General features: G+C 43.8%; 1 protein-coding gene and 1 long non-coding RNA gene across 2 annotated transcripts in view; one reads left to right on the top strand and one right to left on the bottom strand.

Annotated features, from left to right (window-relative positions):
• Positions 1 to 2,528: 2,528 nt before the first annotated feature.
• Positions 2,529 to 37,572, bottom strand: GYPC (glycophorin C (Gerbich blood group)). The gene is made up of 4 exons (XM_044302655.1): positions 37,424 to 37,572; positions 34,929 to 35,055; positions 5,445 to 5,489; positions 2,529 to 3,422 (listed from the first exon to the last, which is right to left on the bottom strand). Exons 2-4 carry the CDS (start codon positions 34,963 to 34,965, stop codon positions 3,226 to 3,228), a joined length of 279 nt encoding a protein of 92 aa, XP_044158590.1. The 5' UTR covers positions 34,966 to 35,055; positions 37,424 to 37,572; the 3' UTR covers positions 2,529 to 3,225.
• Positions 37,573 to 58,295: 20,723 nt separating this feature from the next.
• LOC122944420 overlaps positions 58,296 to 63,196 on the top strand; it is a 4,963-nt gene continuing 62 nt past the window's right edge. The window contains exons 1-3 of the long non-coding RNA XR_006391014.1: positions 58,296 to 58,378; positions 61,668 to 61,734; positions 62,881 to 63,196. The exon at positions 62,881 to 63,196 is cut by the window's right edge and continues 62 nt beyond it. This is a non-coding gene — a long non-coding RNA (uncharacterized LOC122944420). The remainder of the gene's footprint in view (positions 58,379 to 61,667; positions 61,735 to 62,880) is intronic.

Below are 63,196 nucleotides of genomic sequence, written 5' to 3'. Positions count from 1 at the left end.
GCAGTATTATAGTAGTTATATTCTTGTACATAGGAGCAGTATTATATTCTTGTACATAGGAGCAGTATTATAGTAGTTATATTCTTGTACATAGGAGCAGTATTATAGTAGTTAGTCTAGTAGATTGTTTTCTGGTACACAGGCTAAATAGTAGTTATATTTTTGTAGATACTGTAGGGGGCACTTCTACATCAGATATATAATTATACATACAGGAATGTATTACAGTAATTACACTTCTGTACTGTAGTTTATAATCATTTGTCCTTGCTGTGATGTCCGGCCTCCCCACATGGCCCTGACTTCTAGGGTCTTCTTTACACATATCAGCCATTTCGAGGAAGCTAAAGGTGGAGAGCATAGCTTCGGCCTGAACCTTGATGAGGTAGGTTGTACATATGTTTCCGACTATGACCGACTGCCTGTAGGTCCTGTAGTTAAACAGTAGTCACAGGTCACAGCTCTGCGCTAATGGAGCTGAGCTAAAATGCTCTCAAAGAGGAAGAACTGAGGGAAATAAATAGAGGCCAGGAATCTCCTGTAGGAACTGACTTACATATAGATTTGGAGCTCCTGACTGGACAATCACTTTACGTTGCTTTGTCACATTACAATGCAAGATTTAGGTTATTGATGTGCATATAGTTTCACCTACCTATGATTTGTATAAGTGTCCTCCTGGCCGAGTGCATTACATAAGCAGAGGTGACGTGCATGTGGCATTATGTATATATAATACAGAAGACCATTTAAAATACATTTTATTTTACTCTATGTGAAAAACAAGGCACTTCCTGAAAACATCTTATATCTGCGTCTGCCAATGTAAGGAGAACAGACTAAAACATAAGAGGGTGAGGGTGAAGCTCCGATTTACATAAAACATTAGGCAAATGCATGAAAGGCAATTCCTTAATATATTAGAGTTAGAGGAATTACTTACATTAGATAATCTGAAAAAATTTTACTTTCTGAAACAAGGAATCTGATTGTCCTGTTGTCCTCCCGTCGGCCGCTTACCCAATGAGGCGAATGTCTGCATTTCTCCCAACCTCACTGCATCCTCAGGGATTCTTGGCTCCCTGCAGACGCTCCGTTAGGACGACACTGTCTGCTTTAAGATCGGGCTTTCATTTGCATTCCTTTGAAATGGTTATAAGATTTGCTAAACTAACAATTACTAAATGTCAATTTCCTCAATAAAACCATTAGCCATCTTAATCTCAGAACAGTTATTTCAGGAATCTCTTGTTTCACTACAATACAATGAACATGGCACCTGACAATTCCACCTGCAGCCTTGATAATAATATATTGGGAAACTGCTCTTATTGCACTTCCCTAACATAGCAAGTTTGCTAGTGATTTCCAATGTAATACGTAAAGTACTGTAAATTCAGAGCTATGCCATAACATAAAAAGTGTAAAATGTAAAATTTGCATTAACCCATATAGAGTTAATCCTATCTTTTAAAACAAACCAACATCTGGAATGGATTATACGTAGACCAGACTTATATATTTGTGTCTGCCCTGTAATGTCAGTAGTTGTATAGCGTGTTAAAAGGCATCCTGAGTTACATCCTGTATTATACTCCAGAGCTGCACTCACTATTCTGCTGGTGCAGTCACTGTGTACATACATTACTTATCCTGTACTGATCCTGAGTTACATCCTGTATTATACTCCAGAGCTGCACTCACTATTCTGCTGGTGCAGTCACTGTGTACATACATTACTTATTCTGTACTGATCCTGAGTTACATCCTGGATTATACTCCAGAGCTGTACTCACTATTCTGCTGGTGCAGTCACTGTGTACATACATTACATTACTTATCCTGTACTGATCCTGAGTTACATCCTGTATTATACCCCAGAGCTGCACTCACTATTCTGCTGGTGCAGTCACTGTGTACATACATTACTTATCCTGTACTGATCCTGAGTTACATCCTGTATTATACTCCAGAGCTGCACTCACTATTCTGCTGGTGCAGTCACTGTGTACATACATTACTTATTCTGCACCAGCAGAATGGTGAGTGCAGCTCTGGAGTTTAAAACAGGATGTAACTCAGGATCAGTACAGGATAAGTAATGTAATGTATTTACACAGTGATTCCTCCAGCAGAATAGTGAGTGCAGCTCTGGAGTATAATACAGGATGTAACTCAGGATCAGTACAGGATAAGTAATGTAATGTATGTACACAGTGACTGCACCAGCAGAATAGTGAGTGCAGCTCTGGAGTATAATACAGGATGTAACTCAGGATCAGTACAGGATAAGTAATGTAATGTATGTACACAGTGACTGCACCAGCAGAATAGTGAGTGCAGCTCTGGAGTATAATACAGGATGTAACTCAGGATCAGTACAGGATAAGTAATGTAATGTATTTACACAGTGACTGCACCAGCAGAATAGTGAGTACAGCTCTGGAGTATAATACTGGATGTAACTCAGGATCAGTACAGGATAAGTAATGTATGTACACAGTGACTGCACCAGCAGAATTGTGAGTGCAGCTCTGGAGTATAATACAGGATGTAACTCTGGATCAGTACAGGATAAGTAATGTAATGTATGTACACAGTGACTCCATTAGCAGAATTGTGAGTGCAGCTCTGGAGTATAATACAGGATGTTTAGAAAGTGGCTGAACTGATTATGTAGATGAATTCTATATCTATAAACAAATTAAAAGGTTAGCAGACACATTAGTGATATTTGTTAAAAAACACAACAAAAGCAGCTATTCCCTATGGTGTCCCCATGTTTCTGTCTTCTGTTCTGCACCATCATAGACGTATCTGTGACAACATGCAGCAGGAGATCTCATGAAGACGTGTCAGTGCAGGTTCCAGGTGTAATGATGATGTTTCTATATTTTTCTCTATTAACAAGTGGAATTGATGCAGCTTTGAATGTGGCCATTAAGAGCAGGTCCTGAGTGGTAACGCTTCATTAATTTCCTGGACCTTGTACCCAAAATCTCCATGGTGAACACCTCCATGGCCACTGAGCCTTGTAGATGGATGATCCAAGTGTCGAGAACAGATTTTCCAGTACATAATCCATAGCATCAGTAATGATCCCCCTGAGACATAAAGTATCAGTTTGTACATATATCTCAAGAATGGCGCCCTCGTTACACAGCGCCGCAGTGTAAACACCCTTTAAAGGCCGTTGTTAGTGAAGCGGCACAATGACCCTGGCGGTCAGATAAAATATTCCTTTTTTGACTCCTCTACTGCCTCCTGCAAGGATGGGTCACTTTTCAGAGCAACTTCAGAGTGTTCTGCAAATTCCGAGCCTTTGTCCTCGTTGGTGTGGTACGTGCCCTTGTGTCGGTACAGGTACTGGAGAAAGATTATGAATAGAATAATAACCACCACGACCACAGCAGCCACAGTCCCTAGAAAGACAATATCCAAGTTGACAAAAGTATAAAATACAAGACAAACATTAAAAATACTAAATAACGTAATATACTATATCAAAATGTAACAATTATATAAGGTAAAAAATACAATGTGGCAGATATGTTAAGACAGGTTTATTCTACAGCAGGGTATTGTGCCTGCGCCATTTTTGTGGTGCCTGAACTTCATATCTGTGGAACAGCAAGTGTGCACCATAAATTCTGGTGCAAATCAATTTCCAGGTGCAGTGATGCTGATATAATATACTGTAACAATGTATCATAATCTAATGTAATATCTAAAATAGCAAAATGAGATATCTTAATATACAATATAAGGACTTTATAATTTAATATAATGTAACATCAGCAATGTAATATTATATAATGTGAGGTGATAATATATAACATGACATCATATACGGTAAATTACTTTAATGTAACACACTGTAGTCTTAATACACAAAATGTAATAAGCTGCAGTATAATTTAATGTTTACAACTACAATGCAATATCATTTGACCTAATAGAATCCCATAACAATATACAATATACTGTAATATAGAATACTATGTCATTTTAATGCACTGTAATAGAAAATAATATAAACTATAGTAACAATGTAACAGAATAATTTAAAGTATTATAATAGAATCTATATTTTACTTTAAATGAAATGTAACATAATATAGAATGATGTAAGATTTAAAAATACTACTTAAGATGCAAAGTAATGTTTTTTAATTTAATAAATAATAAATGTAACGTTAGACTGTAATAAAATAGAATGTAATGTGATATAGTGTTACATTACGTATAGTACAATAGAATTAGAATAGATTGTAGAATCTAATGTATTACATAGCCTGTAGTAGGGCACAAATTGACCTCATAATGTAATGCAGTGTAATATAAAATCCTGGACGAGGATGAATATTTTGTATCCCATTACGTATATATAATATAACGCATGATACATTTTTGGGATACAATGTGACACTGGTTCAAAACATAATAAACCCAGCAGCACCAGGGTGAGGGGTGATGGACTTCCACTAAGCTTGTCACCCGCATATTAAACCACTGTCCTAGGCTACTGGACCAGACTGGCAGGAGCAGGAGGCCAGTAACTACCAGCGTCTTGACACTGTGCCCAGCATTCAATCTGTCAGCCTCTTCAGGTGAAGGACCCTGGTTACTGGCAGCACAAGAATGGCAGTATAATAAAAAAATATATAACATTTTTTAGATTTCTACTTATTTGATTTCAAGAGGTTGTAATGTTGTAATTTTTTGAGCTGTGTCCCTATGACACTGTCTGACCTGTTACATGTGCACTTGGCCCCTGAAGGCATCTGTGTTGGTCCCATGTTCATATGTGCCGGCATTGCTGAGAAATATGATGTTTTATTATATGCAAATGAGCCTCTAGGAGCAACAAGGGCGTTACCATTACACCGAGATGCTCAGCTCTCTCTGCAACCTGCTGCGCCCTCTCTAGTTTGATTCACAGGGATGGGCATTATGTTGTTCCTGTTCCTGCCTGGTCATGTCAATCACAGTACAGAGGGCGCAGCAGTTGCAGAGAGAGCTGAGCCTCTCGATGTAATGGTTGCTCCTTGAAGCTCATTTGCATATATTTAAACTTCATTTTTCTCAGCCATGCGGGCACATCCGATGACGGGATCAACACAGATGCCTTCAGCTGCCAAATTCACATGGAACAGGTTAGCCGGTGTCATAGGGACAAAACTGCTGACAGATGCCCTTTAATAGTAAAAAGTATCAGCAAGTTGGTGAGACCGGGATGAAATGTCCCATATATCGCCAGCTGTACATTTAGCAAGAGTTCATCTTATGCAATTTCTGAAAAATCAGAAAACTTTTTTTTTCCTCATACGTTCCTGGAATATATGACCTCTGATCTGTGTAATTGGACTCCTGCATCGGGTGGTGGTTACACCCGGGTTACACCCGCCATGCTGCAGCTATTAGATGAGTGGCGTCTGTCTTACCCCCAATGATGGCGGCATCTGTTCCGCTGATGGTGGTTCCTGGAGCTGTGAACACATTAGAATGGAGAAGAAGGTTATTTACTGTGCCGTCTTCCTGGTAGATATCAGTGCTCGTGGGGTGGAGGGGGGGGGGGGTAGTTATATATATATATATATATATATATACACACACACATACATTTTTCATCTACAAAGAAATAACAAATACCTAAAAGACAAATACAAATGACTAATAAGCTGCTGCACAGTCATTCCCAGGAGCAGAGACAGTTCTCATCTAGGATGACTTGTGCAGTGCATTGTGGGTGATCCATTTCCAGGACTTCCAGCTGTTGTACATTATATAATGTGAACCCTCCCATAATGCACCAACATACAGAGATGATGCTCCAGAAGATGAAAAGGCATGCAGACTACCTACTCCAGGAAATGTCAGAATTATGAATGCTGCTCTGGCTGCGACAATAAGTATAAAATATGATCAGTAAAAGAGAAGTACCGTATTTTTCGCCGTATAAGACGCACCGGCCTATAAGACGCACCTAGGTTTTTGAGGAGGAAAATAAGAAAAAAAAATGTTTGAACCAAAAGGTGTGCTTTTGGTGGGTTTTGAACTAATTGTGTTCTGTGGATGGCACTGTTATGGGGAATCTGTGGGTGATGCACTGTTATGGGGGATCTGTGGGTGATGCACTGTTATGGGGGATCTGTGGGTGATGCACTGTTATGGGGGATCTGTGGGTGACACTTATGGGGGATCTGTGGGTGACACTTATGGGGGATCTGTGGGTGACGCACTGTTATGGGGGATCTGTGGGTGACGCACTGTTATGGGGGATCTGTGGGTGACGCACTGTTATGGGGGATCTGTGGGTGACACTTATGGGGGATCTGTGGGTGATGCACTGTTATTGGGGGATCTGTGGGTGACACTTATGGGGGACCTGTGGGTGACACTTATGGGGGATCTGTGGTGACACTTATTGGGCTCTCTGGATGGCACTGTTATGAGGATCTGTGTATGACAGTTATGGGGGGGATCTGTGGATGACACATATATAGCATCTTATGCTATGTGTCATCCACAGATCCCCTCCATAAGTGTCCCTGTAGTGAATGACCCTCAATACAGGGCTGGGGGCCGGCATCTGGTTTTATAATGACAGCAGGGCCCGTGCAGTGACTGTATTCTACTACACGGGCCCCACTCACTGTATAATCGTATCTCTAATAGTAAATTGTCATGTTCATAATCGCATAATGAGCGCTGTATATTACCGGTACTTACAACTACAAGCGCTCGCCGAGAGGAGGGAGGAAGGAGAAGGCAGGCCGGGAGGACAGGCGCTGGCAGTGTGAGTCATACGTCATGCGCCCACGCCGCCTGCTTCATTCATAAAGTGGGCGGCGCAGGCGCGTGACGTATGACTCACACTGCCAGCGCCTGTCCTCCCGGCCTGCCTTTTGCCTCCTCCCTCCTCTCGGCGAGCGCTTGTAGTTGTAAGTAATACACTGCGCTCATTATGTGATTATGAACATAAGAATTTACTATTAGAGATACGATTATATAGTGAGCGGGGCCCGTGTAGTAGAATACAGTCACTGCACAGGCCCCGCTGTCATTATAAAACCAGATGCCGGCCCCCAGCCCCTCCTCCCTCACAGCTGATACACCCGCCGCGCGGCATCGCGGTGGGTGTATCATTGAAAATACAGCAAAATTGGCAGCATTCGCCGTATAAGACGCACTGCTATTTTCCCCCCACTTTTGGGGGGGGGAAAGTGCGTCTTATACGGCGAAAAATACGGTAGCTGTTTTATGGCCATTGTTCTGATTTTCTACCTCCTGGATTCTGCATACCTATAAGGTTATCGGGATATTCCATTTCTCTTGCAAATGGGAATCTGCATGAAATCTGGAGAAATCACAGTCGCAGTAACTGCCATGTTACCTTGCACAGATATCACATGGAGAGGTGTTACTCGTTCCTATGCATCAGAAGAGTAAGATATGTATTGTAGATCATTCCAAATTGTAAGTTGAAAGCAAAGTAGTGTTGATCGAGCACCAAAGTGCTTGTGTGCTCAAGTAGAACACTTCATGATGCTCAGGTGCTCTACAGAGCACAATGGAAGTCAATGGGAGAACTCGAGCAATAAACCAGGCACCCCCCGCTCTGAAGAGGGGAGGGTGTCGGTACTCTAGTTCTGCTTAGGAGTCCCTGTTCTTACTCCATATATAGCTATGTCCATATATGGAGTCAGTGCTTTGGGAAACCCCGTGTATTTAAATCTAATTTAGCCTCAATTTCTGAAAAGTGTCTGGTGGGATTCGAACTCACAACCTGTAGAAGGTTGTGAGTTCGAATCCCACCAGAAAATTTTCAGAAATTGAGGCTAAATTAGATTTAAATACACTGGGTTACAGCCAAGAATGTTAACCACTACACTATAGAGCTGGACGGCCAGTTATTTAAAAAAAATATATATGAGACTTCTGCTGTATAGGAATATTTACTACTAGTCAGTATTCCTATACAACAGAAGTCTCTCATATTTTTTTTTAAGCAACTGGCCATGCAGCTCTATAGTGTAGTGGTTAACATTCTTGGCTGTAATGTAGAAGGTTGTGAGTACGAATCCCACCAGAAACTTTTCAGAAATAGAGGCTAAATTAGATTTAAATACACTGACTCGAGCATCGCTCTCGAGCACACGCAATATTCGGCCATGCAGCATGTCGCAGGCAATGTGCAAACTACGGTCCACTGCAAGAAGCAGAAAATATATCCTTTATACCTTACAGAAAGCGGCCTAGAGGAGATTCAGGGGCAACAGCAGAATACGCTGCACTAACATTTAGTTGTCACCCAGTGCATTTCTGAAATTTGGTTTTGCAGCAACGTATTATCAGGGAAGATTTATCAAAAGATATATGGCAAATTTATGACAAAAAAAGTTGCAACAAATTGTGGTGCATGTCAAAATAGCATTTTATTTTTGTGACTTTTTACACTTTTGAAAATTTTTAAAATAAAAGTAGGTAGGGCTTAGAGGTAGAGCCAGGGTCCATTATGGTAGATTTCCTATCATTTACACAAGTAACTGGTGTATATTATAGCTGAAATCTATACCACCTCAAATCCAAATTTAGTTTTCTAGTACATGAACTAACAGAAGATGCACCAATTTTATGAAAAGGCCTCTTATCAAATTTGGCGCATTTTACTCCTGCAAAGCTTAATGTCCATCTTAGTAAATCTGCCCCAGCGTGCCTGATATTATATTACGCAGAAAAGTAAAACACAGCAGAAGCATCAGCTATGGTTATAGGAGGCGCTCCGCCTCAGGCCAGCAATTACTATAAGATCTCCAGAATAAGCAAGAGAGATAAGTGAATCTTCTCTCAAATGTGAATTCTTCCGATTCACTGGGAACCACGAATAAGTTTAAATAAATCTATCTTCTCGTCTTAGAAATTGCTAGTAAAGCATTAATTCCATGTAATGTAAAGTATTGATGGCGGTTGTGGAATGTATTAAAAAAAATAAAAAGATATAATTTTAATGGTTTAATTTTATGAGTATCTGAGGGTCTCAATGATTAATAAGAAGAATCTGCTCTCAGTGTCACAAGAAGCTGGAAGACAGAAGCGAGTCGGGGACTGCCAAAAAAAGCCTCATGCCAAAAACATGACAAAATGGTATTTTTCAAGGTGCCAAAAATAGCTGCGAGATAAATAACTCGTCTCTTGGCTCTGACTGCGCCGTGGGTGACAAGTGATTGGCAGCAGGTGGTGGCGCGGGCAGCGTGAACCTTCGTGCTACAGATGGTTTTAGCAAAATACTGTCACTCTGGAGGAAAGTGATCATCTACTTCCAATAATACATTTTCATTGTGATTACACTTTATTAGTTTCCTTGTTTAAAGCTTTATTTACATAAAAGGAATCAAATTCTGTCCCAAATGTAAAATATTGAACATTCAAATCATAACATTATATTTATAGTCAAGTCTCTACAAGTCATTAATGTAAAATCCTCATCCTCCAAAAGTAATTGCAATGTACAGATATAAGAATATCCAAGTGTATCCACATAACCTGATGTGAAAGAATCCTCACCCAATGTAATTGTCCTTCAAGTAAATTCTTAAAGTTTTTTTTTTTGAGATTTACCTGCTATCCTTTGGGTAAGTCATCAGTATCTGATCGGTGGGGGTCTGACACCTGAGATCCCCACGATCAGCTTTTTGAGAAGGCACTGACATTGCTGTGAGCGCCACAGCGTTCTCACAGCCTTCCCTAGGCCAGTGACGACACGTGCACATCAGCCCCATAGAAGTGAATAAGGCTGAGCACAATACCAAGCTTAACCACTATGAAATGTACGGCGCTGTGCTTGGTAAGCCGGAAAAAGGCAGCGGTGCTCACAGGAGCGCAGTGTCTTCTCAAACTGTTGATCAGTGGAGGTCTCGGGTGTTGGACCCCCACTGATCAAATACTGATGGCCTATCCTTAGGATAGGTCATCAGTTGTAAAATGTTGGAAAACCCTTTTAACTAACATAATATTCTTGTATATAGGAGCAGTATTATAGTAGTTATATTCTTGTATATAGTACCAGTATTATAGTAGTTATATTCTTGTACATAGAAGCAGTATTATAGTAGTTATATTCTTGTACATAGGAACAGTATTATAGTAGTTATATTCTTGTACATAGGAGCAGTATTATAGTAGTTATATTCTTGTACATAGGAGGCAGTATTATAGTAGTTATATTCTTGTACATAGGAGCAGTATTATAGTAGTTATATTCTTGTACATAGGAGCAGTATTATAGTAGTTATATTCTTGTACATAGGCATCAATGGGAGAACCCTAGCATTAAACCAGGCCCCCCCTGCACTGAATTACACGGAAGAGGCACCCCGATACAACCTGTATATCCCATAAAGGAGGGCCTCATTCACATTGTGGTACAATAGTTCAGGTAGTGGGACTTCTACACTCATAAAGCCTATGCACTAAGTGAAAGGGCTGCCAAAAATTACAAGGAACCGGCACTCCAATACACCCTTTATTACACATAAAGGAGGGCATCATACACACCCTTGAAAAATTTTGATTGGTGTCCTGCTGGTGACCCTCAAAAACATTAAGAGCAAGGGCAGCCTAATAAGCATGTTGATATGATGGAGGAGGAAGATGAGAAAAGGGAGATTGAACCATATACCCTTGTTTGTGGTGGAAGGGGTGCATGGGAATACAGTGTATTCAATTCACCATAAAAGCCACATTTAGAGTGACTTTATGTTCAGCTGCTTCCTCTGGTGGTGTAGAGAAGTCAGGGGCGATCCAGGCCTTGTTCATTTTGATAAGAGTCAACCGGTCAGCATTTTCAGTTGACAGGTGGATGCGCTTATCAGTTATTATGCCCCCAGCAGCACTAAATACCCGCTCTGACAAAACACTGGCGGCAGGGGAGGCCAGCACCTCCAAGGCGTAAAGCGCCAGTTTGTGCCACTTGTCCAGCTTGGACACCCAGTAGTTGTAAGGCACAGAGGGATCATTGAGGACGCTGACACGGTCTGCTACGTACTCCTTCACCATCTTCCAAAACTTTTCCGTCCTTGTGACACTAGACCGCACATTAGTGTGAGGGTGCTGGCGGGTGTCATGGAACTGTCCCAGGCTTTGGAGAGTGTTGCCCTGCCTCTGTTGGAACTGCTGTGTGTTCCCCTTGTCTCTCCTCCTCAGTTGCCCAAGGAACTACATACTCTGCCGCCAGCGTTGTCAGCTGGAAATTTTTGGAGCAATTTTTCCACAAGGATCTTCTGGCACCATTTTGCTCGTCCTCTCCACCACAGGAATGAGAGATGAGACGTTCTCTTTGTAGCAGGGGTCGAGAAGGGTGAACAACTAATAATCTGTGTTGGCCAAAATTCATATAACACGAGGGTCACGGGAAAGGCAGCCTAATATGAAGTCACCCATGTGTGCTACAGTCTCAACAGACAAGACTTCACTGTTCTCATCAGGAGGATGACTCTCAATCTCCTCATACTCTTCCTCCTCTTCGGCCCATCCACGCTGAACAGATGGAACTTCCATGGGTACTACCCTCTGTAGCGGTGTCAACTGTCTCCTGCTCCTTATCATCATCATCATCCAATTCACGCTGCGAAGACGAACTGAGGGTGGACTGGCTATCACCCTGTGCACTGTCTTCCCCCATTTCCACCTCTTCCACATGCAAAGCGTCCTCCTTCATTGTGAGCAGCGAGCGTTTGAGTAGACACAGAAGTGGGATGGTTACACTGATAATAGCGTTATCGCGGCTGACCATCTGTTAATTCCTCAAAGTTGCGTAAAACCTCACAGAGGTCAGACATCCATGCCCACTCCTCGCTTGTGAAGAGCGGAAGCTGACTGGAAAGGCGACGACCATGTTGCAGCTGGTATTCCACTACTGCCCTCTGCTGCTCACAAAGCCTGGCCAACATGTGGAACGTCGAGTTCCAGATCGCGCTCATGTCGCACAACAGTCTGTGAGCTGGCAATTGTAAGCGCTGCTGCAGCGTTGCCAGACCGGCTGAAGCTGTTGATGACTTGTGGAAATGGGCACACATGCGGCACACCTTCACTAGCAGCTCAGGCAAATTAGGGTAGGTTTTGAGAATCCGCTGAACCACTAAGTTTAAGACGTGGGCTAGGCATGGGATGTCTGTGAGCTTGCCGAGCTCCAAAGCCGCCACCAAGTCACGGCCATTATCCCACGCCTGGTTGTAGGTTGAGTGGCGAGAGCCACAACTCAGTCTGATCCCTTATCACCTGTCACAGCTCTGCAGCGGTGTGCTGTTTGTCACCTAAGCAGATCAGTTTCAGCTCGGCCTGTTGCCGCTTCCCCACTGCAGTGCTACACTGCTTCCAGCTGCCGACTGATGGCTGACTGGTGCTGCAAGATAAGAATTTCGAGGTGGAAGTGGAGGAGGAGAAGGGGGGTTGGAGCCACTAACGTAGGTGGTGGCGGAAATCCTGTTGGAAGTAGGGCCCACAATCCTTGGCGTCGGTAGCACCTGTGCCATCCCAGGGTACGACTCGTTCCCGGCCTTCACAACGTTCACCCAGTGTGCCGTCAGGGAAATGTAGCGTCCCTGGCCAAAAGCACTTGTCCATGTGTCCGTGGTTAAGTAGACCTTCCTAATAACTGCGTTGGACAGGGCACGGTGATGTTACGGGACACATGCTGGTGTAAGGCAGGGAAGGCACACCATGAAAAATAACGGTGGCTGGGGACTGAGTAACAAGGGACGGCCGCCACCATCAGGCTGCAGAAAGCCTCAGTGTCCACAAGCCTTAATGGCAACATTTCCAGGGCCAGCAATTTGGAAAGGTGCGCATTTAGTGCTATGGCCTGTGGGTGGGTGGTTGGGTATTTGCGCTTTCGTTCAAAAGTCTGGGGTATGGACATCTGTACACTGCGCTGGGACACAGAAGTGGATGTGGTCGCTGATGGTGCTTGCGAATGTCCAGGTACAGGGCGGGAGGCATCCGGGCCTGCATCTTGGACAGGGGATTGGCCAGCACGTAACACAGGGGAAAAGGAGGCAGTGGTGTGACCCGCAGACACTGATTGTGGACCCAGGTGTTCGGCCGACCTATTTGGGCGCTTTGATGCCATCTGGCGGATCATGCTGGTGGTGGTGAGGTTGCTAATGTTCACGCCCCTGCTCATTTTGGTATGGCACAGGTTGCAAATGACAATTCTTTTATCGTCCGCACTTTCCTCAAAAAAGCGCCAGACTACGGAACACCTAACCCTTGGCAAAAGAGATTGCTGCAAGGGGGTTCTCCATGGAAGAGTTGCGGACATGTTTGGTGTGGCCCGCCTTCTCCCTTTTGCCACCCCACTGCCTCTTCCAGCCTGTTGCGGTGCTGCGGATCCCTCCCCCTCTGTACTGCTGTCCTCGTTCGGCTTGCCACTTTTCCAGGTTGGGTCAGTGACTTCATCGTCCACCACCTCCTCTTCCACTCTGGTCATCCTCCTGACTTGTTGACCTAACAAGAACCTCACTTATTGACAACTGTGTCCCATTCTCATCATCAACCTCTTGAGACACTAATTGCTGTTCCCCACCGTCATCTTCTTCTGACTGTGGATGCTCAAGAGTTTGGGAATCAGTGCACAATATCTCCTCGTGTCCCTCTTCAAGCGGGCTTGACGAGAGGCCCAAATTAAGGAATGACGATGAAAAGAGCTCCTCGGAATATCCGAGTGTGGGATCACTTGTTTGCCAAAACTCTCCATGGTGGGTGGAAGGAGGATCAGGGTGAGGATTCTGTTGACCAGACTCTTGGCTACTGAGACTGGACTTTGTGGAAGACAGGGTGGTGCTTAACCGACTAGAAGCATTATCTGCTGCAATCCAACCGACCACCTGGTCGCACTGGTCTGACTTCGAAAGTGGTGTCCTGCGCCGCCCTGCAAACTGGGACATGAAGCTAGGTATCGTGTATGAGTGTGTTTCTTGTGCTCTGGCAGCAGGCACAGTTTCACCGCACCCAGGGCCACGGCCTCTGCGTGCACCATCAGCAGCACGGCCACTTCCCCGTCCATTACTGTTCGCCTTCTGCATATTAAATGTCACACGTACAGTAGTGCAGGTTTTGTAAGTGTATGCGCAAATAAATTACACTGAATGTCACATATATTTAGGATATGCACACGTTATACAGGAGATGTAGCGCAGGTAATGTCGCTGGCATCAGCAGCCAAACAATTGTGCTGAATGTCGCAGATATTTAGGATGCGCTAATGTAACACAACAGATGTAGCAGAGGTTGTGTCACTGTCAGCAGCGGCCAAACAATTGCACGCAATATTGCAGCCAGACAAAACAATAGTCCTTGAAACAGGACTTTTGGGTCTCTAACGACTTTCAACACAAAACAATTCCTGTCCCTACACTATGTCCCTTCTTCAGCACAGCTCTCCCCTGAGAGCCAAACCACGTGTCATCTGGTGCTATATAGCACCCGATGACGCGTTTCAGCCAGCCAATCACCGTAATGCCAGTGACCAACATGGCTACGGCATTACAGTGAGGGACGAAAAATGGTGTTCGGCCAAGCATGCTCGCTCAACACTATTGGGCACAAATAAATTTTATTAAAATGTATTTGCTGAGTACGTCATTCATTTTATATGGTGAATATAGCATTAGTTTATATATTGCATGTTTGCTGGGTGATGTTGCATTGTGTTTTTCAGTAGTCGGACTCCCACCAATCAGATATTGATGACATATTCTGAGGATAGGCCATAAATATTGGACATCCAGAAAATCCCTTTAGCATTTCAATTACTGACAGCAAGCAATAATTTTGAAATGGTGAAACATTGAATCAACTTTATAGAAATGTTTCAGAACTTTTCATGTTATTTACTGATGTCTAGATGAGCCTTTTAATTTCTTTTCTGGGTGTCAGGCAGGATATTACGGTAATATAGACTAGATTTCTGGTTCACACAATGCAGCAAAAAATCGAGAGAGATGTTAGAACAAATCATCAGTGTTCCCATGAGAAGGAAGAAGACGTCATATGAACCCCGGTCATGCGCTGGTCACGTCTCTATCATTTCTATGCTACAATACACAGAATATTATATAGTTATAATGCACCCCGAATTCTATTGTACCCTGCACAGCCCGTACCATACAGTCATTTCAAGCAGAGTGAATCAGCTGCAAGGCAAATAAACTCCCAGCAGCTTTCATCTCAGTCCATTAGCAATAAGAGGAATGTCCACATCAGCCGGAGTCTGCTCGCTGTACGCAGGAAATAGGACGGGATTCTGCTCACTGAGAGGATTCCTTGGGGTCACCTTGATTGCTCCCAATTATAGAGGTATGGCCTGTATAAGAGCTCTTCACACAGATCCCCATGTCTAAAAATTCCTCATCTATCTCTCAACTGTAGTCTATAAAACACTACAATAAATATCACTGTGGCCCCCAAGATCAGGACAACAGTGAAAGAACATACTCTTAGAGGATACCTTTACCCCTAGCGTCAACTGTAACAGCGCCTCTAGAGGCCAAAGGGGAGATTATAGTATCCAATGTAACAGTGTCCTTAGTGATCAGCAGAGAATCTGTATAATGCAAGTTATCCTATGAATCAAATTAATTTTAAAAAAATCTCAAAAGGCTTTTGACCACTATCTGAAACCGAATTCCAATTTTTACACCTAATTATACTTATCTCCATCTTTCTGTTTTCTTGATGTCCACCCAGCACCACTGCTAATCTGTGCTATTGTGGGATGGCCCTTGGGCAGTGTCAGATGGCGTATTTCTCTTTTTTCTGCCAAAAGCTCCCAAAATGCATACGATTTATATGTCTTTCACTCCCCCTGCAACACATAACACCAATCAGTCTCCTTCCCTCTATGGTAGCTGTAAACATAGTCCTCAGTAAGTCTCCTTCCCTCTTTGGTAGCTGTAAATATAGTGACCAGTAAGTCAGTCTCCTTCCCTCTTTGGTAGCTGTAAATATATATATATTTTTTTTTAAGTAACTGGCTATGCAGCAATTATAGCTGAGTGGTTAAGTGCCTTGCCTCTAATGCAAAAGGTCATGAGTTCGAATCCTGGCAGAAACTTTTATGAAATAGAGGCTAAATTAGATTTAAATACACTGGGGTGTCCCCAAGCACTGACTCCATATATGGACTCTATTTCTATATATGAATAGAAATAGAGGCTAAGTTAGATTTAAATACACTGACTCGAGCATGCTCGCTCAACACTAGTAATTTGGGGTATTTTTTTTCAGTCTGAGATGTCATATGGCCTAGGAAGAGACTGTTGCACTCACGAAGCACTGCAGCCTCTTGATACAAAAAGAAACTAAACTAAAATGCAGGGGCCCGAATTGGGTAGACAGCCCCGGGCCTATCATGCACTTTATCCACCCCTACTGGCAGCCATAAATACATGTATAGTGCCCAATAACTTCCCCTGTGTATGGGTAGCTAATATGTACCATGGATTATGGAGCACATGCGCAGCGAAGTTTGGTGTACTGTCTTGAGCTTTATATGTGCAAAGCGCATGCACCCTTAGTCACAAACACTTTTTGTTGTATGGAGAGCAATGACGTGGAACAGCGATTGCGGTGCCCCCATCATTTAACTCAGATGCCACGTTCAGTGCTGGTTTCGGCATCTGAGACTCACATTTGTGTGCTTAGGGGCTTAATCTGGGGTTAAAAATAAAAGATTCTTCATCCACTTGATGTCGGAGAGGCCGTCCGCTCCCTGACTATGTCAGCGCGCGGGGCCAGTGTGGTTACGTGGTGATGTCTTAACTCTTGCCGCAGGTCCTTTAGCAGGTTTTCTTCAATCAAGACGCAGCAGACGGCCTCTCCGCGAAGTGGATAAGACAAGTATAATTTTTTTTCTTTTTAGACACCATTTAATTCTCTCAACACTAACCATCATCCTGTCCTGCATCTGCTCTTACCTTCTCTCTAACCCTGTCCTCCCTCCTTTCCTTATTCCTCTTACTCCTGTCCCCTCTCCTCACCTGAACATTTCCGCCTCGGCTTCTCCTACTACTCAACCCTCTCCAGTCTCCCCTCCACTCTGGCTTGTTATAGGGCCTCTCAAATAAGGAAACATTGGATACACAGCGCTGAGTGAGTGTCCGAGTCAGTGTCAGGCTCTGCCTGAACCAAACACGGATTCTGGACTTCTGACTGAAAGCACAAACTGTAATGCTGTAGATCTTCGGCCGCCCCCCAGTACAAGAAAAAGGGAACAGTCAAACAAAAGTAACTCACAGTAAGAGAGATAAAGCTTCCTCTCCACTCCTAACTCTGATCCATCCCTATCTGCTTCTGAATCCCCCCCACTTCTGCTTTCTCTCCACCTCTGCATCCCTGCTCCTTTATATTTCTCCACTACTGTTTCCCTTCTGGTTTCCTCTGCTCCTTCCTTTCCTCCATTCTGCCTCTCCTCTTTTCCTGGTCTGCCTTCCCTTTGCTCCTACCTCTTCTACACTCCTGCCCTATTTCTAGTCAGGCTTCCTCTCTGCTTCTTCATACCCCTCAGACTTGCTTCCCATCTCTTCTGTTCCCTCCTCACTATTCATGCTTCCTCTATGCTTCATCCTCTGCTCTACGTTTGTTTTCCCGGGTCACCTACCTCCCTTCCTCTTCTGCTTTCCCATCTCTCCCACCTCTTCTCTGCTACTACCTCATGCTTTCTGTATGCTTCCTCCACCCCTACAGACTTGTTTCCCTATCTATACTACCTCCTGTATTTCTTCCCTTCAAGGCCCGATTCACATATCTCAAGCCTTCAATCCTGCCTTCTCTCTACACATGCTTCCTCTTTGCTTCCTTCTCTATTGTTTCCTTATTTCTGCTGCCTCCCATTACATTGAGCCTTCCCTATCCACTTTCCTTATATCTTCTCATGCTTCTCCTCTACTTCTTCTTCCCCTCTTCTGCTTTTGCTTTCTTATTGCATTGTCCTTCACTGTCTTCTTGCTTCCTCTCTACTCATGATTCTTCTCTGCCGCTTCCAACCCTTATCTCTTTCCTCCCCTATACTCATGCTTCCAGTCTGCTTCTTCATCCCTTTGCCTATATTTTCATGCTTTCTCTTGTCTTCTTCTGCCTCTCTTCTGCTCTTTCATCCTCACGTCTTGTGCCTCCCTCTCCCCTGTCTATTCAGGTTTCCTCTTTGCTTCTTCATCTTTCTGCTTCCCCTGCATGCTCCCTCTATGCCTCTTCTTCTTCCTCCTCCCTTCCACCCTTGCTTCCCCATCTCTTCTGCCTCTATTCTTCTGCTACCTCCTGTCTACTCGTGTTTCCTCTCTGCTTCTTCACCCTTTTGCTCCCATTCCTCCGTCCTAATCTCTTCTCTAGCTCCCTCTTTGCTTCTTCTTCTTCTTCCTCTCTTCTGCTCCTTCATCCTCACATCTTGTGCCCCCCTCCTGTCTATTCAGGGGTTTCCTCTTTGCTTCTTCATCTTTCTGCTTCCCCTGCATGCTTCCTCTATGCCCCGTCTTCTTCCTCCTCCCTTCCACCCTCGCTTCCCCATCTCCTGCCAAAAAATCGAGAGAGATGTTAGAACAAATCATCAGTGTTCCCATGAGAAGGAAGAAGACGTCATATGAACCCCGGTCATGCGCTGGTCACGTCTCTATCATTTCTATGCTACAATACACAGAATATTATATAGTTATAATGCACCCCGAATTCTATTGTACCCTGCACAGCCCGTACCATACAGTCATTTCAAGCAGAGTGAATCAGCTGCAAGGCAAATAAACTCCCAGCAGCTTTCATCTCAGTCCATTAGCAATAAGAGGAATGTCCACATCAGCCGGAGTCTGCTCGCTGTACGCAGGAAATAGGACGGGATTCTGCTCACTGAGAGGATTCCTTGGGGTCACCTTGATTGCTCCCAATTATAGAGGTATGGCCTGTATAAGAGCTCTTCACACAGATCCCCATGTCTAAAAATTCCTCATCTATCTCTCAACTGTAGTCTATAAAACACTACAATAAATATCACTGTGGCCCCAAGATCAGGACAACAGTGAAAGAACATACTCTTAGAGGATACCTTTACCCCTAGCGTCAACTGTAACAGCGCCTCTAGAGGCCAAAGGGGAGATTATAGTATCCAATGTAACAGTGTCCTTAGTGATCAGCAGAGAATCTGTATAATGCAAGTTATCCTATGAATCAAATTAATTTTAAAAAAATCTCAAAAGGCTTTTGACCACTATCTGAAACCGAATTCCAATTTTTACACCTAATTATACTTATCTCCATCTTTCTGTTTTCTTGATGTCCACCCAGCACCACTGCTAATCTGTGCTATTGTGGGATGGCCCTTGGGCAGTGTCAGATGGCGTATTTCTCTTTTTTCTGCCAAAAGCTCCCAAAATGCATACGATTTATATGTCTTTCACTCCCCCTGCAACACATAACACCAATCAGTCTCCTTCCCTCTATGGTAGCTGTAAACATAGTCCTCAGTAAGTCTCCTTCCCTCTTTGGTAGCTGTAAATATAGTGACCAGTAAGTCAGTCTCCTTCCCTCTTTGGTAGCTGTAAATATATATATTTTTTTTTTTAAGTAACTGGCTATGCAGCAATTATAGCTGAGTGGTTAAGTGCCTTGCCTCTAATGCAAAAGGTCATGAGTTCGAATCCTGGCAGAAACATTTATGAAATAGAGGCTAAATTAGATTTAAATACACTGGGGTGTCCCCAAGCACTGACTCCATATATGGACTCTATTTCTATATATGAATAGAAATAGAGGCTAAGTTAGATTTAAATACACTGACTCGAGCATGCTCGCTCAACACTAGTAATTTTTTTTCAGTCTGAGATGTCATATGGCCTAGGAAGAGACTGTTGCACTCACGAAGCACTGCAGCCTCTTGATACAAAAAGAAACTAAACTAAAATGCAGGGGCCCGAATTGGGTAGACAGCCCCGGGCCTATCATGCACTTTATCCACCCCTACTGGCAGCCATAAATACATGTATAGTGCCCAATAACTTCCCCTGTGTATGGGTAGCTAATATGTACCATGGATTATGGAGCACATGCGCAGCGAAGTTTGGTGTACTGTCTTGAGCTTTATATGTGCAAAGCGCATGCACCCTTAGTCACAAACACTTTTTGTTGTATGGAGAGCAATGACGTGGAACAGCGATTGCGGTGCCCCCATCATTTAACTCAGATGCCACGTTCAGTGCTGGTTTCGGCATCTGAGACTCACATTTGTGTGCTTAGGGGCTTAATCTGGGGTTAAAAATAAAAGATTCTTCATCCACTTGATGTCGGAGAGGCCGTCCGCTCCCTGACTATGTCAGCGCGCGGGGCCAGTGTGGTTACGTGGTGATGTCTTAACTCTTGCCGCAGGTCCTTTAGCAGGTTTTCTTCAATCAAGACGCAGCAGACGGCCTCTCCGCGAAGTGGATAAGACAAGTATAATTTTTTTTCTTTTTAGACACCATTTAATTCTCTCAACACTAACCATCATCCTGTCCTGCATCTGCTCTTACCTTCTCTCTAACCCTGTCCTCCCTCCTTTCCTTATTCCTCTTACTCCTGTCCCCTCTCCTCACCTGAACATTTCCGCCTCGGCTTCTCCTACTACTCAACCCTCTCCAGTCTCCCCTCCACTCTGGCTTGTTATAGGGCCTCTCAAATAAGGAAACATTGGATACACAGCGCTGAGTGAGTGTCCGAGTCAGTGTCAGGCTCTGCCTGAACCAAACACGGATTCTGGACTTCTGACTGAAAGCACAAACTGTAATGCTGTAGATCTTCGGCCGCCCCCCAGTACAAGAAAAAGGGAACAGTCAAACAAAAGTAACTCACAGTAAGAGAGATAAAGCTTCCTCTCCACTCCTAACTCTGATCCATCCCTATCTGCTTCTGAATCCCCCCCACTTCTGCTTTCTCTCCACCTCTGCATCCCTGCTCCTTTATATTTCTCCACTACTGTTTCCCTTCTGGTTTCCTCTGCTCCTTCCTTTCCTCCATTCTGCCTCTCCTCTTTTCCTGGTCTGCCTTCCCTTTGCTCCTACCTCTTCTACACTCCTGCCCTATTTCTAGTCAGGCTTCCTCTCTGCTTCTTCATACCCCTCAGACTTGCTTCCCATCTCTTCTGTTCCCTCCTCACTATTCATGCTTCCTCTATGCTTCATCCTCTGCTCTACGTTTGTTTTCCCGGGTCACCTACCTCCCTTCCTCTTCTGCTTTCCCATCTCTCCCACCTCTTCTCTGCTACTACCTCATGCTTTCTGTATGCTTCCTCCACCCCTACAGACTTGTTTCCCTATCTATACTACCTCCTGTATTTCTTCCCTTCAAGGCCCGATTCACATATCTCAAGCCTTCAATCCTGCCTTCTCTCTACACATGCTTCCTCTTTGCTTCCTTCTCTATTGTTTCCTTATTTCTGCTGCCTCCCATTACATTGAGCCTTCCCTATCCACTTTCCTTATATCTTCTCATGCTTCTCCTCTACTTCTTCTTCCCCTCTTCTGCTTTTGCTTTCTTATTGCATTGTCCTTCACTGTCTTCTTGCTTCCTCTCTACTCATGATTCTTCTCTGCCGCTTCCAACCCTTATCTCTTTCCTCCCCTATACTCATGCTTCCAGTCTGCTTCTTCATCCCTTTGCCTATATTTTCATGCTTTCTCTTGTCTTCTTCTGCCTCTCTTCTGCTCTTTCATCCTCACGTCTTGTGCCTCCCTCTCCCCTGTCTATTCAGGTTTCCTCTTTGCTTCTTCATCTTTCTGCTTCCCCTGCATGCTCCCTCTATGCCTCTTCTTCTTCCTCCTCCCTTCCACCCTTGCTTCCCCATCTCTTCTGCCTCTATTCTTCTGCTACCTCCTGTCTACTCGTGTTTCCTCTCTGCTTCTTCACCCTTTTGCTCCCATTCCTCCGTCCTAATCTCTTCTCTAGCTCCCTCTTTGCTTCTTCTTCTTCTTCCTCTCTTCTGCTCCTTCATCCTCACATCTTGTGCCCCCCTCCTGTCTATTCAGGGGTTTCCTCTTTGCTTCTTCATCTTTCTGCTTCCCCTGCATGCTTCCTCTATGCCCCGTCTTCTTCCTCCTCCCTTCCACCCTCGCTTCCCCATCTCCTGCCTCCCCTCGGCTCCTGCACAGGGCTGATAAACAGCTCAGCTACTCCTCAGGAGTTATCAGAAGCTGCTAGAAGTAAAGTCAAGCAAGAAAGATAAGAGATGTGCCTGAGTCCTTAATACCTCTGCTGCACTGTACACCCATGGCAGGGAGCCATGTCATTAGGAAAGAAAGCTCATTACGTGAGGAAGGAAGCTAAAACTTTAAACTTAACCCCGTCAGTGATAGAACAGATGTCAGTTTCAGGATGCAGCAGGGGACAGAGGCTGAGAACGAGAAATCCTCGAAAGACAGTGACATTATAACAGGCCTGTAAAATGGACCATAAACCACTTGGTTTAGAACCGGCCATATTAGCGGATCGGGGACAGTATTATGTTTTTTGGGATCAAACCAACATCTGAGATTTCGGTCTCTGACCTCCACTAAAGAGACCCTAGTCATAAAATAACTGGTGATTTAACTGCTAAGCGATGAACGTAGTATAATCCTACATGTACATCTCCATAATCCATACATATCGGTGTACGTGCATAAGAAGAAAACATTTCCAAAGGGAAGGGGTTCGCATTTATCGCTTCCATAGTGGCTCTGGGCTCTTCTGAACATTTCTATCACAAAAGTGCAAAAATGATTTCTCCCCATGTATAATGGAAGCAAGGTAGACCCAAAAAGCTTTGGGCATGGGAGAAGGTTGCTGGCAGACATTCCAGGTGGCTAAGTGACTAAAGATAGCTTTCAATGGCACTGAGTGGTGTACAGAATGCAGCTCTGGAGCACAAACTTCTGCCCCAACAATTAGAATATCATGCAGTGTATGAGAAAAGGAAGATGTGAGCTCAGGGCAGCTATAATATAGAGCAGGCATCCTCAAACTGTGGCCCTCCAGCTGTTGTAAAACTACAACTCCCACAATGCCCTGCTGTAGGGTGATAGCTGTAAGCTGTTCGGGCATGCTGGGAGTTGTAGTTTTGCAACAGCTGGAGGGCTGCAGTTTGAGGATGCCTGGTATAGAGGTGGAGAGGCTGCTTCTTATTGCGGTTCTAGGCTCCTCATATCTTCTATCTTCTCTCCTGATGTCTTCTTCACAGACTCACTCTTTCTTTTCATTATAATCTCAGTTAATAAGCAGAAGGTTAGAAAGAAAGGGCTGGAAAATCAGTGGGGAAAACGTCTTGTAAGGAGGCCGGGGGTGAGATATAATATTGTCTTGTCTGTTCCTTGCCCTCCTCCTCTGGGCACAGTGCCCTCCAGGTCTCAGCCAGCTTTAATTGAATTTAGACTATTAATTTTATGAACTAATGGAAAAAAAGACCCCTGGGATGTTTTATGCATTTAGCACAAAGCGTTCAAAAGAATGGAAAATGAATCCTTTCCAAGTCGGCCGCGGTTATCAGGAACGCGTGACGGCATCCAACAAATGACCAGATAACACCAAGAGATTTGATATCGCCATCTGCATCCCAGTAATCTGAACCTTTCAGGTAGATTTTAAAACAATAAGACACAAAATACAAATTAAACGTTACATTGATATAAAACCAGGTGGTGAAGCTTTACCAGGTCGGAGGAGCCCCAGGATTCTAATGAGAATTGTCCCAGTGCTGAAACTGACGAATAAAACTGCTTGATTGTGCGCCCTGTGCAAATAGTAGTCCGCAATGCACGGACATCGTGTGCCCGCTATTTGAGGATGCTGACTCATTCACTTGAGCCGCAAGACTCAGTATGCATCGCAAAAATATAAAACACTGCTCCGTATCTTGAGGATTCCTGACCCATTCTAGTGAAGCTGTTTGTGGGCTCCAATACAGACCCAGGGCACACACGTTCCTGGGAATGAGCCCTAACTATGAGGTAATGAGGTATTATTATATAACTCATTAAATAGCTCATTACAATAAGCTGAATATACTACTTCTGTGTCCCTATAATGACACCAAAAATGCCAGACTTTCTCATAATACTGCACAAGAATATAACTGCTATAATACTGCTCCTATGTACAAGAATATAACTGCTATAATACTGCTCTTATGTACAAAAATATAACTACTATAATAGTGCCTCCTATGTACAAGAATATAAATACTATAGTACTGCCTCCTATGTACAAGAATATAACTACTATAATACTGCTCCTATGTAAAAGAATATAACTACTATAACACTGCCTCCTATGCACAAGAATATAACTACTATAATACTGCCTCCTATGTACAAGAATATAACTACCATAATACTGCCTCCTATGTACAAGAATATAACTACCATAATACTGCCTCCTATGTACAAGAATATAACTACTATAATATTGCTCCTATGTACAAGAATATAACTACTATAATACTGCCTCCTATGTACAAGAACATATCCACTATAATATATAGAAAAGTGTAGGAAGACTGAGCACTCACCAGCTAGACCAATTGGTCTAGCTGGTGAGTGCTCAGTCTTCCTACACTTTTCTATATATTATTCTACCTATGACTGGGTGAGTCATAAATAGACTTAGTAGCACCCATTTCCACAACTGTATGCGGAGTGAGCCACCATACCATAAATATATTCCTTTTTTATATCCACTATAATATTGCTCCTATGTACAAGAATATAACTACTATAATACTGCCTCCTATGTACAAGAATATAACTACTATAATACTGCCTCCTATGTACAAGAATATATCCACTACAATACTGCCTCCTATGTACAAGAATATAACTACCATAATACTGCCTCCTATGTACAAGAATATAACTACTATAATACTGCCTCCTATGTACAAGAATATAACTACTATAATACTGCTCCTATGTACAAGAATATAACTACTATAATACTGCCTCCTATGTACAAGAATATAACTACTATAATACTGCTTCTATGTACAATAATATAACTACTATAATACTGCTCCTATGTGCAAGAATATAACTACTATAATACTGCTCCTATGTACAAGAATATAACTACTATAATAGTGCTCCTATGTACAAGAATATAACTACTATAATACTGCTCCTATGTACAAGAATATAACTACTATAATACTGCACCTATGTACAAGAATATAACTACTATAATACTGCTCCTATGAACAAGAATATAACTACTATAATACTGCCTCCTATGTACAAGAATATAACTACTATAATACTGCTCCTATGTACAAGAATATAACTACTATAATACTGCCTCCTATGTACAAGAATATAACTACTATAATACTGCTCCTATGTACAAGAATATAACTACTATAATACTGCTCCTATGTACAAGAATATAACTACTATAATACTGCTCCTATGAACAAGAATATAACTACTATAATACTGCCTCCTATGTACAAGAATATAACTACTATAATACTGCACCTATGTACAAGAATATAACTACTATAATACTGCTCCTATGTACAAGAATATAACTACTATAATACTGCACCTATGTACAAGAATATAACTACTATAATACTGCTCCTATGAACAAGAATATAACTACTATAATACTGCCTCCTATGTACAAGAATATAACTACTATATTACTGCTCCTATGTACAAGAATATAACTACTATAATACTAGCTCCTATGTACAAGAATATAACTACTATAATACTGCTCCTATGTACAAGAATATAACTACTATAATACTGCACCTATGTACAAGAATATAACTACTATAATACTGCACCTATGTACAAGAATATAACTACTATAATACTAGCTCCTATGTACAAAAATATAACTACTATAATACTGCCTCCTATGTACAAGAATATAACTACTATAATACTGCCTCCTATGTACAAGAATATAGCTACTATAATACTGCTCCTATGTACAAGAATATAACTACTATAATACTGCCTCCTATGTACAAGAATATAACTATTATAATACTGCTCCTATGTACAAGAATATAACTACTATAATACTGCTCCTATGTCCAAGAATATAACTACTATAATACTACTCCTATGTACAAAAATATAACTACTATAATACTGCTCCTATGTACAAGAATATAACTACTATAATACTGTTTCCTATGTACAAGAATATAACTATTATAATACTGCTCCTATGTACAAGTTTTATGAGTTAAATGGGGTATTCTGGTAGCTAAAAGTTAGGATAGGGGATAACTTTCAGGTTGGGGTCCTATCTCTGGAACCCCCCTCCGATCACGAGAATGGGGGTCCTGTACCCCCTGCAGACCCCCTACTGCTCCCCTGAAATTACCGGAGCAGCTGGTCGCTACATTCATTCCTATGGGAGTTCCGGTGGTAGCCGAGCGCTGTACTCCAGAGGAGCTGCAGGGGTTACGTGGCCCCATTCTCATAATCTGTGGTGGTCCCAGCTGGAGGACTCCCACCAATCTAATAGTTATCCCTGTGGATAGGGGATAACTTTCACCTACCGGAATACCCCTTTAATGACAATTTTCCTCTTTGTCCAGAACGTTCTGTACTCTTGGTCCATGAAATTGGTGACTGTTTTTCAGTGAAAGCCGCGTCCGCTCGGTATTTGTTCTGCGCTGCGCTCGTTACGGCCGCGGGCGTCTCCAGGAATACAGCGTATCGTAAACAGCGTTAATTATGAATGATTTAACCAGTCAGGACTCGGCAGCAGCTGCTGGAACGTCCCGTGCGAGCAGGCGGCCTCCGCCAGTAACTCAGGGCCGGATAGTCTTGGGACTGAACAGAAATGATCACCTTATTTCCTGTTATGATCATTAAATGTTACAGGATAAAATACGTCCTGACGTCCGGTACCTGGAGACAATCAGTACGTAGCGGCACACCTGCTCTGCACGCCATGGAGGATGCCAGGCATCGAGGCTGAATTTGTTAAATGATTTTAAAACAGCTTTAACACGGTGTAATTAACCGTGAAGAGCAGATGAGTGGTGCTGCTGTACGGCACATACGCTATGTAGCAGAGCTGAATCTGTCATTCCAAGCCTGAAATGTTTTTCACGTAAATCATGAATCCTTCTTTAAGTCGATCTAAAAGTTGGTTTATATTGCTGACTCAAGAAACAACCAAATCGGTTTACCTGCAGTCCTATGTAAAACTACAGATCAGCTATACGCTGTGCCAAATGACAAACTTAGCACTGCTACATCCTACTGATAGAGGTCCAAATCACTATTACCTTCCCCCCAGTTTATGTCAAACTGAGCTCTGCTACAACTGACATACCCCTACCTGCAGCCCCTGACACACTGCTTTTCTATATACTTTAAGCACCTATTTCTTTAGCTTCTTGAGTTGGACGCTCAGCTCTGCCGCATGTGGCACGCTCAGCTCTGCTGTATCTGAAAAATTCTGCTCCTCTGAATCTGACAAACTCAGCTCTGCAGAATCTGATGAATATCACCTGTTGCTTTTTCCATGCGAAGTTCAACAGACGGCCGTCAACACCCGTTCCGCAATTTTGCGAAACAAGCGCGGATCCAGGCTCTCTCTCGTAGGGCTCGTTCACATGAACGTATTTTGTGTTCCGTATACGGGCCGTTTTCTGCGTTCTGCATACAGTCCGTATATGGAACCATTCATTTCAATGGGGCCACAAAAGATGCGGACAGCACACGTTCCGTCCGCGGCTCCGCAGGAAAGATAGGGCATGTCCTACTGTAGGCATTTTCTATTATGGTTGTGGCCATGTGCGGTCTGCAAATCGAGGAACGCCCGCGGCCGGTACCCGTGTTTTGCGCATCTGCAATTTGCGGATCAGCAAAACCACTACAGCCGTCTGAATGATGCCTAAGGACAATGTGTCAATGATTGCTCTGTTTTTATATTTGCCCCTTGACCCAAGAGCTTGCACCTCCTGAGGCTCGACCTGTGATTCCTCAGAGGGGCTTTGTCTTCTCTACATAGTTTCATGAACCAACACCCAAACCGGCCAGTAACTATAATGGCTACTTCATCTCCAAAGGCGTGATCACTCAGCTTTCCCGGGCTCCTGAAGGGCATATCTACCTGGTTACACATAGATACCCCCCCCCCCCCCATGCCCTGCCCCACTCTCAGTTGAGGGCTCATTAGTCGGGTTCTAGGAAAGCTGGGTGACATTCAGTACGGCCCCACTACACCTCCTGCATGTATCGCCGTCCGGCTTTCTTAGGTTCCTGGAAGTGAAATCTACCTGATTTTGCAGAGATCAACACAAGAACCATTCAGGGCTCCAGGAAAGCTGGGTGTTATTTAATACGGGACCACTACCACCATCATCCAGCTTTCTTAGGTTCCTGAAAGGCAAATCTACCTGGTAATGCAGACTTCGGCCTCTTCCACACGAACATGCGCGCTCCGTGGCCGTATTGCGGACCGCATTTGCGGATCCGCAATAAACGGGCACCGTTCCATGTGCATTCCGCATCACGGATGCGGACCCATTCACTTCAATTGGTCCGCAACATCCATAGATGCGGAATGGTGCGGAACGGAAGCACGGAACGGAACCCTACCGAAGCACTACGGAGCGCTTCCGTGGGGTTTCGTCCCGTATTTCCGTTCCACAAAAAGATAGGACATGTTCTATGTTTTTGTGGAACGTCCAGATCGCGGACCCATTAAAGTGAATGCGTCCGCGATCCGCTGCGGCTGCCCCACGGACGTTGTTCATGCATTGCAGCCCGCAATTTGCGGGCCGCAGCACGACCACGGGGCGCACACTTTCATGTTCAAGAGGCCTTACTATTCAGCACTGTAGGAGAGAGTGACAACCCCTGTGTGAGCAGCAGCAGTGACTATATTGGTTGTCACCCAGCTTTCCCAGAAACAGATGAAGACAACTTTTACCAACTTGTCAGAAGCAGACGACCCGAGCTCTCAGGATTTTAGGGGAAATGCTTTTTGAGCCTCTGATCCGCGGAGGGGGCTGAGGCAGGATGCAGGAATATCCTGTTTGCATTAGTGGGAAGATTGACGGTGCGGTCCTTGCAGGACAGATGGGGAGCTAATTGAGTGTGATGGTACAATGTGCGGATCCGTGTACCCCGAGCCCCAGGACTGTGTACATGGGAGGACGGCGAAACCAAACATACGGTGACAAGGGGAGCGCAGCATCAATCACCGCTCGTGGCGGCGCCCGGCGCATTTCTCTCCTGCTGACTTAAAGGATCAATAACCCAAACGCAGCAGCTGCTCTGAACATAGCGGGACTATGGCGGCAGCAAATGTCCTACACAGAACGGCTGCACGACTGTATGGAGGACTCACACCAGTGTTTTTTGCATAAAGCAGTTGTTGAGGTGGGGCCAAAGCGTGACCACCAATGAGCTGGTGGTCTCCTAAAATCGTCAACTACAGAAAGCGCTTTGCAGTTATCTACGGTATTTTCAAGCTCTACGATTGATACAATGTATCAGTGCAGGTACAATGTATCAGCCCGCTTCACTCAGAGGGGGCTGTCTAGCATGGATGGAATTGTAACAAACTCTCAGAAGTGATCAGCAATAGGTGAGGATGCTCCAGTTGGGGTATCCTTCGGTGACCATAAAGCGTGAACAGAACACCTTATAGAACGATCCGAACATCGCTACTGGATCCTGATCCTTTATGTCGGGGATGACCAAACTGCGGCTGTCAGGGCATGCTGGGAGTTGTAGTTTTGCAACAGCTGGAGGGCCGCAAGTTAGGCATTCCTGCCGGGTTCACATCAGGACATCTTGTTTGTTGCCTTTTGGTGTTTTTGCTGAATTTTCCATCACTGACTTTAACCCTGCATATGGAAGGGGTTCTATGTACTTAAAGGGGTATTCCAGTAGAAAGTTATCCCTTTTCCAATGGATAGAAAATAGGTGTTGGATCAGGTGGATCCCCACCCCTCACGAGAGCTGGGTCATGGGTCCCCTCTTTGAATGGATCTGCGCTCAATCAAGCATGCTGATGCTCCATTTATCTCTATGGGACCGCTAGAAATTACCGAGTACAGACCCCAGTTATCCCATAGAGATGTATGGAGCAGCCGGGCGCATGCTCAATAGCAGATCAACTCATACAAGGACAACTAACCTCTGTTCTCATGATCAGAAGGGAGACCCATTGGTCAGACCCCCGCTGATCGAACAGTTATCCTCTATCCAGTGCATAGGGGAATATCCCTTTAACATCTATTAGATTCAGGTGGGGATCCTATACTGTTAGCTATTCTGACTGTTTCTATCTCTGGTTGTCTGTATCAGCAGTCACAGAAGCAGCATTGTCTTATCTTAGACTCTCAGGCTCACAGATAGATGCCAGAAGTGTACCGCGCCCGCCCCAGGACCCAGGAGCCGACCTGCAGAGTTTAGACACAGAAATATCATCCAACAAGTCCTTGGGAATAGTCCCTTTAAATGGATCCACTTGGAACCTGGATTTAATGAATTAAACCTGTAATATTGCAGAGGCTCGAGGCTCTCAGTACCTCACACCTCAGAAGATATATTACAGGAATTAAACCAATCTAGGAATATATTTGCTGGGTAATAAGTACAATGGTTATAGTTTGATCTCTCACAGGAGTTGTCGCTCTGCTTTCCTTATTGTCACTCTACTTTCCCAGTTGTCTCTTTGCTTTCCCCATTGTCACTCTGCTTTCCCCACTGTCTCTCTGCTTTCCCAGTTGTCACTATGCTTTCCCAGTTGTCACTATGCTTTCCCCATTGTCACTATGCTTTCCCCATTGTCACTCTGCTTTCCCCACTGTCTCTCTGCTTTCCCAGTTGTCACTATGCTTTCCCAGTTGTCACTATGCTTTCCCCATTGTCGCTCTGCTTTCCCAGTTATCACTCTGCTTTCCCCACTGTCTCTCTGCTTTCCCAGTTGTCACTATGCTTTCCCCATTGTCTCTCTACTTTCCCAGTTGTCTCTCTGCTTTCCCACTTGTCACTCTGCTTTCCCACTTGTCGCTCTGCTTTCCCACTTGTCGCTCTGCTTTCCCACTTGTCGCTCTGCTTTCCCACTTGTCGCTCTGCTTTCCCACTTGTCGCTCTGCTTTCCCACTTGTCGCTCTGCTTTCCCACTTGTCTCTCTGCTTTCCCACTTGTCTCTCTGCTTTCCCACGTTGTCTCTCTGCTTTCCCAGTTGTCTCTCTGCTTTCCCAGTTGTCTCTCTGCTTTCCCAGTTGTCTCTCTGCTTTCCCAGTTGTCTCTCTGCTTTCCCAGTTGTCGCTCTGCTTTCCCAGTTGTCTCTCTGCTTTCCCAGTTGTCTCTCTGCTTTCCCAGTTGTCTCTCTGCTTTCCCAGTTGTCACTCTGCTTTCCCAGAGTTACGTAATGATAGGTCACCTGTATGTTTGCACATCTAGATAGATTTATCCTACAGTATTATGAGAAGGACAGGGGACCATGAGATGAACTGTAACATGGGTAAAGGCTCATTCACACGGCCGTAGGTGGGTCGTTCCGTGCATTGGGGACTGCAATTTGCGGTCCCCAATGCACGGGCAACCTCTGTACGGCCGCCAGGATGAATCCATTTGTCCGTTCCGCAAAAAGATAGAGCAAGTTCTATCTTTTTGTGTAACGGAAGCACGGAACAGAACCCCACGGAAGCCCTCTGTAGTGCTTCCGTAGTGTTCCGTTCCATGATTCAGGGTCCATTCAGACATCCGTAGAATGGGTGCTCCTCCGTTCAGCAATTATCCGGAATGGGTACGGACCCATTCATTCTCTATGGGGCCAGAAGAGATGCGGAGAGCACATTATGTGCTCTCCGCATCCGCATTTCCGGAGCACGCCCATGATCTTCCGGTCCGTAGCTCCGCAAGAAAATAGAGCATGTCCTATTCTTGTCCACAATTGCGGACAAGAATAGGCAGTTCTATGGGGGTGCCGGCCAGGTGTATTGCGGATCAATGCAATGCGGATGTCTGAATGGAGCCTAATGGGTCCGCATCCGTGATGCGGAATGCACACGGAGCGGTGCCCGTGCACTGCGGATCTGCAAATGCGGGCCTCAATACGGCAACGGTCGTGTGAACGAGCCCTATTACTGGTGATCACCCAGCTTTCCCAGGAACAGACACCACATATTTTCTACATATACCCTCCAATAATCCAGATATTTCCAGCTTGGTGACTGACAGTCTCGTTGGGATTTTAACCTGGAGATCTCTAGATGCAGCCTCCCTCGGCGCATGTTACCCGGGGTCAACTCTGAGAAATCAACTGGAGTGTGAACGCGCTGGCATGTGTCTAGAGTTTCGCACACGGCCTGGTAATTCTACACACAGATAAAGCCCTCTGCACTAAGACCCAGCAGCCCCCTCCTCCTCCTTCTCCCTGTATCTTGTGCTTTCAATCCTCTGTGAAATTTTGGAATATTTTTAGGACTGAAGAAAAAAAAAAAAAAAAAGAACAACACTTCCTGCGCTCTCCCTGCTTTATGTGTATTTACTGCCAGCTGGTACAATAAAGTCCACTCTACATGCGCAGAGCGATCCGAACATCGCTACTGGATCTGGATCATGATCCTTCATGTGATTTAGGCTGGGTTCACGTCATCTTGTTTGTTACTTTTTGGTGTTTTTGAAGAATTTTCCTGCCCCGGAAATACAAGAAGAGCACGGGCGTGGATTACATGTGGGACATTTTTAATTGTCTGTTGCTGTAACAGAATTGCAACTTTGTAAAAAATAACTGAGATCAATAAAAAATATACTTGATTTAAAAACAAGAACGGCAACATTGTTGCACCATGAAAAACCCACGTACACAGTGTATAATTCTCAGCTATAGATTGCGAGCTTCATGGCTGACAAGGTCCTAGGTGCAGAATGCACACATGCACATTACAGATGAAGGTAGTGGGGGCCACATGCACATTACAGATGAAGGTAGTGGGGGCCCCATGCACATTACAGATGAAGGTAGTGGGGGCCCCATGCACATTACAGATGAAGGTAGTGGGGGCCATATGCACATTACAGATGAAGGTAGTGGGGGCCCCATGCACATTACAGATGAAGGTAGTGGGGGCCCCATGCACATTACAGATGAAGGTAGTGGGGGCCATATGCACATTACAGATGAAGGTAGTGGGGGCCCCATGCACATTACAGATGAAGGTAGTGGGGGCCCCATGCACATTACAGATGAAGGTAGTGGGGGCCCCATGCACATTACAGATGAAGGTAGGGGGGCCACATGCACATTACAGATGAAGGTAGTGGGGGCCCCATGCACATTACAGATGAAGGTAGTGGGGGCCATATGCACATTACAGATGAAGGTAGTGGGGGCCATATGCACATTACAGATGAAGGTAGTGGGGGCCATATGCACATTACAGATGAAGGTAGTGGGGGCCTCATGCACATTACAGATGAAGGTAGTGGGGGCCATATGCACATTACAGATGAAGGTAGTGGGGGCCATATGCACATTACAGATGAAGGTAGTGGGGGCCATATGCACATTACAGATGAAGGTAGTGGGGGCCCCATGCACATTACAGATGAAGGTAGTGGGGGCCATATGCACATTACAGATGAAGGTAGTGGGGGCCATATGCACAATACAGATGAAGGTAGTGGGGGCCTCATGCACATTACAGATGAAGGTAGTGGGGGCCATATGCACATTACAGATGAAGGTAGTGGGGGCCATATGCACATTACAGATGAAGGTAGTGGGGGCCATATGCACATTACAGATGAAGGTAGTGGGGGCCCCATGCACATTACACATGAAGGTAGCGGGGGCCATATGCACATTACAGATGAAGGTAGTGGGGGCCCCATGCACATTACAGATGAAGGTAGTGGGGGCCATATGCACATTACAGATGAAGGTAGTGGGGGCCATATGCACATTACAGATGAAGGTAGTGGGGGCCATATGCACATTACAGATGAAGGTAGTGGGGGCCCCATGCACATTACAGATGAAGGTAGTGGGGGCCATATGCACATTACAGATGAAGGTAGTGGGGGCCCCATGCACATTACAGATGAAGGTAGTGGGGGCCCCATGCACATTACAGCTGCCTGTGCAGATACCAGGCCCCCAATGACATGTATCCAGTGTGCAGGTTATGTCTATTGAAGGAGCGAAACCTTTCTACACCAATTCTCCTGATTTCCCTCAGATCTGACGGCGCCAATGCACATTGCACAGTAAATGCCGATACTGCTCTTGTCACGTGCATTTCTGTCACTGTATCTAGGGTCAATACAAGGACTAGGCAGAGTGGGCAGTCGCCTAGGACTCATTACAGTTGGGGTACACAATTCATGGATTTACAGGGATGCTAAACCTGCGCCCCACTGGCACAGGTTGTTGCAAAAATACAACTCCCAGCATGCCCTGATAGCTGTAGGTGGTCCAGGCATGATGGGATTCGTAGTTTTGCAACAGCTGGAGGGCCGCAGGTTGGGCATTTGTGGAATAATAGAATACACACATGGACCCCCATTGTATAAGAATGCATGAAAAATGACATGTACACGCAAAACATGTGTGTTTTACAGAATCAAAGTCACACAGGGGCTGTGGGGACTCCTAAACTTCTGCCTTGGCCACCAAGCGAATTTGTCACATCCCTGGCAATGAAATATGAGGGTCTGTGGTATTTTGTACATTATGATACATTGATTGGGGTCCTGTAGCTGGTGACATGTCACTCCACTTCCTGAGTTACTAAGTCCTTCATTGCAAGTATCATGTCTCCATTGAAATGCATGCAGCCTGTGTGGACTTGCAGGCTATACTGATACTGAATGGTAACTTTATACCTGGCAGTGAAGAGGTTAACACGTGCTAGTGAGGTCATGTGCGCAGCACATACTTACAGCTGGGAGCAGGAATACTCTCATCAGGTGTAGACATGGTCACAGGTCCCTCCTGGCTGCTGCTAGTGGTGGTGGCTGCAGAGGCTCCAGGCACCGGACTCCTGCTGCACAGTCAGTTTCCTGACCTCTGCAAAGGAAAAACATGTGTCAGAGGGTTGTGGATCATACAGGAGGGAGGGGCGCAAGTTTACAGATAACAGGAACTGCTTTTAGGCAGAGGCTGCTGCTATCAGGGCTGCACTTCTGCTGAATGTGATGGACAAAAAGGAAAAAACAAAGGCAAGAAAAGAAATGTAAAGTATGAAAAAGTAAGATACAAAAATGTAACATCAAAAGAAGCTTGAAATAAATGTAAAATATGAAAAGATGAGATGCAAAAATGTAGCCTCAAAATATTATAAAAAATGAGTATAAAATAAACAAAAATGAATGTAAATGCAATGTAATATCAAAACAGAAGTGGCAGCTGCAAATACAGTGAAGGAGTTTAAGCATGCATGGGATAGGCATAAGGCTATCCTTCATATAAGATAGGGACAGGGGCTATCCATAGTACTTAGTATATTGGGCAGACTAGATGGGCCACATGGTTCCTATCTGCCGACACATTCTAGGTTTCTATATATAAACTAAAGAAAATGTGAAATAAGAAAAAAACAAGATGCAAAACTACACTGGATTCTGGAAATCTTCAGACTATCACATTTTCCGCATTCTGTTATGTTGCGACCTTGTGCTGAAATAAAAAGTAATTTTTACTCATTATTCTGTCCCCAAACTAAAATCTTGCATTTACAGTATCTCACAAAAGTCAGTGCACCCCTCACATTTTTGTAAATATTTTATTCTGACTTTTCATGGAGCAAGACTGAGGATCTGACACTGATACAATGTAACGTAGTCAGCGCACGGCTTGTAAAACGGTGTAAATTTGGTGAGCCCTCAAAATAACTCAACACACCGCCATTAAAGGGTTTCTTTCTGTCACCAGAATTAACCCTAAACTGGCTGACATTAGCGATGTGCTATTGTCAGCAGACCCTAACTCTCCTAATCTCATGCTTATGGATGCCCTCGTTACTGCACAATTATAAGTTTTATGATATGCTAATTAGCCTCTAGGAGCGAGGGGGGGGGGGGGGGGCTGTTGCTCCTGTTCCTAGATTCTCCGTTCACCCACCTCAAGTCACGCCCTTCCATCTTTGATTGACAGGGTCAGCGTTCGTCTTCTCCTGCCAGCCCAATGTGCTGGATAAATCTCGCGCCTGCGCAGTCCCAGCACATAGGGCCGGAAAGCAATCCGTTCAGTATGCATCAGGATGTCTACCGTACACTACCGCACTTGCCGGATCCGGCATTAATTTCCATTGAAATGTATTAATGCCGGATCGGGTACCAAGTGTTTTATAAATTGCCGCATCCAGTCTTCGCATGCACAGTTCCTTCTAGCGTTAAAAAAAATTAAATACCGGATCCGTTATTCCAGATGATAGAGGCAAGACGGATGCGGTAATTCAATGCATACGTCCAATGGATCCGGATCCAGAAAAAAAAAAAGATATCTATTTGCACACGGATTTCCGAATCCGGAAAAGAATAGGCATCTCTATAATGGGCCTCCTTTTCCGTTCCGCAAATCGCGGAAGGCACACGGGTGGCATCCATGTTTTGCGGATCCGCAATTTGCGGACCGCAAAACATGGCACGGTTGGGTGAAAGAGCCCTTTTACTGAGGAGAGGCTTCAGATTGGTGGGGGCTGCAGCGATGGTCGACCTTCTGGAAGTTTCTCCCATCTGCAAACAGGATCTCTGGAGCTCAGCCAGGGTGACCATTGGGCTCTTGGTCACCTCTCTTTCCAAGGCCCCACCCCCTGATTACTTAGTGTGGAGTGGCAGCAGCTCTAGGAAGAATCCTGGGTGTTCCAAACTTCTTCCATATAAGAATTATGGAGACCACTGTGGTCTTGGGAACTTTCAGTGCAGCTGAAGAAATGTTCTTGTCCTCTTCTCCAGATCCATTCTTCACACAATCCTGTCCCTGAGCTCTACAGGCAGTTGTTTCCTCCTCATGGCTTGGTTTTGGCTCTGATGCATCGTCAGCTGTGAGATCCTATATAGACAGGGCTGTGTCTTTCCACATCATGTCCAATCAGCTGAATTTATCACAGTTGACTCCAAACATCTCAGAGATGATTCAAATAAGGGTCCATTCACACGTCCGCAATTTCATTCCGCATTTTGCGGAACGGAATTGCGGACCCATTCATTTCTATGGGTCCGCAATTCCGATCCTGAAAAAAATAGAGCATGTCCTATTCTTGTCCGCAATTGCGGGACACACTACTGACCCAGCTCCGAGGCCTTTGCATTCTCAGGACTGGTAGTGGTCCCAGAGTTCGGACGCCTACTGATCATGACCCTGATGGAATAGTCCCAGGGGTTTTCATCCAGCTTTCCCAGGCTCCTGCTCTTCATCTGCCTCATGCAATACTTGCCATTCAGGATGCTGGGAAAGCCCTGCCGTCAGTCGTCGGTATGTCGATATGCCTGATCCTCGGCCGCTCATATTGCGTCGTCCACGCAGCTCATACCCACAATGTCAAAGAAGACAAAATGTTCACATTTTATTCTGTGTTCTGTGCCCTTTAAACCCACAGGCGGTGAAATCTCGGGGAGTTTCCTGAGTGACTCTGTGCACACACAGCTGAACAGCTGCTCTATTTACTGCCCGGGAAGATTCCGGCGGGCGCGATAAGGCGCAGGAAGGCTGCGCAGAGCCCTGTGGTCGGGGAGGGGGCAGGGCAGCTGCGGCCTTGTCGTGCAGTGGGCGAGCCCCACATATTTGGAGAGTCTTGGGCTGGTCACAGTTGCTCTTAAAATTTCTCAACCCTCTCCTGCTCCTAATAATATTACAGAGAGCCCGTCAACAGCTGCTGAGAGGATTAACCCCTTCGCTGCCTGCGGCGGCCCTCACCCAGCCTGACCTGCACATGAAACACTCTCATCCAGACTAAGTGGCCAATGTTCTAGAAGGATCAACTCATATATAAAAATAAAATCCAAAAAGAAGAAAAAACATGCCGGGCGCCGATCTCCTGCTTCTCCGCATCATTTACGTTTTGATCAGAATGCATAAGACCACTCTGTCCGGGCGCCTCTCTGAAGGGGGTCCTCAGTCTAATCGGTGTTCATAGTGAAGATTATGAGATCTGCACACTGTGTGTGTCACTTTTGGGTGCTATCTATCTATCTATCTATCTATCTAAAACAGCAAAAAGGCAACACTCCAAAATCAGTAAAAATAAAGAAAATACTTTATTTACCCATGTGGATATGCGACGTTTGGCTCAACCCTAGAGCCTATCTATCTATCTATCTATCTATCTATCTATCTATCTATCTATCTATCATCTATCTATCTATTATCTATCTATCTATTATCTATCTATCTATCTATCTATTATCTATCTATCATCTATCTATTATCTATCTATTATCTATCTATCATCTATCTATCTATCATCTATCTATCTATCTATCTATCTATCTATCTATCTATCTATTATCTATCTATCTATCTATCTATCTATCATCTATCTATCTATCTATCTATCATCTATCTATCATCTATCTATTATCTATCTATCATCTATCTATCTATCTATCTATCTATCTATCTATCTATCTTTCTATCATCTATCTATCTATCTATCTATCTATCTATCTATCATCTATCTATCTATCTATTATCTATCTATCTATCATCTATCTATCCTCTATCTATCTATCTATCTATCTATCTTATCTATCTATCTATCTATTATCTATCTATTATCTATCTATCTATTATCTATCATCTATCTATCTATCTATCTATCTATCTATCTATCATCTATCTATCTTCTATCATCTATCTATCTATCTATCTTATCTATCTATCTATTCTATCTATCATCTATCTATTATCTATCTATCTATCTATATCTACTATCTATCTATCGATCTATTATCTATCTATCATCTATCTCTCTCTCTTATAGTTATCTATCCCAAATCTGTCTATTAGAGATAAGTGAATATCTTGAAATACATTTTGGGGCAGATTTAATAAGACCGTCCTTGTAGACACCGGTCTTAATAAGCCCCTGCTCTGGCGGTGGATCAGCTGGAGTTATGAAGAGGCGCCGGCCTCTACATAACTTTGGCGCACCCACCATCGGCCTAAATATAAGAGCTTTCTTGCTGTTTTACATTTAGACCTTTTTCTACACCTAAAACAGGCGTAAAGAATGGTAAATGAGACGGGCCTCCGTCCGATCCCTTCCCCGCCCGCACCACGCATTATTTTTTAGACCTAGCGTGAGCGGGGAGAAGTTGCAGATTACAGCAGAAAGAACTTCTGCGCCTCAATCTGCACCGTAAATACATCTAATTTTGACGTATTTCTGTTTGATAAATGATCTCCTATGTGTCAGATTCGCCAAATCTTTCCAAAAATCTGATTGTGGTCTAATGGATCATACACAGTGACTGACAGCGTATAGAAGTTACATTATTTCCAGTGAGCTCTAAAGCAATTCTACCTGAATCAAAAGTGCTCCAATTGGCCTGAAAATTTGTATATTTTGTTCATTAATGTAGTTTTTTGATACAATATGTTTTTTGATACAATATTAATATAGTTTTTTTGCAACATAATGTTGATAACATTAACCCCTTAAGGATTCAGCCCTATTTCACCTTAAGGACCAGGCCATTTTTTGCAAATCTGACCAGTGTCACTTAAATGCTGATAACTTTAAAACGCTTTGACTTATCCAGGCCATTCTGAGACAGGTTTTTCATCACATATTGTACTTCATGACACTGGTAAAATGAAGTAAAAAAAATGATTTTTATTTATAAAAAAAATACAATTTTTTTTTTTAAATTGCAAATTTCCAAGTTTCAATTTCTCTACTTCTATAATACATAGTAATACCTCCAAAAATAGCTATTACTTTACATTCCCCATATGTCTACTTCATGGTTGGATCATTTTGGGAATGATATTTTATTTTTTGGGGATGTTACAAGGCTTAGAAGTTTAGAAGCAAATCTTGAAATTCTTCAGACATTTTCAAAAACCCAATTATTAGGGACCAGTTCAGGTCTGAAGTCACTTTGCGAGGCTTACATAATAGAAACCACCCAAAAATGACCCCATTCTATAAACTACACCCCTCAATGTATTCAAAACAGATTTTACAAACTTTGTTAACCCTTTAGGTGTTCCACAAGAATTAATGGAAAATAGAGCTACAATTTCAAAATTTAATTTTTGGGCAAATTTTCTATTTTAATCCATTTTTTTCCAGTAACAAAGCAAGGGTTAACAGCCAAACAAAACTTTATATTTATTGCCCGGATTCTGTAGTTTACAGAAACACCCCATATGTGGTCGTAAACTGCTGTACGGGCACACTGTAGGGCACAGAAGGAAAGAAATGCCATCCGGTTTTTGGAAGGCAGGTTTTGCTGGACTGGTTTTTTTGACACCATGTCCCATTTGAAGCCCCCCTGATGCACCCCTAGAGTAGAAACTCCCAAAAAGTGACCCCATTTTAGAAACTACGGGATAGGGTGGCAGTATTGTTGGTACTATTTTACGGTACATATGATTTTTGGTTGCTCTATTTTATACTTTTTGTGAGGCAAGAAATAGCTGTTTTGGCACCATTTTAATTTTTTGTTATTTACAACATTCGTCTGACAGGTTAGATCATGGGATATTTTTATAGACCAGGTTGTCACGGACACTGCGATACCTAATATGTATACTTTTTTTTATTTATGTAAGTTTTACACAATGATTTCATTTTTTAAGCAAAATAAATCATGTTTTAGTGTTTCCATTATCTGAGAGCCATAATTTTTTCAGTTTTTGGGCGATTACCTTGGGTAGGAAGGGTATTATTTTTGCGGGATGAGATTATGGTTTTATTGGCACTATTTTGGGGTGCGTGTGACTTCTTGATCGCTTGCTATTACACTTTTTGTGATGTAAGGTGACCAAAAATTGTTTATTTAGCACAGTTTTTATTTTTTATTTTTTACGGTGTTCATCTGAGGGGTTAGGTCATGTGATAGTTTTATAACAGCTTTTTTAAAACAAAAAAATGATGTTTTAGTGTCTCCATATTCTGAGCCATAGTTTTTTTATTTTTTGGTCGATTGTCTCAGCTAGGGGCTCATTTTTTGTGGGATGAGGTGACGGTTAGATTGGTACTATTTTGGTGGGCAAACGCCTTTTTGATCGCTTGCTGTTGTAATTTTTGTGATGTAAGGTGACAAAAAAAATGGTTTATTTAGCACAGTTTTTATTTTTTATTTTTTACGGTGTTCATCTGAGGGGTTAGGTCATGTGATATTTTTATAGAGCCGGTCGATACGGACACGGTGATACCTAATATGTATTCTTTTTTTTCCCCCCTATTTTTTACCAATTTTTTTTAACTTTATTTGGGGAAAATGAAGTTTTTGTTTATTTTTACTTTTATTTTTTTTTGACGAAAACTAAATTTTTTCAACTTTTTTTTCACTTTATTTTTTGTCCCACTTTGGGACTTGAACTTTTGGGGGTTTAATCCCCTTTACAATGCATTCCAATACTTCTGTATTGGAATGCATTGGCTGTATGAGTAATACTGTGTGTATTACTCTTACAGCTTCCGGCCTGTGAGATCCAGGGGGCTGGATCTCACAGGCTCGTCACCGGAAGGCAGCGCTGATGCCTCAGGAAGGCATCGCGCTGCCTTCCATGCCACCGGGTCCCCCCTACAGCCGCATGGGGACCCGATGGCACCAGCCGCAAACCGCAGGTCTGAATTGACCTGCGGTTTGCTGCGATCGACGATGCGGGGGGGAGGGGATACTGTTCCGATTAACCCCCGCCGCACCGCAATGTAGTTTTAAAGTTAGGTTACTTCCTGGATCCTTAAGGACCCGGCAAACATGGCGCACCGGTATGTCCTAAGTCCTTAAGGGGTTAAACAACAATATTATGTTGATATTATTAAAACAATGTAAATTTGTGATAAAAACATTGATATTCATATATGTACTCACTATTTTCTGTACTTATACTATATGATATAGTATTACTTCGTATATGTTTTGAATATAAAAACCCAATAAAAATTACTTTAAAAGAAAAAAAGAAAATAATAATTAGTATATATTCTCGAGCTGCACCTGCTCTCTGGAATACTCTGCCCCGGAATATTAGGTCAATCCACAGCTTCTCCACTTCAAACGTGCCTTAAAACCACATCTTTTCAGGCAGGCTTATCAAGCTACCTAAACTGACTATTCCCCGACTAAACCTCCCCCCCACCAGCTCCTCTGGCCTGAACTCGAACCTCTAGCAGTCCCAAACCCGAAGCAGATCGGCCGGCACCGCTCCTGTCAGTTCAATAATGGCTCAAATCCTACTTATCACTACTTATCGCAATCAACTACCTTATGTGTCACCTCCAATTCCGCACAGTATGTTTAATCACACAACACGCCGTCACATATGTTAGGCCTGTTTCACATTCGCATTTAAACAGATCCAACAGGTTTTTCCAGCTGGGAACAGCTATCCGTCACTGCTATAATGGGGACTGGTGGAGAACCGGCACTCGGACCAAGAGCGCACCCGCACGGGGAGGACACAGGACCACGGCGTAATGAAGTAAGTCCCAGCGAGTGCTTGTGATAGTCTTCAAGGCTTTATTACTTTATTTCATATCCAATTAATATATGTAACATGACGCGTTTCGGGCCGTCCAGCCTTCGTCAACACGAATACATAAAATAAGTCTACATCCTTATATAGCGGTTCAATTCACATGTTCAATGACGTCAGACGCCCATCTAGGGGCGGCAAATCACATGATCTCAATCAAACAGTAGCCAAACGTCATTTCCTAGTTACAAAACAACAACTAACTCCATAAATAATAAATTAATAATAATAAACAATAATAAATAATAATAATAAACAAATAAATACTAGCTCAGCTTGATGTAACTCATATTTCATCTTTGATTCGCTATCTGCAAGAAAAATTAAAATATCATAAAAATCATATTGCAACCTGCATCCTCATAATTTCATATTCTCTATTAAGTCCCTTAGACCCCATTCACACATGTGGAACGGAATTGCGGACCCATTCATTCCCATGGGGCAGCACAATGTGGGGTCCACACTTCCGGTCTGCAATTCAGTTCCCAAAAAAATAAATAACATGTCCTATTCTTGTCCGCAATTACGGACAAGAATAGGCCTATTGTATTAGCGGCGGCGATGTGCTGTCCGCAAAGCACGTTACGGACGTGTGAATGGGGCCTCAGGTTGTAGTGTACTGAGGGTGCGTATCCAATATGCCTCTCTCCGCAATAGCTGAGATTTAATATCCCCACCTCTTCTATGTCGCTTCACTTGTTCCAATACCTGAAACCTTAGCTGTGAGATTGAATGATGGAACTTGCTGAAATGTGAGGGTAATGGTAATAGTAGGTTGCCGGTACGAACGTCCGATTTGTGTTTGCTGATGTGATCTTTTACAGATTGCATAGTTTCTCCAATATATAATTGAATATACTACATTGGATGAATGACAGGTGAAAAAACCTTTAATCCTAACAGCTTTCCCAGTATGTGGGTGATGGAATAATTCCGCTTTTTATCACATGGGAACATTGCACACAATGCAAGCACGGAGAGGTGCCACTTTTTTTAGTGCTAATAGTTTTATGTGTCCAAGAGGCTTTCATGTATTCATGTTGACGAAGGCTGGACGGTCCAAAACGCGTCCATGTTATATGTATTAATTGGATATGAAATAAAGTAATAAAGCCTTGAAGACTATCACAAGCACTCGCTTACTTCATTACTGCTATAATGGGGACTGGTGGAGAACCGGCTCCAACCCGGCAAATATGCCAAGGAGCAGCCAGACAAATGTCGCTGGATGTTCATGTACAGAAAAAATGAGGTTGATTGCAGAATTGCAAGATGAAAACAGCGCACACAGTCCCTGGGCTTTCTCTGATAAAGCCCACCTATGGCTTACATCTACCTAATCAGATATGTCCCTATACTGTCCCTACCACAGCTAAATAGATGGTTCCTTTTTGCCATACAAATCCAAGACCTGTACTGCGATCAGAAGCTAAATATTGTTCCCAGATTACCTCACTGCCTGTCTGCCAGCCTCTGAGCACGCGCAGAGAACACAGGACTGTCTGCCAGCCTCTGAGCACACGCAGAGAACACAGGACTGTCTGCCAGCCTCTGAGCACGCGCAGAGAACACAGGACTGTCTGTCAGCCTCTGAGCACGCGCAGAGAACACAGGACTGTCTGCCAGCCTCTGAGCAAATCCGGATAAACACCCCTCCCTACTACACTACAGTCATTACATCCTTCCTACCTGTTTATTGTAAAATGGCGCAGATGCTGTTTTGCACTATACATTCGAAGCAAATTACCAAAACTTTGGATTCGCTTGCAGCTCTCTATCATGTATCTATCTGCGGCTTGAGATGATAGTTTGTAAGCACAGAGACACAGAGATCGGCATACTAGCTGTAAACTCAAAAATGTAATCTGTAACGAAGATTTGGACAGATATTTTTTATTTTGGAGGAATTGGAACATTTAAAGCTACTTTCACACTAGCCTTTTAGTTTTCCGGTATTGAGATCCGTCATAGGGTCTCAATACGGGAAAAAAAATACGCTTTAGTTTTGTCCCCATTCATTGTCAATGGGGACAAAACTGAACTGAACAGAATAGATCGTTCCCATACCGGAGAGCAAACCGCAACATGTTGTAGTTTGCTTTCCATCCTGGGATGCGGAGCAAGATGGATCCGTCATGACCCCCTATGCAAGTCAATAGGGACGGATCCGTTTTCTCTGCCACATTAGAAAACGGATCCGTCCCCCATTGACTTTCAGTGGAGTTCATGACGGATCCGTCTTGGCCATGTTAAAGATAATACAACCGGATCCGTTCATAATGGATGCAGATGGTTGTATAGTCAGTAACGGAAGAGTTTTTGCTGAACCCTGCCGGACCCAGTAAAAACACTAGTGTAAAAAATCGCCTAAAAATTATTACAACAGTGAAGGGACAAGGGCTTTATTTATTGCACGTCCCCCATGGATCTTCAGACTCGGGCCTGGTCCGCGCTTCCAGAGAGAAAGGTTAATTCAGAAGTGGAAGTTATTTCCGAGGAATCGGCTGACTCCTGCACTTAATTCTACCGCAGATTTCATTCTCCTATCAAATTAACTTCTTAAAAGTAACTTAGAAGTTGTAAAATGAATTTATGTTCAATGCTGTAAAGCAGAGCGGATTGTGCGGGAGCGGACGGCGAACGTCTCAGCTCAGACGGGAGAAAGGGTGGAGGCTGCAGCGTTAACAAAATGAGGGAGGTCCATCCGGTTCCAATGTTTTATACTTAATAAGGGTCCATTCACACAACCGTGTGTGTTCACTTCAATGGGTCCGCAAATCCTGAGATGCGGAATGGTGAGGAATGGAATCACGGAACGGAACCCTATGGAAGCACTACAGAGTGCTTCTGTGGAGTTTCGTCCCGTACTTCCGTTTCGCAAAAAGATAGAACATGTCCTATCTTTTTTGCGGAACGGCCGGATCGCGGACCCATTAAAGTGAATGAGTCCTCGATCTGCTGCGGTTGCACCACGGTGGGTGTTCATGCATTGCGGCTGCAATTTTTGGCCCGCAGCACGGCCACAGGGGCACACGTTCATGTGCAGGAGGCCTTAAAGGGCTTCTGTCACCCCCCAAAAGTGATTTTAAATTTTTGGGCTAATTAAAATCCTTATAGTGTGATTATTCAATATATTGTGCTCTTACCTTTTTCTGTGGCTTAGTTTCTTTAAAAACCGCACTTTTATAATATGTTAATTACCTCTCTACCAGCAAGTAGAGTGGTTGCTTGCCGATAGCCGCCGCATCCTCTTTTCAAAAAAACGCCCCCTCCTCCTGTTGATTGACAGGGCCAGCAAGCGCTCTCGTCCTTCGGCTGGCCCTTTCTGCTTTCCAAATCTCGCGCCTGCGTCGTACCGGTCTTCAGTCGGCGCAGGCGTACTGAGAGGAGAACGCTCGCTCGGCAGCTCCTTCCTCAGTGCGCCTGCGCCGGGTGTAGATGTGATGTCATCGGCGCAGGCGCAATGAGGAAGGAGTGACCAAGCGAGGTCCTCCTCTCAGTGCGCCTGCGCCTACTGAAGACGGGTACGGCGCAGGCGCGAGATTTGGAACGCAGACAGGGCCAGCCGAAGGACGAAAGCGCTCGCTGGCCCTGTCAATCAACAGGAGGAGGAGGCGTTTTTTTTTAAAGGAGGATGCGGCGGCTACCGGCAAGTAACCGCTCTACTTGCTGGTAGAGAGGTAATTAACATATTATAAAAGTGCGTTTTTTAAAGAAACTAAGCCACAGAAAAAGGTAAGAGCACAATATATTGAATAATCACACTATAAGGATTTTAATTAGCCCAAAAATTAAAAATCACTTTTGGGGGGTGACAGAAGCCCTAAGCAAACACCTTCCATTGCTTTTCAATGGCTTTTGTTTCAAGATAACGCGATGAGTTAAGAAATTTGAGTTAAAAGTTTGTGTGTTACCCCTGCTACATCTGTATCTATCTCATATCTATCTATCTATTATCTATCTATCTATCTATCTATCTATCTATCTATCTATCTATCTCATATCTATCTATCTATCTATTATCTATCTATCTATCTCATATCTATCTATCTATTATCTATCTATCTATCTATCTATCTATCTATCTATCTCATATCTATCTATCTATCTCACATCTATCTATCTATCTATCTATCTATCTCATATCTATCTATCTATTTATCTATCTATCTCATATCTATCTATTTATCTATCTATCTCATATCTATCTATCTATTATCTATCTATCTATCTATCTCACATCTATCTATCATGCACAGAAGTATGTGCCCCCATATAACATTGCTCTCAGGGAGTTTGTTTATCTTGACATAAACTCTCTTGTTTTCCGAAGCTGAAGGAAAGGGAGAGGAGAAAGAAAATCTTCTCACATTCTTTATGACGTTAGTTATTCTGGAATTTCCTGACTTCTCCTGTGAATCCATTTCTGCTGCAAAAGAGGAAGCGTTTGGGAGTAATATCTCTGAGTATTGACCGGGTTCCTTCCTCCCAGGAGTCCATTCCCTCTCCCCGCCATATAATCGGCGCTGTGTGTCAGCCATACTCTGAACCAGTGGAGTATTGGAGCCGCTAATCCCTCCTGTTCCGTCACCTGTAACACAACCTCCGTTTGAGCGGTAATAACGCGATTAAATCCATCACCTCTCGCACTGCTTGGCGCTCACTCATAGCTGTCTATGTCTAGATCAATATTCCCAGTACACAGTTGACGGTATGCACTCTAAAAAATATTTTAAAAAAGCCCCAAAAACATTAAAAGGAGAAAAAGTATCAGTTTTGCATTTAGCTCCTATGCAGACTTATATGTTTCCATGGTGACAGACTACAAACAAATCTTGTGTAGTCTGATTCTGTAGTCAAACTCCATTTCTACCTATATTTGTTAGGGCTCCATTTAACTGAAACCCATTTAGTGGCCAAATGCCTTTCAGGTCTCATCAGTCCCTATGATAAGCCTATTACAACCCCCGCTTAAAGCCTTCACACACCACTTTATTTAGTAATTACTGGTTATATTACATAATTGTGGATTTTAATGAATGTCAGAGTATCCTTAAAAATTTAGTTTTTACATTTTCAAACTATGAATACAATGCAAGAACTACAGTGAAGACTGACACATGCAGAGTAAGTTAAAGATTTGCACATTATCCATTGTGTTTGGAGAGCAGTACAACAATGGACACAATGTGATGGCAGCCATTAGTGGTTGTCACCTGTTTGAGGGAGAAGACTAGGAAGTGCAGGGTGAAGTCTCATCGCCCTCCTCCTCCTCCCCAGCCTCATTATTGTTATTTTGTTTGGATATGTTTAGCTTCAATGCATCTTAGGTAATCATCGTTTCTGCAGCACTCGGAGCGTCTTCCATGTTAATCCACTGTAAATTATAAATCTCGGCTAAATGGCTGGAGACGTGACACTAATAGCAGGTAATGGAGGCTGCGAGGCTCAGCCGGTGATGGGGACTTAGCCACAGACTCATTATAACAATATGCACTGAATATCTGCCGGCAGCGGAGATAAAGGTGAAACGTTCTGCATTTCGAGCAAAGCCTTTAGCTCCAGCTATTGCCCTGAAAATACTGTGTATCTGTGAGGAGCAGAAGGGGATCCATGGCTTTATTGTCTGGGCACATAAGAAGCCCGAAATCTACTATATCTCATTATCTGTGTCCAATTTAAAGGGCTATTAACTAACCACATAGTCTTCAATTTATCATTATTGTGCTGGAGCGTTATAAGAGGAGCAGCTGATATCAGTCACATGATGTCATGTCTCTGGAGGTTACATCAGCGCTGGAGCGTTATAAGAGGAGCGGCTGATATCAGTCACATGTGATGTAATGTCTCTGGAGGTTATATCAGCGCTGGAGCGTTATAAAAGGAGCTGCTGATATCAGTCACATATGATGTCATGTCTCTGGAGGTTATATCAGCACTGGAGCGTTATAAGAGGAGCGGCTGATATCAGTCACATGATGTAATGTCTCTGGAGGTTATATCAGCGCTGGAGCGTTATAAGAGGATCGGCTGATATCAGTCACATGTGATGTAATGTCTCTGGAGGTTATATCAGTGCTGGAGCGTTATAAGAGGAGTGGCTGATATCAGTCACATGGGATGTAATGTCTGGAGGTTATATCAGTGCTGGTGCGTTATAAGAGGAGCGGCTGATATCAGTCACATGGGATGTAATGTCTCTGGAGGTTATATCAGCGCTGGAGCGTTATAAGAGAAGCGGCTGATATCAGTCACATGGGATGTAATGTCTGGAGGTTATATCAGTGCTGGAGCGTTATAAGAGGAGCTGCTGATATCAGTCACATGGGATGTAATGTCTCTGGAGGTTATTTCAGTGCTGGAGCGTTATAAGAGAAGCGGCTGATATCAGTCACATGTGATGTAATATCTCTGGAGGTTATATCAGCGCTGGAGCGTTATAAGAGGAGCGGCTGATATCAGTCACATGGGATGTAATGTCTCTGGAGGTTATATCAGTTCTGGAGCGTTATAAGAGAAGCGGCTGATATCAGTCACATGGGATGTAATGTCTCTGGAGGTTATATCAGTGCTGGAGCGTTATAAGAGAAGCGGCTGATATCAGTCACATGTGATGTAATGTCTCTGGAGGTTATATCAGTGCTGGAGCGTTATAAGAGGAGCGGCTGATATCAGTCACATGTGATGTAATGTCTGGAGGTTATATCAGTGCTGGTGCGTTATAAGAGAAGCGGCTGATATCAGTCACATGTGATGTAATGTCTCTGGAGGTTATATCAGCGCTGGAGCGTTATAAGAGAAGCGGCTGATATCAGTCACATGTGATGTAATGTCTAGAGGTTATATCAGTGCTGGAGCGTTATAAGAGGAGCGGCTGATATCAGTCACATGTGATGTAATGTCTCTGGAGGTTATATCAGTGCTGGAGCGTTATAAGAGGAGTGGCTGATATCAGTCACATGGGATGTAATGTCTGGAGGTTATATCAGCGCTGGAGCGTTATAAGAGAAGCGGCTGATATCAGTCACATGTGATGTAATGTCTGGAGGTTATATCAGTGCTGGAGCGTTATAAGAGGAGTGGCTGATATCAGTCACATGGGATGTAATGTCTGGAGGTTATATCAGCGCTGGAGCGTTATAAGAGAAGCGGCTGATATCAGTCACATGGGATGTAATGTCTGGAGGTTATATCAGTGCTGGAGCGTTATAAGAGGAGTGGCTGATATCAGTCACATGGGATGTAATGTCTGGAGGTTATATCAGCGCTGGAGCGTTATAAGAGAAGCGGCTGATATCAGTCACATGGGATGTAATGTCTGGAGGTTATATCAGTGCTGGAGCATTATAAGAGGAGCGGCTGATATCAGTCACATGTGATGTAATGTCTGGAGGTTATATCAGTGCTGGTGCGTTATAAGAGGAGCGGCTGATATCAGTCACATATGATGTAATGTCTCTGGAGGTTATATCAGCACTGGAGCGTTATAAGAGGAGTGGCTGATATCAGTCACATGTGATGTAATGTCTCTGGAGGTTGTATCAGTGCTGGAGCGTTATAAGAGGAGCGGCTGATATCAGTCACATGGGATGTAATGTCTGGAGGTTATATCAGCGCTGGAGCGTTATAAGAGGAGCGACTGATACCAGTCACATGTGATGTAATGTCTCTGGAGGTTATATCAGCACTGGAGCGTTATAAGAGGAGCGGCTGATATCAGTCACATGTGATGTAATGTCTCTGGAGGTTATATCAGCACTGGAGCGTTATAAGAGGAGTGGCTGATATCAGTCACATGTGATGTAATGTCTCTGGAGGTTGTATCAGTGCTGGAGCGTTATAAGAGGAGCGGCTGATATCAGTCACATGTGATGTAATGTCTCTGGAGGTTATATCAGCACTGGAGCGTTATAAGAGGAGTGGCTGATATCAGTCACATGTGATGTAATGTCTCTGGAGGTTGTATCAGCACTGGAGCGTTATAAGAGGAGCGGCTGATATCAGTCACATGATGTAATGTCTCAGGAGCCAGGAGAATGACATCAGCACTGCAGAACCGAAGTGCATCAGTGCGAGCGGCGGAAGAGACAATGAAGCATCGCTGCATCTGATATTTTTCACCATCGCTGTTGCTGTCCAGATTCTTGCTGGTTACACATATAGGAGCATATTTATTAAAGTGTTTATACCAGTTTTTAGTCTAAAAAATGCTGTTTTAGACTGTCTTATTTTTTTTTGTCACATTTACTACTGAAATTGCGTCCGTTTTGAAGGCTTTTGCAGCTTGTTTTCCTATATAGATTTTTTAGACTAATTCACAAGTTTTCCAAGGCCAGTTTCACACTGGCGTTTATCTTTTCCGGCAGGCTGTTCCCACCGCGGTATTTGTCCGGCCACCTCTCGGCATATTTGCCCTGCTGCTGCCGGATCTCCGCTGCTCCCCATTATAGTGAATTAGGCCGGGCAGACTTCGGGCAGCACATGTGTGTACACTATAGTAGGGATCAGGCAGGCCGCTGCCAGAAAAGATAAACGCCAGTGTGAAACTGGACTAACTTTTGCAACTTTTTTCCAACCTATTTATGTAAGTGCGCTTTTTTTGCACGTACATTTTTGCAAAAACAGTCTAATTTCTTCTTCGGTGAAGAGCTGGCGTACTTTCATTCATCTGTTTTCAGTGGTGAAGTGAAACTTTTTTTTGCATTAAAAGCTGCACTTTCCAGGACACATGCAAATTTTCTCCTCACAGATGCAACTTTTTTTTAATGTCTAAATAAATGAGCCCAGTCTAAGTGAATATGACCCTGTCAAACTGAAAAACAACCACCAGAGGGCAGACTAATAACAATACACCAAGCCCAATTCATCAACGGCTGTGCTACTTTAAGGGTACAACCACACAGAGCGGTCTTGATCCGGTCGAGTCGTGGCCGCACTGCGGTCAAGGGGGCACATTAATCATGATGTTTTGCACCTGATTCAGTCGTATTTTGTGTGTGTTGGACAGACTTTTCAATGTAATCACATTTATTGTTAGGTTTGCGCCTTATCTTAGATTTGACATCGTATTTAACATAGTATAAAATGCCGAAAAAAGCCCTCCGTTGATCCAGAGGAAGGTAAAAAAAAACTGTGAGGTAGAAGCCAATTTTCCTCACTTAAGGGGGAAAAAATTCCTTCCCGACTCCAATCAGAATATCTCCCTGGATCTCTCTAGTAGCTATAGTCTGTAATATTATTACGCTCCAGAAATACATCCAGGCCCCTCCTGAATTCCTTTATTGTACTCACCATCACCACCTCCTCAGGCAGAGAGCTCCATAGTCTCACTGCTCTTACCGTAAAGAATCCTCTTCTATGTTTGTGTACAAACCTTCTTTCCTCCAGACGCAGAGGATGTCCCCTCGTCACAGTCACCGTCCTGGGAATGAATAGATGATGGGAGTGATCTCTGTACTGACCCCTGATGTATTTATACATATTAATTAGATCTCCTCTCAGTCGTCTTTTTTCTAAAGTGAATAACCCTAATGTTGATAATCTTTCAGGGTACTGTAGTCCCCCCATTCCAGTTATTACTTTAGTTGCCCTCCTCTGAACCCTCTCCAGCTCTGCTATGTCTGCCTTGTTCACAGGAGCCCAGAACTGTACACAGTACTCCATGTGTGGTCTGACCAGTGATGTGTAAAGTGGGAGGACTATGTTCTCATCACGGGCATCTATCTTTATCTTATTGGCCTTGGCAGCAGCTGCCTGACACTGGTTTCTACAACTTAGTTTGCGGTTCACTAAAATTCCTAGATCCTTTTCTATGTCAGTGTTACCCAGTGTTTTACCATTTAGTATGTACTGGTGACTTGCATTATTCCTTCCCATGTGCATAACCTTACATTTGTCAGTGTTTTAATCCTCATCTGCCACTTCTCTGCCCAAAGCCACCAATCTATCCAGATCCCTCTGTAGCAGTATACTGTCCTCTTCTGTGTTAGATACTTTACACAGTTTAGTGTCATCTGCAAAAATGTATATTTTACTATGCAAGCCTTCTACAAGATCATTAATACATATATTGAAGAGAATAGGGCCCAATACTGACCCCCTGAGGTACCCCACTAGTGACAGTGACCCAATCTGAGTGTGTACCGTTAATAAACACTCTCTGTTTTCTATCATTGAGCCAGTTACTTACCCACATACAGACGTTTTCTCCCAGTCCAAGCATTCTCATTTTATATACTAACCTTTTATGTGGTACAGTGTCAAATGCTTTGGAGAAGTCCAGATATACGACATCCATTGATTCGCCGCTGTCAAGTCTAGAACTTATCTCCTCATAGAAACTGATTAAATTAGTTTGACATGACCGATCCCTCATGAAGCCATGCTGATATGGCGTTATTTGCTTATTTTCATTGATGTACCCCAAGATAGCATCCCTTAGAAAACCTTCAAACAGTTTATCCACGACAGATGTTAAACTTACCAGCCTATAGTTTCCTGGCTCTGTTTTTGGACCCTTTTGCTATGCGCTAATCCTGTGGAACACTCCCTGTCAGTATAGAGGCCTTAAATATCAGAAATAAGGGTCTGGCTATGACATTTCTTAATTCTCTTAGGATACGGAGTGTATGCCATCTGGTCCTGGCGATTTGTCTATTTTAATCTTTTTAAGACGCCGCTGTACTTCTTCCTGGGTCAGACAGGGCACTTTTAATGGGGAATTAAATTTTACATTCTGCATTTAATCTGACAGTTTATTTTCCTCAGTGAATACAGTGGAGAAAAAAATATTTAATAGCTTTGCTTTCTCCTCATCGCTCTCTGCATGTCACGGACGTTCCCGCGACAGGTGGCAGGAGATCGGTGAGACTGGCAACACGTGGTTTGATCTGACATGTTTTCTGCTTGGATCAAATGACATCTGTGTTGTTTCTGGTACTTTTCACACCTTCTTTCCCCAGGTGTGGCTATTATGGTCATTTAATCTTCTCTATTTATTGTTGTTTCTCCCACTATGCTATGCGGTTTATAGGTTAAGTGTTTTATTTCCTTTTTGCATTTTGTTTGGGTTATTTTGTGTGTTGCATTTCCCTGTCATTTGTATTAAGGCCTGAGGGAGACTCCTGTTAGTCCTTCCTTTTGGAGGAACGGGTAGTCTCAGCCCTGTAAGTACCAGGGTCCTATAGGGTGAGTTAGGATATTAGGTATTACTGTGTATGAACTCACCTACCTTTGGGTATGTTCATGCTGGTAGTTAGTCAGGACTTTGATTAGGATTTTACTAGGAGGTTTCCGTCTTCTTTCCCTAGTTTCCAGGCCTTATTCCCTCACCCCTTTCCCTTCTATGTTTGGTGTGGGGTTTTCCACATTACTCTGTAAAGGGCCGACACCTTCAGATTTATACTTTTTACCATATATATAATTGAAGAACATTTTAGGGTTAGTTTTTCTCTCTTTGGCAATTAATCTCTCGGTCTCTAGTTTGGCTGCTTTTATTTGTTTTTTTACAGATTCCGTTTTTTTCGTTATAGTTTTTCAGTGTTTCCTCTCTCTCCTCCTGTTTTAGTGATTTAAATGCTTTCTTTATGTCATTTATTGCTTTCTTTACAGTTCTTTTTATCCACATTGTTTTTTTCTTGTTCCTTAACAGTTTATTCCCATAAGGTATGTACCTCTCACAATCACAATTAGATTTTAGGATTGGTCACTATTTCCCAGGTGTCCCCCGACCTGCACGTCTATTGTTCTGTCAGGTCTATTGGTTAATACTAAGTCCAGTATGGCCGTCCCTCTAGTCGGGTCCTGAACCAGTTGGGAGAGGTAATTGTCTTTGGTTATTGCCAAGAACCTGTTTCCTTTATGAGATGTACAGCTTTCAGTTTCCCAGTCTATATCTGGGTAGTTGAAGTTCCCCATAATAACCACCTCATTATGATTTGCCGCCTCGTCTATCTCGTTTAGTAGTAGGTTTTCTGTGGACTCGGTGGTTTATTGCAAACTCCTATTAGTAATTTATTATTGTTTTTTCCTCCATGTATTTCTACCCACAGTGACTCCACATGTTCATGTCCCTCACTTATAGCTTCTCGGAGTGTGGGCTTTAGACAGGACTTTACATAAAGGCAGACCCTTCCCCCTCTCCAGTTTTGACAATCCTTTCTAAACAGACTGTAACCCTGTACATTAACTGCCCAGTCATAGCTATCATTATTAGTCAGGCTTCTGGCATTAGTATACATGCAATTAAGAGGTTTATGTATATTTTTTACCCTACACCTTTCCTTCTGAGCTGTTCTATTCCCTCCTTCCATTCCTCCCCCAGTCCCACTACCTTGCCCCCGGTCTCTATCTGCACTATCTTCCCCTCCTATAATGTAATTTCCCTCCACACCAGTCCCTAGTATAAACACTCCTCTGACCTTCTAGCCATCTTCTCCACAACACAGCTGCCCCGTCCCCATTGAGGTGCAGCCCGTCCCTACAATAGAGCCTGTAGCCGATAGAGAAGTCGCCCAGTTCTCCAGGAACCCAAACCCCTCCTTCCTACACCAGTTCTTGAGCCACCTGTTAACCTCCCTAATCTCCCGCTGCCTTTCTTGTGTGGCTCCTGGTATCGGCAGCATTTCAGAAAACACTACCTTTGAGGTCCTTGCCCTGAATTTGTGACCTAAATCCCTAAAATAATTTTTAAGGACGCTCCACCTACCTCTAACTTTGTCATTGGTTCTGATATGGACCATGACCGCTGGGTCTTCCCCAGCCCCTCCCAGTAATCTGTCAACCCGATCCGCAATGTGTCAAACTCTAGCGCCAGGAAGACAACACACTGTTCGGCGATCAAGGTCTTTGTGACAGATTTCCCTATCTGCTCCCCTAATAATGGAGTCTCCCACTACCAGCACCCGTCTGCCCGGCTCTCCTGGTCCCCTGCCAACAGGAGCTGACATTCCTGACTGGCAGAGGAAGGGTCCGGCTGCAGCAGTGCTCTCCCTGAACTGACATCCCCCTCATCTGCCAACTTTGTGTCAGATCGGGGCTAGCCTCCCTGGCACTCTTCCCTCTACCCCGCTCTCTAACTGTTACCCAGCTAGCTACCTCACTTTTCTGAGCCTCCTCGCTACCACCCCCCACCCCCCCACATCTACCCCATAGAGCGCCTGCTCAGTGAGCAGCAAACTCTTTTCCAAATTTTGCGCATGTTTTTTTTCCATCTGTTTCAGGATTGGTCTAAGTGCTTCATCAGTAGTATAATGCGATTTATGCATTTGCGCCTTTTTAACATATAAATTTGATTCGTAAACATGCACAAAACGCCGCCAGTTCTTGGCTGGAGTAAATTGCTGCGCTTAATCAGATTTTTTGTGACTGTTCAAGTTAAGAAGTCGAAGAATTAATGGATTGTAGCAAGAGAGGTGAAAACTGTAAAGAAGGGGCGGCACTCACCACTGCTGAATAAAACCAGTCCTTTATTCCTCACTGTAAAAGCAATCCGGCGGGAGCATAACATATGAACTTCACGGACACAGCGCTAACTTGCGCTTCGTCTGGCCACTGACCTCACTGCGCTAGCGAACAATTAATGGGTGCGACTTTTCAGTTTATTTTGCGACTTTTTAAAACATATTTGCAACTTTTCAGGCAAAAGTGTGACTTTCTAAACCATTAGATTTGCAACTTTCAAAAGCCACGGCAGAACTAAATGACACCTATAAATTACAACACACCTTAAAACAATCAAAAACGAAAAGGAAAAAAAGAAAACAAGACTTTCAGACAACAGGAAAACAGGCGCAAAAATATGTGTAAAATTATACCAACCTGATAAATGTGCCCCAAGAACCGCGCGGCCAATTAGTCCGCAGCTTCCTTTCATTATGTAATGAAGACGGCGCTGCATAGCCGGTCTTCCTTGTAAATGGCCGCGCGGTATTTAAGATACCGCGCAGCCATTAACAATGAAGACTGATTATACAGCGCCGTCTTCATTAGTTAAATGAAAGGCGGGCGAAGTGGCTGTGCAGTTCTTGACCACAGCACAACCGCAACTTGACCGGATCACAGCCGCTCCGTATGGTTCTACCCTAATACATACTCACTAAAGAAAGGCAGCCAAATGAAATGCGCCTAAAAAGAGTTGAGCTTGATAAATGTGCCCCATAGTTTTTCCTTTCTTTCCTATGTAGTTTGCATCAGACTTTTATTTTTTAAGTGAGGACTGTTGGAGGGGCCACACTGCTCGCAGCCCTAATCCTCCCAGGGGCAGATACTTCCGTCGCCTGCATTACTGGTCACTATACGCACAGGGCTCCTCACACAGGGCGCCCCTCTGCTCACTGCCACCTGTCTTCACTGGCTGGGGGTGTAGAGGATCCGCGCTATTCCTATCCCAGCTGTCGACATCCAACAGGAGAGAATTCCTGGGCAAATAGAGTAATGAGCGATTGTAATCAGGAGCCGTCAGTGTGAACTCACCTCGTCATCCTAGGAGGCAGCACCGCTCCTAATGTGTGGCTCATCACCTCCGTAGTAATCTATATTTAATGCTGAATACCTTTGCAAATGCTTTCATTATCTTTTGTGTGTCTGTATTATACACTAGTCACCTCCAAAGCTGCATTCAGAGCCCTGCTGGGTCTAGGTTACGTCTTTAGAACTTTTCCCTGCTGTCCTGTAGTGATTCTTTGCATGTGCATTGTGTAAGGCTACTTTCACACTTATTCTTTTCCAGCAATGAGTTCCGTCCTAGGGCCTCAATACCGGAAAAGAACTGATCAGTTTTATCCCCATGCATTCTGAATGGAGAGTAATCCGTTCAGGATGCATCAGGATGTCTTCAGTTTGGTCTTTTTGACTGCTCAGGCAAAAGATAAAACCGCAGCATACTACGGTTTTATCTCCGGAAGGGAGCCCAGAGGAGCAGCTCCGGCCTGGAAGAGAAGAAGTGGGGAGCCAGCGCCAGGAAGCAGGTAAGTAATCTCCCTTTACAGATCTGGCCAAGTGGGGAGGGATTGCCAAAACCACTCTTATTCTTGCACAGCCCCTTTAAGGTGCAGGATATGGCAGAACAGAAGTTTATATTCTCACTACTCCTGATAATAAAAGCGCTACAAAAAGGGAAAATCGTATCATGAAAAATCACTGAATAAACAGTTTGAGGCTACCCCCAGGGGAAATCCTATTATAGAAAAGTACAGATTAAACAGTTTGAGGCTACCACCAAAAACATGGTGGAAAAACTGAGAAATGCATGGGGACAGGATACTGGGGAATGAACCTTGGGTCCGGTGATGGGCGCCATAGGTCTTATTAACCTGGTGAATAGTAGTAATAGAGTATCCTATCATGACTGCGATGATGTGATAAGGGATGGCGCTAACATACTTGCACGGACCTTCTAAACTGACAGGATGGGCGGAAGTGACGTGCTTGACAAGCTGCTTGCCCGCAGTGTGGAGTGGATGTGACGTAGCGGACATGACGTGGCGTTGATGGTATGGCTCTGATAGTCGGAGTCGTGGATGGGCGGAGGTGTTTTAGACAGGGTGTGATAGGCGGGTGGGACAATCACTCAGCTGCGGTAGGGTTTATAGGTGGAAAAGTTGGACTGAATAGGCACGCCCCTTCTGAAGAAGCTGTGCGAAACGCGCGTCAGGGGTGCGCTCACCAGGGTCCCAAGGTTGGTTCCCCTTTACTTATTTTATATGTGTTGTCCATGCTTGTTGTAATTTCTTAGGTGTTGGATGTATACTGCAGGCTATCCAGCGGCTGTTAGGGTGTAATACCCACATATGGTATTCATCCACATCTACAATATGGCTAACATGGCAACAATTGTACTATCATCTGAAAGTTCATGCCTTCACCCGGCCTGTGTATGAGAAATTTTCTCACTTTAGCCATTTGGCTTACTCAGGCTAAGTGGTGAGGGGTGCTTGGGGGGATAGTTCCAGATTGGTACCTTGTTGGGGCGCTGATTCGCAGTGCAGCCACTTTATTGCTGCTAATTTTATATATATTTATTATGTCCAAAGGTTTGTCTTTTTGTGATGAATTAATAAAATATTTTGTTATGTATATATACATGTGTGTTGTTGTCTATCGGATTTATGGTTTTATCTCCGGCCCAAAAAACTGAAGACTTGCCTGAACGCCGGATCCGGCATTTTTTTTTTTTTACATAGGAATGTATTAGTGCCGGATCCGCGCAGACTTGTAAAAATGTGAAAACAATTCGTGACGGATATGTTTGTCCATATGACAAACGGACAGACGGATCCGTTCTTGCAATGCATTTGTAAGGCTACTTTCACACTAGCAGCAGGACAGATCCAACAGGCTGTTCACCCTGTCGGATCCATCCTGATGCTATTTTGCCATGCCGCCTCTCTGTCCCTATTGACTATAATGGGGGCGGAGCTCCGGCGCAGCACGGCAGTGCACGGCGAAAGGCCACCGGACTAAAAGTACTGCATGTCCAACTTTTTAGTCCAGCGGCCTCTCACTGCGAACTGCCGTACTGCGCCGGAGCTCCGCCCCGTCCCCATTATAGTCAATGGGGACAGAGCGGCGGTCCGTTGGCACAGCGAAATAGCGGCAGGACGGATCCGACAGGGTGAACAGCCTGTCGGATCAGTCCTGCCGCTAGTGTGAAAGTAGCCTAAGACGACCACACATTCAAGTTTTTAGATGCAGTTTTTGAAGCCAAAACCAGGAATGGGTTGAAAAAAGTGGAGAAGTTGTATTTGCCATTAATACTTTTTCTTATGTTGTGATTCACTCCAGATTTTGGTTTATATCAAAATCAAAAAGCCTGAACATGTGGCAGCAGCGTCAGGATGAATTTCAGATTGATAGAAAAGATTTGCTCGTCTCTAGTATACACATCTCTTTAAACTTTCTCAGTTTTTCCACCATGTTTTTGGTGGTAGCCTCAAACTGTTTAATCTGTACTTTTCTATAATAGGATTTCCCCTGGGGGTAGCCTCAAACTGTTTATTCAGTGATTTTTCATGATACGATTTTCCCTTTTTGTAGCGCTTTTATTATCAGGAGTAGTGAGAATATAAACTTCTGTTCTGCCATATCCTGCACCTTAAAGGGGCTGTGCAAGAATAAGAGTGGTTTTGGCAATCCCTCCCCACTTGGCCAGATCTGTAAAGGGAAGATTACTTACCTGCTTCCTGGCGCTGGCTCCCCACTTCTTCTCTTCCAGGCCGGAGCTGCTCCTCTGGGCTCCCTTCCGGAGATAAAACCGTAGCATGCTGCGGTTTTATCTTTTGCCTGAGCAGTCAAAAAGACCAAACTGAAGACATCCTGATGCATCCTGAACGGATTACTCTCCATTCAGAATGCATGGGGATAAAACTGATCAGTTCTTTTCCGGTATTGAGGCCCTAGGACGGAACTCATTGCTGGAAAAGAATAAGTGTGAAAGTAGCCTTACACAATGCACATGCAAAGAATCACTACAGGACAGCAGGGAAAAGTTCTAAAGACGTAACCTAGACCCAGCAGGGCTCTGAATGCAGCTTTGGAGGTGACTAGTGTATAATACAGACACACAAAAGATAATGAAAGCATTTGCAAAGGTATTCAGCATTAAATATAGATTACTACGGAGGTGATGAGCCACACATTAGGAGCGGTGCTGCCTCCTAGGATGACGAGGTGAGTTCACACCGACGGCTCCTGATTACAATCGCTCATTACTCTATTTGCCCAGGAATTCTCTCCTGTTGGATGTCGACAGCTGGGATAGGAATAGCGCGGCTCCTCTACACCCCCAGCCAGTGAAGACAGGTGGCAGTGAGCAGAGGGGCGCCCTGTGTGAGGAGCCCTGTGCGTATAGTGACCAGTAATGCAGGCGACGGAAGTATCTGCCCCTGGGAGGATTAGGGCTGCGAGCAGTGTGGCCCCTCCAACAGTCCTCATTTAAAAAATAAAAGTCTGATGCAAACTACATAGGAAAGAAAGGAAAAACTATGGGGCACATTTATCAAGCTCAACTCTTTTTAGGCGCATTTCATTTGGCTGCCTTTCTTTAGTGATTTTTCATGATATGATTTTCCCTTTTTGTAGCGCTTTTATTATCAGGAGTAGTGAGAATATAAACTTCTGTTCTGCCATATCCTGCACCTTAAAGGGGCTGTGCAAGAATAAGAGTGGTTTTGGCACCCCCTCCCCACTTGGCCAGATCTGTAAAGGGAAGATTACTTACCTGCTTCCTGGCGCTGGCTCCCCACTTCTTCTCTTCCAGGCCGGAGCTGCTCCTCTGGGCTCCCTTGCTGTAAATATCCGGTTTGACATCCCCGCAGCCAATCACTGGCCACGGTGGTGAACGGCTCCCCTGATGTCGTGACAAACGGTTACATGAAACAAGGGGATCCAATCTCCACCATGGCCACTGATTGGCTGCTGCGATGTCAAATTGGATGTTGTCAACGAGGGAGCAGCTCAGGATCAGAAGAGAAGGAGTGGGGAGCCAGCGCTGGGAAGCAGGTAAGTCATCTTAGATCCCTTTAAGTGCCCAGGAGGTGGAGCTTCCCTATGAAGTGCTCTCTGCATTTTGCTGTCTTATAGTCCCTCCCATTTGCTCTGAGCGACTGCTGTAGTGGTCTTCTGGTTGGATGCTACAGCTGTCACTCAGAGCAGGGGGGGAGGGGCTTCAAAGCAGCTCAGTGCAGAGAGCACTTTGCAGTGAAGCTCCGCCTCCTGGGCTCTTGCAGGGGCAGAACCTTACAAAAATAGAAGTTCATATTTACCCTATTCCTAATAAATAATACTGTACAACATATATGTTTCTCCAGCTCTCCCCTCCCCACCCCTTACCTAGAGCTGTCAGCATTTATTTTTTTTATGGTCAAAACTGCTGACAGACTTCCTTTAAAGTGAAGCTCTGCTTTGCAAATATGAATATCAGGATCATAGAACTGAAATATTAAATTAACTTATATTTGTATTTTTAGTGTGTATCTTCATTTCCAGCTGATGTTTAATGTCTTTTCCATCCATGGAGGAGCTTGGTTGTCACTTGTGAGTATAAAGAGCATGGTCGGTGAAGTCTGACACATTTACTGCTGCGGTAAAGCACAGGTTGCTACTTTGTGTAAACCATACAGTGCCAGTGAATAGCCATTTTTTTATTTTTTTGGGTGGGAAGTCCCCTTCCCCTTCCCAGATATAAATGGGGCTATTTATTTATTTATTTTTTATGAATATCCTGAGACGTGCTACTAGAAAGTTTCTGCAGGAAAATCCCAGGAGGTCAGTCTGATCTGGGCAGTGGAGCCATAATGGGTTCATCATATGTTACGTTTATTGCTGCAAGTTATAGAAGGAAACAAGTGAAGGCGAGGAGGAGAAGACGGAGCTATTTATACCCTGCTTTATATAGAAACTGCACAAACTAAACAGGGCCAAGCTGCTAGGCTCTTATCTAAAGGACCACAGAGCTGTTAAAGGGGGTGTCTACTTTGGACAACCCTTCCCAGACACAGCTCTGTAATTTTCCTGGTGGCTGTTCCTGGTATTGCGGCCTACTACAACAACTCCATACTACAACTGTGATACCAGGCGCAGCTGCTGGTACTTAGCACAGAGGCGCCTAGCTAAAGATACTGTATGCTAACATGTCCTGGCAAAACTCCTTTAAGGTCAAATTTGGTCCCATGGGCACCTCTTATCCCGTGTCTACAAGTGTCTGATTGTTGGAGGTCTGACCACTGGGCCTGTATACCCCCATTTAAATAGAGCGACGGTCTCCATCCAACTCTACTCTAGTGTTGGCGTCAAGCACAGTGGCCTCTGGCAGACTACAGTTGATTGGAGCTGCCACGGACATGTACAATCACTACTCCAGTCCAATGGGGGTAAATGGAACCCCTGGTTTTGGGGAGGTGAGGTTCTAGCAGTTTTACAACACCACTGATCAGACACCTATCCCCTAAAGACATTCCCTATGGATAGGGTATAAGTAGTGTTCTTGGGATAGGGGGGACCCTATAAGGGGTTAAAATAAAACTGTTCTGGTTTCTAACGAGCCAAACTCATTACACAGATGCCTTGATCTAAAAGCACCTTGTTCTGGTGACAAGTCCCCTTTAAGAGTCAAAACTGGTGGTAAAAATATTTAAAAAATTGCAACATAGAACATAATGTTTTGTTTATTTTTCATTCTAGGAAGAAGTTACAATGTTGCCATCACATATTTCTCTTGAAGATATATTATGGTAAGTTTGTCGTGTAGCCGTCACCTCTGACAAGTAAATGTTCTGCATTTTGTGTAACAACTTGATCTGGGACCCTTGAAGCTCGTGAAACCTCCAGCGTGCGGCTGTGCCAAACAGATTTGCTGATCTATAATTTGCTGGTTGTGTAATAAACTCTCTGGCAGAAGGTCCTGGAACGACATGAAAGGGAATACTGCAGCCGAACTGATGTCTTTAATTCGCAATTCATTGTCGGTCAGCGGCAGATCTCCTCTTACCTTTATATC

The sequence above is a fragment of the Bufo gargarizans genome, chromosome 8 (genome assembly GCF_014858855.1).
Source record: "Bufo gargarizans isolate SCDJY-AF-19 chromosome 8, ASM1485885v1, whole genome shotgun sequence".
Classification (NCBI taxonomy): domain Eukaryota; kingdom Metazoa; phylum Chordata; class Amphibia; order Anura; family Bufonidae; genus Bufo; species Bufo gargarizans.
The sequence above is the reverse complement of the archived record's forward strand: the minus strand, read 5'-3'. Positions and strand labels throughout refer to the sequence as shown.

Excerpts from the sequence above, each read along its gene's own strand:
- GYPC (XM_044302655.1), bottom strand. The coding sequence starts at position 34,965 with ATGTCTACACCTGATGAGAGTATTCCTGCTCCCAGCT. Across the intron at positions 5,490-34,928 it reads GAGTATTCCTGCTCCCAGCT|CTCCAGGAACCACCATCAGC; the intron begins GTAAGTATGTGC and ends ATGTGTTCACAG. Across the intron at positions 3,423-5,444 it reads AGATGCCGCCATCATTGGGG|GGACTGTGGCTGCTGTGGTC; the intron begins GTAAGACAGACG and ends TTGTCTTTCTAG.